Source organism: Balaenoptera borealis (assembly GCF_965194805.1).
Source record: "Balaenoptera borealis genome assembly, contig: HAP1_SCAFFOLD_978, whole genome shotgun sequence".
NCBI classification, from domain to species: domain Eukaryota; kingdom Metazoa; phylum Chordata; class Mammalia; order Artiodactyla; family Balaenopteridae; genus Balaenoptera; species Balaenoptera borealis.
This window is the reverse complement of record NW_028123231.1, coordinates 7,952-80,040: the sequence shown is the minus strand read 5'-3', so window position 1 is coordinate 80,040 and position 72,089 is coordinate 7,952. Positions and strand designations below refer to the sequence as shown.

The 72,089-nt window shown below is 40.6% G+C and overlaps 2 long non-coding RNA genes across 2 annotated transcripts; one reads left to right on the top strand and one right to left on the bottom strand.

Moving 5' to 3' along the window:
* The first annotated feature begins 1,365 nt into the window (after positions 1-1,365).
* LOC309621767 lies at positions 1,366-10,773 on the top strand. Its single transcript, XR_014240263.1, has 3 exons — positions 1,366-7,623; positions 8,397-8,733; positions 9,899-10,773. It is a non-coding gene; the product is annotated as an uncharacterized lncRNA (long non-coding RNA).
* Positions 10,774-17,824: 7,051 nt separating this feature from the next.
* On the bottom strand, positions 17,825-70,280 carry LOC309621766. Its single transcript, XR_014240262.1, has 2 exons — positions 70,230-70,280; positions 17,825-18,291 (listed from the first exon to the last, which is right to left on the bottom strand). It is a non-coding gene; the product is annotated as an uncharacterized lncRNA (long non-coding RNA).
* Positions 70,281-72,089: the final 1,809 nt, after the last annotated feature.

Below are 72,089 nucleotides of genomic sequence, written 5' to 3'. Positions count from 1 at the left end.
GCCATTGGATATGAGTTTCAGGAAACACTGAGCCTGGCTCACTTAATGCTACTGAGTTGGAGGGTTTGTATACGTTGGGCCTGTTGGCACAGCAGATGCTAGCAGATTAGACTAATGCTGATGGGACTAGTGCCACAGGAGGATGCATTCCCATTCAGGCTATGCTGCTGCTACAGTAGATCAAATCCCCCTCTACCCCAAGTGTGGGGCAGTGACCTGCTGCTGTCACTGCTTCTTTATTAGGCTGCTTTCGCCTCAGGTGTGTGGTGGGATCCCTTGGAAGCTGCTGCTGCTGTGAATCACAGGGTTAAATTCATTTTAGAAATACTTAAATATAAATATATAGCCTGGCTCTTGTAGGACCTCTGTATTTGTTTTTTATTGCTTTCATACGAATTACCACAAATTGAGTGACTCAAAACATCGTAAATTTATTACCTTACAAGTCTGACATTGGTCTCAGTTGAGTAAAGTAAAAGTGTTGGCAGGATCGACAGATGAATGGATAAAGCTGTGGCACATATATACAATGGACTATTACTCAGCCATAAAAAGAAATGAAATTGAGTTATTTGTAGTGAGGTGGATTGACCTAGAGACTGTCATACAGAGTGAAGTAAGTCAGAAAGAGAAAAACAAATACCGTATGCTAACACATATATATGGAATCTAAAAAAAAAGAAAAAATGGTTATGAAGAACCTAGGGGCAGGACAGGAATAAAGACTCAGCCATAGAGAATGGACTTGAGGACACAGGGAGGGGGAAGGGTAATCTGGGATGAAGTGAGAGAGTGGCATGGACATATATACACTACCAAATGTAAACTAGATAGTTAGTGGGAAGCAGCCACAAAGCACCGGGAGTGGAATCCTGCAGTGTTTGCTGATGGGTCATTTTGGAAGAGCTGACTTTCAGTCTGAAGCTCTGCCTGTTTGCATCTGAAGAATCTGCATTTAAGGAGAGGGTGTATGAGGAAGGGGGTGTATGGGACAAAGGTGTCCTGGGTGCAGATAAGCCAGGACCTGACCAGCTGCCTTTTGTGTCCTCTGGTCCCATCTCTTGGTCTGTGCCTCATCTGCATCATCACTGTCCCCGCTGGCACCCCTGGGGTGTTGTTGTCTGAGTGAGATTCCCCTGGTGCCCCTGCTCTCCTCCCCTCCTCCTGCTGGTTGGGGAGGGAACTGCTTATTGTGTGGTCTGTACTCCTGAGGCACGAAGGACCCTGTAGCATGGACCTGCAGAGTGTGGGATGTGGTCCCAAGAGCATGGGGCCCACATAGGACACAACATCGGGGCATGACCAGTATTAGGGCTGCCTCATCACTGACAGGGAATGTTGTCCAGATCCTGCTTGGGAGGGTGTGGTGGGTGGCCTGGGACCCTAGAGGCCCCATTCCTATCCTGGAGCTTGGAAAGTGCATCCCCATGGGCTCCAGATTCACCCCATATCTCAGCCATATCCCTCTGTCCTGTCTTTGAACTCAGGAAAACGAGCTCTCTTGTCCACAACATAGGCCTGGTCCTGTTGGTATTAGGATTCTTTAAGTTAGGCATCCTGGGATAGCTCTTTTTAGGCCTGAGAAGGAACAACTCAGGAGTGTACAACAATTTCAGATGAAACTGATATTCAATGACTATCTCTAACTACTCGGTTGTTGACTTCTATTAGTCATTATTCTCCTGGTTTTAGCTCTGATGTGGGGATTACAGAGGAGTCAACATTTAAATCTTCATAATCTGTGTATTTGTAGCTTCAGTATCATTACTGACCCATAGTTTTTATGGTTTGGGAAGAGTTATTGATTTCATGTGTCATGTAAAGGATTCACAATGATGATAGGGCAATTAAGATTACAATAATGGCTAGTAAATTGTTCACATTTTCTCTACCTGTGCATCTATTCTATGCATATGAGTTAGTTTAGATGTCAATATTAGTGAAATGATATAGAGGACTAGAGAACTTATTTTAAAAATCACTATTAATGTGTGATGATGAAAATGTAAAAGTCCTTCCGTAATCGGTGATGTTGTATCTTGAGAGCCTAGATGAAACTGATATGCCTTAGTGATATACAGGATTTTAGCCTATGATTTAACTTTGACAAAGCTACATCACTTTTTACTTTTATCTCATTTATTGAGAAAGACATAATTGTTATGGTGTTGGCTTGAAACTGGTTGAGAAGGACTTGAGTCCTTCCTTATTTTACATTTACATAGGTAGGATGTTGAAACATAGGATATGGTGGAGGGCATTCGTGTAACCATTCTAGGTTAGGAGTAGCAATTTCCACTGCTAAGACTTCTTGTTTAGACGCAAATGCTTTTCAAAGTATGAAGATTATTAGCATTACTGCTGCTACTGAGATGAATGAGCCTAAAGATAAAATATTTCATGTTGTGTGTGCCTCAGGGTACTCAGACTAATGTAGTGACATCCCTGAGAGGCCAAGAAAGTGCTGCAGGAAGTCATATTTACTACTACAAATATACTTGTGAAGTGAATTTTTGCTCATGCTGAGTTAACTGTATAACCTGAGAATAGTGGGAATCAGTGTAGGAAGCCTCCTATAATAGTGAAGACTGCTCCCATGGACATTAGGTCATGGAAGTGTGCTACTACATAGTATGTATCCTGGAGGACAATGTCTGGGGATGAGTTGGCTAAGATGATTCCTGTCAAACCACCTACTGTAAAAAGAAAAACTAAAGCCTAAAACTCATAGTATAGTGGGAGGTCATATAATATTACCTCCGTGAACAGTTGCTAACCAGGGACTTCCCTGGTGACACAGTGGTTAAGAATTCGCCTGCCAATGCAGGGGACATGGGTTCGAGCCCTCGTCTGGGAAGATTCCGCATGCCGCGGAGCAAAAAGCCCGTGCACCACAACTACTGAGCTGCCCTCTAGAGCCCGCAAGCCACAACTACTGAAGCCCACGCGCCTAGAGGCTGTGCTCTGCAACAAGAGACGCCACTGCAATGAAAAGGCCGTGCACCGCAACCAGAGAAAGCCCACGTGCAGCAACCAAGACCCAACGCAGCCAAAAAAAAAAGAAACGAGAAAGAAAACTTAAATAAAGAGTTGCTAATCAGCTAGATACTTTTACTCCTGTAGGGATAGAAGTAATTACGGTAGCTGATGCAAAGTATGCTCCTGAGTCAACAGCTATCCCTATGGTAAACATATGATGGGCCCACAAGAGAAATCCTAAAAAGCCAGTGGACATGACTCATACTAGTCCCAAATAGCTGAAAGGCACTTTTTGTCCTAAATAGTATGTAATGATATGTGAGATTATAACAAAGCCTGGTAGGCCATGAATACAGACTTCAGGGTGACCAAAGAGTCAAAATAGCTGTTGGTATAGGATTCAGTCTCCTCCTGCAGGGTCAAAGAAAGTAGTGTTTAGATTTCTATCTCTTAACAATATGGCAATTCTGGCTGCTCAGACTGAGAGTGGTAATTATGTAATATGTCTATAGTTGGGAAAGATTAAACAAATACTGGTGTTTGGTATTGGGATATGACTGCTAGTTTTGTATTAAAGACTATAGTAATAAAAGTAATAGCACCAAGAATTGAAGAGACACCTGCTAAATGTAAGGAGAAAATGGTTAGGTCGACAGAGGCTCCTTCATGGGCCAGATTGCAGGCTAGAGCTGAATATAGGGTTCCACTTGTACCAGAACCAGCTTCTACTATTGGTGATATGAGTAGGAGTAAGAATGATGGGGGAAGTAGTCAAAAGTTTATATGATATATTGGGGGAAATGCTACCTCAGGTGCCCCAGTTATTAGTGGCCCAAGTCAGTTTTCAAACCCTGAAATCATAATGGGTACAACTATAAAGAAAATTATTACAAGTGCAGGGACTGTTATGACTACCTTACAGATTTGGGCATCTCCAAGTAGCGCTCCAGGTTAGCATAGCTCAGCCAGGATTAATATACTTAAGGCGCTGCCTGCTACTCCAGCTCAAGCACCAAATAGTAAAGATAAAATGCCGATATCTTTGTGATTTATTGAAGATAATCAGCAGTGTATGAACAGAGGTAAAATGACTGAGCTAGCATTCGACTGTAAATCTAAAGACAGAGATTGAGCCCTCTTTCTGGCAAACCCTGTGGTGAATCAACAGATTGAATTGTAACTTGAGAGAAGCAGCTTCAATTCTGCTGGTGATTTTCCTGCCTTTTTTTTTCTTCTTTTTTCTTTCTCAAAGGCAGGAGAAGTAGATTGAAGCCAGTTGACTAGAGGATTTGCCTGTTAACTAAAATTTCCTGGGGTTAAAACTCATCAATCTCGTAAGGATTTGGCTTAATTACAGTGTTTGCTTTGCATTCAATTGATATAGGAGAAAGTCCTGCAGTCCTTATTTTTAGAAATTAAGTAAATTGTACTTGTTTAGGGTTTTGAAAGCTCTTGGTCTAAACTAACCTAAATTCCTAGTCCAGCACTGATAGGATGGGTGTTATGGGTAGTAACCGTGTGGCTATTATGATGAGTAATGATAGGAAAGTTATTTGTTTTGTATGTTCAAATTGTTGTACTTTTGTGTTGTTTAATGAAGGGAATATAGTTAGTGATGTGGAGTATGTTAGCTGCAAGTAGAAATATATGCTGAGGACTGCTGTGATGGCTATTAGTGTTGGTAGAATGATGTTATCATTTTTGTTATCTCTTGGATAATTATTCATTTGGGTCAAAACCCTGATAATGGTGGGCGACCTCCTAATGACACTATAATGCTGAGGATAAGGATCCTGATGGGAGGTGTTTTATCTCATGTGTGTGATAATGATACCCTTGTAGTACATGATCTGGGTATAAATAGGAAGAAGATAGTGTTGTTATGATATAAATTAGTATGTTTAGGATTGTTATACTTGGAATATACATTATAATAGCTGTTATTCATCCTATATGGGCAACTGATGAGGAGGCTGTAATTTTTTCCAGGTGAGTATGGCTAAGTCTGCCTCAGCGTCCAACTATGATTTATAATATCACTATGATTAACAGTATGTTTAGGTTGATGGATGGTGACATGTGGTATAAAACTGATAGGGGTGCAATTTTGTCATGTTGATAGCATCAGGCCTGCTGTTCATGGAATGCCTTGAGTTACTTCGGGCACTCAGAAGTGAAATGGGGAATGTCCTACTTTTGTGACAAGGACGATTGTCATGATAGTGGATGCTGCTGGATTAAAGATTTTTGTAATTCATTGTGTTCTTTGACCAGAGTATATTAGATTAATGATAATAGCCATTATAAGTAGTATTGATGTGGTGGATTGTTTTAGAAAATATTTGTTGGATGCTTCTGTAGCTTATGGGTTCATGTTTTTTATTAGAATGGGGATACCATTAACCAGTGTGAGCTTGTTACTACAATTATATTTCCTGAAATAATGGTCAGTAGAATGATAGTAAAAACAATGAGAGTTTATTAGTACAGGAAGGATATACAACAATATTTTGGGGGTATGGGCCTTGAAGCTTTCTTAGAGAACCTTACTATATAGCATTGTGGTGTAATGTGGTAGCATGGAGAATGTAAAATTCTTAGAAATAAGTTCAATTCCAGGAATAAGCGCATTTAAACCTCTATCATTTACTTTATCAAAGTAACTCTTTAGTCAAACATAATTCTTAAGTTTGCTGTGGGTTGCCTGGTATGATGACAGGTAGTGAAAACTCTCATATACATAGGGCTAATGTTAGTAGTAAAAAATATTTTTATAAGAGATGTATACGTTGATCATATCAAAATTGTGGGTAGGATGCTTGAATTCATAGAAAGGAGATTGTTAGATGTGTTTTAATGATGACTTGGGCTGTATATAATTCTGGCACGTAGGGATTGTCAAATGCTCCTAAAAATAGAATGTTGTGAAAATGTTTATTATAAGGAAATTGACATATTCTCTAGGAAGGACGGGGTGAATGGGCCTGCTACATTTTCTACATTGAAGACATATACAGGTTTTGATTCTACTTCTGTTAAATCAAGTGGGGCTTCATTGGATTTCTGCTACTGCGGAGATAATCAAATTCTGGGTAAGGGTCAGGAGAAAATTAGTCATAGGTGTTCTTGTGTAATAATTACTGTTGAAAGTGTAAATGATCCATTTAGCATTAGGACTGAGAATAGAATAACTGCCAGCAAGACTTCATATGAGATTGTCTGTGCTACTGTCCGTAGAGCTCCAGTGAGTGAGTATTTTGAATCTGAAGCTCAACCAGATCAGAGGATGGAATAAATGGCTAGGCTTGATATGGCTAACATAAATAGTATGCCTACATTTATATTAATTAGTGGATAAGATATGGGAAGAGGAATTCATGTTGTGAGAGCCATGGTTAAGGCTAGCATTGGGGCAATAATATATAAATTGATGATGTTGATGGTCATGGTGGTTCTTTAAGAAATAATTTGAATGTCTCAGTAATGGGTTGTAATAATCCATAGGGGCTGATGACTTTTGGCCCTTTCTGGATTTGTATATAGCCTAGGATTCTCCATTTAGTTAATATGAGGACTGCTATGGTGAATTAAATTGGGTACTTTGTGAAAGAATGTTGATTATAAACATATTCTTAGGAAGAGAACTTGAACCACTGCAGATAAATGTTTCAGTTTTACCTAATTACCGGGCTCTGCCACCGTAACAAACCCTGTTCTACAGTAGGGTATGTATAAATTAACTGAATGTAGATTATATCATCATTTGGTTTGAAGACATTTTGTAAAGTAAGCCGTATTGCTCTTGTCCTTTCATACTGGAAGAAATCTGCAATAGACAGAAACCAACCAGGATGACTCCAGTCTGAACTCAGATCACGTGAGACTTTAATCGTTGAACAAACAGACAATTAATAGCAGTTATGCCATTGAAATGTCGTGATCCAGCATCAAGGTCATAAAACATATTGCCGATATGAACTCCAGAATACAATTACTCTGTTATCCCTAGTAAAACTTGTTCCGTTGATCAGTGGTTTAGAAGAACAGGTGATAAAGCATTTTGACTAGCTGGTCTAGATTTTAATCACTCAGAGGCAGTTTTATTCTCCAAAAAATAAATGGCGCACGGGCTCAAGGCACACCATCTTCAGTACTTGTGGCACGCAGGCTCAGTAGTTGTGGCCCACTGGCTTAGTTGCTCCGTGGCACGTGGGAAATTCCCAGACCAGGGATCGAACCGGGTCCCCTGCATTGGCAGGCGAATTCTTAACCACTGCATCACCAGGGAAGTCCCAGAATCGCAGTCTCCCTTTTAATATACCTTAAGCCCAAAGAATCCATGGAAAATTGTTACAGAAAATAAGACAAAAAAATATTGTAAGGACTATAACAGAAGCATATAATACACAGTTCATATAGACACATCCCAAGCAGTTACAAAGTATATTAAAAGGGAGACTGCGATTTTAAAAAAATAAGATAAATTATACCCACAAACTCCTAGTCTTTCCTGAAACATTGCAATCTGAAACCCTATTGTAGGAAGCAGAAGATTCCAGGAGACATTCTACAAATGAAGGACTCTAAACCCTGTGGTTGGAAAAGGAATTCTGGAAGGAAGGTATCCTCACCCAAGGAGAGCAGGTTCCTATACTTCTCTAACATCACACCCCTGTACAATTCCCATTGATCTTGGTCCAGGCATTGTCACTCCTCTTGAGAGAAATCTATGGCCACATCCTGGAATGGCAGCAGTCCCTGAAACTAAAAGTACACATGCCATGTGGCCACGGGAAGAGTTCATAATGTGACCCAAGAAGAAAACAGCAAGTTAAGAGAAGTGCTTTTAATTTAGAAGACTGTCTTCAATTATCCACTAATATATATATATTTACAAAGTAACTTTCTCTACCTTATTTGTAACTACAAGAAAAGAGTATGGCATGTGATCCACAAAACCAGTGTAGAGACTATACTTATCTGGAAAAGAAATGATAAAATGATGGTTTCAACACAGGCATATGCATTTTTGAGTGTTTTATTTATATCAAACTGGATAAAATGTGTGTATTTCTCAGACAGAAAAGACATGTCGAGGTAGAAATGTACCTTTCAACTATTCATGGGTACCCAAGTACACTGGGGAGATTGTAAAAGTGCAGATCGTGATTCAGTAGGTCTGGTGGGCCTGAGTTCTATTTTTTCCTCAAGCTCATTTTTAACTAGTGATGCCACAGTCTCTGATTCATTAACCACAGTTGGGAATAGCAGAGACATAATTAGAAAGGTAAAAATTCGTATTTAACTTTGAACTTAAAGTGTTTTATGGATTTTACACCTTTAATAGAATAGTAAGCACAGCAGCAACAATCATTTGTGAATATTTACTATAGACTGTATCTTTCTTTCTTGTGTAGGATTCCAGGAAAAAGGCCTGGGCTGCGGCCACAGTGGGCGGGGCCCCCAGGCCGGGCCGCCCCTCCAGGACCCCCGGAAGGGCTCCTGGAGGCTCCAGGCGGCTCCTCCCCCGGCGCCGCCCTCCCTCCCGGAAGGCCTGGGGGCAGAGCGGTCCCACCTCCTCGCCCAGAACGATCCCGCGTTTCCGCAGAGCTGGAACTCCCGGCTCGGGGTCTCTTGCCTCCGCCGTCACTAAAGTGCCCCGGAGCCCGAGGGGAGGGCGGCCTCACTGAGGCTGCCGGCTCTGGAGGGGCCCCGGCCGCCAAAGCCGCGACAGTCCTGGGGACCGCGGGCCGGGTAAGTGGGCGCCAACCCTCCTCCTGGTCTGGTGCCCGGGCGTCAGTGCAAGACCAGCTTCTGAGGGGCAGGGGTTCGCTGCCACCCACCGCTGCTGTGCAGAAAGAGCAGCCCCTAGCGTTCTGGTCCCGGGGAACGTCGGTCCCTTCTCTCGCCCCTGCCCTCGGCCTGGCTCGCGGGGCCTGGTGGGCGTGGGGAGTGGGTCAGCCTGAGCGTCCTGAGGGGAAACGGGGAAAGGGAGGCGCAGGGTCCGGTTGGAGCGTCAGCGCCCCTCCTCCTGACTGCGGGGAAAGCGGCTGAAAACGCATCCCCAGGCTCGGAGGTCCCTTGTTCAGCCGAGTCTCTCTGCGCTCCTTCCTCCCTGAGCTAAAGTACTGGGGGGAGGGGACAGGGGAGGGGAATGGCGCAGGTAATGGGGAACATCAAAAGGTGATTGTTAACTAAGGAAAACCAGCTCTCCCAAGGTGAGGAATGTAGCGCTTTTCTTTGTATGGGAAGATGCAAGCGTCTGGGCTCACTGAAATCCTTCCTTTGATATGCACCTCAGCTCTCTGGGGCCAGCATTCTGTATTTGCATATCCTGAGTTCCTCAGGGCCCACCGGCTCACATTGGAGGGCTGCAAGTGCTGATGACTGTGACATCCTTTTTTTACTGATATGGCAAGAAATATTCCATTTCTTACAGGCTTGAGGGGCAGAGAGTGAAAAAGAGTAGGAGAATCTCACTCAGCATGTAATGTGGCATATATATATATATATATATATAAAATATTTATATTTAACTGTGCTAATAGAGGCTCTCAATTCCAATCAATTTGTACTACTGCCCTCTATGTATTAATTTCATCAATATCATATGATAAATGCCTATAAAGTTGACGTAATCCATTTAAACAGGATAATGATTTTTAAAGGAAACATAATAGAAATATAACAACAAAACCCTTACCACCAAAGGCTGTGTGTGGAACAACCTAAATACATGTTCCATTGTTAAAATATTGAAAGATGTATTCAGTAGAAATATCAACAAAATGAAAAATAATAAGGGCAACGGAATGCTGAAATGTTGTATCTTTATCATTAAAGTGGCAGAAAATCATTTATTAGTAGGCAGTGAGGGCAGAGGATGCCTGATTTTTATATCTTTTTCATATTTGTGCAGTTGTTTCAGCAAGTAACTTAAAGACAAAATGGAAAAACAAGGAGGTTTGTGCCTGAGATCATGTTGATGTGAAACCAGGGATGGCCACCTTGTGCCAGGTGCGTGAAGTTTACCTGGCCAGGTAGACCGCAGAGCTCCTGAGAAGCCAGGGTTGGAATTCTTCTGCTGGGTGCCCCTTAGCTTCTGTGACTTGATTGATTTTGAGTCATGTTGGGGGATAGACCTGATCACAGGAAATGGGTGGAAATAGAGTGATTTGGGGAGCAGCTAACGACATTCATCACAGCTCATGGCCTGATTGAATTTTAAAGAAACAGGAAAACAAATGCTTCTTATGGAATCAGAGAATGTGAGGGCTGGACAATCCCAGAAAATGAGAAACACCCATCCCATTTTCCAGATGAGAAAACAGAGGCCCAGCAAGGTGAAATCCCTCACCTAAGTTGCACCTGTCTCTCCTCCCCACTACATGGTTCATGAAAGTAGGACTCTTCCTGTCTTGATCACTGCTGAACTCCAAACAGGGCCAGGCATCTAGCAGCTGCTTCAAAAATTTTGGTTGGGCTTCCCTGGTGGTGCGGTGGTTGAGAATCTGCCTGCCAATGCAGGGGACGCGGGTTCGAGCCCTGGTCTGGGAAGATCCCACATGCCGCGGAGCAACTCGGCCTGTGAGCCACAATTACTGAGCCTGCATGTCTGGAGCCTGTGCTTGGCAACGAGAGGCCACGATCGTGAGAGGCCCGCGCACAGCGATGAAGAGTGGCCCACGCTTGCCACAACTAGAGAAAGCCCTCGCACAGAAACGAGGACCCAACACAGCCATACATACATACATAAAAAGAATGTAAGCAGACAAGAATAGCATTAAAAAAATAAAAAATAAAAAAAAATTTTTGGTTGACTGGATGAACAACGCTATTTCTTTCTTTCTCACTCTTATTCAGGACTGTGCCAAGAACTCCCCAGGTTGCAATGTAATTTGATAAATGTAAATATTAATTGAGTTTTGTTGTGATGAGGGCTTAGGCTTTGAAGGTTACAGACTTGGTTCAGATCCTGGTTCTGCCACTCAATAGCTGTTTGGCTTTGGGAAAATTACTAAACCTCTCTGAGCTTACTTCCTCCTTTGTAAAGTGGGGATAAAACTATCTGAGCCAGCAGAGCACCTGCATCAGGGATGTGCACTAAGTATTGGTCTTTCTCACTCTCCCACTCCTTCCCTCTGTTCTTCCCCAAGAAGATGTATAGAAGGATATAGTAGTTTTTTAAAAAAATTATTTTTGGCTGCGTTTGGTCTTCGTTGCTGCGTGTGGGCTTTCTCTAGTTGCAGTGAGCGGGGGTTACTGTTTGTTGCGGTGCGCGGGCTTCTCATTGTGGTGGATTCTCTTGTTGCGCTTGTTGTGGAGCACCGGCTTTAGGCGCGCAGGCTTCAGTAGTTGTGGCCTCCAGGCTCAGTAGTTGTGGCACATGGGCTTAGCTGCTCCGCAGCATTTGGGATCTTCCCTGACCAGGACTCGAGCCCAGGTCCCCTGCCTTGGCAGGCAGATTCTTAACCACTGCGCCACCAGGGAAGTCCAATATAGTACTTTTTAAAAAGGGGTTTTAATTTATTTCAGAAAATATACATTTTTCTTGTAGAAAAGTTTATTCCCCTATAGAAACATAAACACGCGAACCACTCCAAATGCTGTATTCTATGGGTTAGATATTATCAGTCACATTTTATAAGTAATTGGGCAAATGCCAAAGCACTAGCTACTGGGGAGTAAGAAGACTCAAATCTGGGGTGCCCCCCACCCCAATTTCAAGAGCATGGTGTGTTTTTCAAATCCATGTTTCATCTGGTCTTTGTTTCTCATCCATATTCTGTGTCTGCCTTTCTCCAGAAGGCTCAGATCCTCCTCTTTCACACCCTCCCGGCTGGCTGTGCCCCAGCTCCCGCCCTGGAACCTCTGCATGCCTGGGTGTGCCTGCTCCCCCTGTGCATCACCAGCTTTGCCAGGGAGCTGCTGTATCGTGCACTGCTTGCTGTGCCCAGAGTACCTGGACCCTTCTGGTCCATGAAGTACACCCTCATCACCATGTGTGCACGCCCATCCCCTTACCTTATATCCTGCCTCTAAGCCAGGGTTGGGGGTGACTACAGTGTGCATTCAGCTGTGTGAGGTGCTGGGATCAAAGTGAAGTTCCCAACTTTTGAAGTTGCAGGCTTGAGGGGCATACAGTGATTTAAAATCAGGTCACCTGACTTAAAGGGGGGACTGATTGATTTAAAGCCAAGGCAGCTGACTTAAAGCCTGCGTCCCTCAGCTGCAAGACGAGACCAGCTTTGGCGGTGCACGGGTTCGCTCCAAGCCAGGACTGCTGTTCAGGAAGAGCTTCCAGTAGTGCCTTAGTGCAGGGGGACTTGGTCCGTGGTCTTGCCCCTGCCCTCAGAGGGGGGCCACCTGCTCTTCTGGAGAATCAGGGAGGGGGAAGTGCAGAGTCCCAGCTGGAGTTGCGTCACCCTTGTCTGATGGCAAGGAAAGGGGGGCGGGGCTGTGTGGTGTCCTGGGGCTGGACTCACCAGGTTGACTCAGCCTCTCAGCCCCCTAACCTCCCCTCACACACCCCACAAGAGTTTTCAGTAATATGTAATTGCGCCTTAGGTTCTCCGTCTTCAAACTCATACCCAGGCTCCCAGATCCCTTGATTCAGCCTATTCCTCTGTGCTCTTTCTTCTATTACATACAGTCCGAGAGGGAGGGGCTGGGGGATGGGACTGGAGCGATCCCGGCAGCACTGGCCTCAGCTGACTAAAGAGATCCGGGGCCTGCGCTATCACACGTGTGCGAGGACCCTTAAGGCGGAATCGAGGGGGCCAGTTAGAGGCAGTGCTTGCTGCCTCAAGTGAGTATGGATCACCGTCGGGTGGGGAGCACGCTGACCCCTGAGAAGTACTGTTAGGAGGATGTGTTCCTCCTTCGGCTTCAAGGACGTGGGTGGGCTTCAGGGCTCCAGTTCCTCTCCAGGCCTCCAGGTCCGACTGCACCGCAGCGGGCTTGCAGACCTGTCTTCCTGTCCCAGAACTTGCCAGGCTCCAGGAAGAATCCAGACTGCAGAAATGGTGCCTGAGCACTCCAGCGTAAGAAGTGCTGTCCCTGGGGACCCAACAGTGGAGGGAGGAAGGGTGAAGGGACTGGGGGTTAGGGTCGGGAGGGGTGGCTGCCCTGGGAGACATTGAGAGAGAAATATCGCCCCCCACACCCCTGCCCCTGCAACTGACCCATTGATGCCATAGGATCTCAGGGCCTTTTAGTCAGAGATGCCTCTGCTTCTTTACTCCTGTGTTCAAAACTATGCAAAACCAACTCTTCATCCTCTTGCTGCCTTGCCAGGACTTTTAAAGCACTGTTCTTTTGAAGCACTCGTTCCCTAAACTGCAGTTTGGAGCTGTCCCAGCTATTTAAAAGTGTTCTCCTTAAACTGAGACTAAATCCTACTCTTTTGGGAAAATGTCCTTAACTTCATTGGAGATCATCTTTTCTGCCCATTTCTTCCTTCTACTGCCCTCTTAAGAACCCCTGTGCTCAAAGAGCTTGGTGATTTATTTTTTGCTTGATGTCAAAAAGAAACCTTCCCCATGCACCCCAAAAAGCTTTCCTGGATCATAGGTGTTTCACAACCATGACAGTGTTTTGCAGTTAGTATACACTGGGTAGAGTGCCTAGCAATCCCTCCAAGAGCCAGAGGTGAGCAACACCTTTGCTTAGTTGATTGGATGTCCTTCAAGTTTAGGAAGGTACCATTCTTATGACCCAGGAGATAAGACAGAGCCCTGGATGGCTGTGGCTGTGATTAGATAACTTCTGATGATTTTATTTCCCTTACTGAGCTGCTGCTTCTAGGTTAATTTCATTTCATTACCTGTCCATTTTTAAAGAAAGACTGACAAAGTCACTGGAATAGGTCAGGAGTCTGAGCTCAGGGTTGGTCAAAGGTACTCACAGGGAGGAAGGTGGATAAAAATAGGTGGGTAAATAGGAGGGTTGGCAAGTACAGCCAGGACACCCGTGTTCATCGTGCATACTAATAAAGGCCAGAATCTCCTCATTTATCTCTGGTGGGAAGTTCTGATGGTTTCACAGGATCAAATTCAAGTCATATTCAAACTAGGGGCTTTCCCTGAGCATAAAAGGAAGTATCCATCCCTAGCAGGAGTCGCTGCAGAGGAATAAAGACGTAGCTGTAGAGAATGGACTTAAGGACACAGGGAGGGGCAAGGGTAAGCTGGGATGAAGTGAGAGAGTGGCATGGACATATATACACTACCAAAGGTGAAATAGATAGCTATTGGGAAGCAGCTGCATACAGCACAGGGAGATCAGCTCAGTGCTTTGTGACTACCTAGAGGGGTGGGTTAGGGAAGGTGGGAAGGAGACACAAGAGGGAGAGGATATGGGAATATATGTATACGAATAGTTGATTCACTTTGTTATACAGCAGAAGCTAACACAACAAGGTAAAGTAATTATACTCCAAGAAATATGTTAACAATAGCAACAACAAAAAAACCCAAATCTAAGTCAATCAAGCCAACGGAGACATTGTATGTGTTTATAGTTCAAGAAATCCACAAGAGAATCCTTTATTCTGTAGGCAATGAATTGTCCATTCGAAAAGAAAAAAACTTTCTAAAATGTTGTTTTTCCATTTATTGTTCAGAACATCCTTTTTATACCTCTGAATTTCTTACTATTCAAAGCCAAGTCACGTGAGTTACAGGGAAGCAGCTGATTGATTTAAAGTTGGGTCATGTGATTTAAAAACCAGTGGCAGTTGTTTGATTTAAATCCCAGTTAAATGACATGAGGAAGGGGTGCTAGAAACTGCTTTTTCATCTCTGGCTCAGAATATCATATTTACCTTGGTTCTTCTTATGATTTAGAAAACTTGTGCTGTCTCTCCTTGGAATCATCAGGAGAAAAATACAGTATTTCAGGTTCATTCTTGATACCAACTTCTCACAGTTAAGGTGTATTGACTAAAAGATCTTCCTTCTTCAAGAGATTCCAAACTTCTGTAAGACACTTCATTGTAATTGGAGAAAAAAGAAGAATGAAATCAGGCCAGCAGCTGCAGGAGACCAAGGCAGCCCTCATGACTAGGGAAGGAGAAGGAAGGGCTGAGAGTTGGCTTTAGAGCAGACAACCTCCAGAGGGCGCTGAAGCACGGGCAGAGCCCACCTGCCACTCCCAGTTTGGCACTCCAGGGTCAGATTTGGGTTTGGAGATGGGGTTGCTGTAACCCCAAGGAGGTGAGCAGAGAGGAGGAGTTGATTACCTCTGATTATCCTCTGACTCTCTGATTTGATTATCCTCTGACTCTCTGGCCCAAATTGCCTGACGTCACGGGGGGGGGCAGAGTTTTGCTTTCAGCAACTGATGGGACACTTCCAGGCTGGTCGGGTCGCCCAGTGGCCCGACAGCCTGACAGGCTGACTGCGGTATGATCGCCCTTCTTTTCTCCAGAATCTGTACATCAGGAGGTGCATGGGTGTGGGAGCCCATTCACCGCCACCCCCCACCCCCAGGGGGGATGGCACCTTCCCTGGCTGTACCCTATGATCACCAGGTGCTTGAAATGAATGCAAGATTTTTGACTTCAAGGAAAAGCTCACGTAACCACTTCTGCCTCATAATGTGTGGGATTTACTATAATGGAAGGACATTATAAAGAACAGGTAGAAAACTCACCTGTTGGTCTCCATGTAGGAGTTAATTTTGCATGAATCCCTCCTACATGAGTAGATAGCAGAGGTTTATTTTTGTTCCCGTGTGTGTAGTTGTGTCAGAGGATGTAGGTATGGTGATTTGAAGCCGTCAAAGAAATATTCTCAGAACTCTCAAGACTTCTCTTGATTGGAACCGAAAGAGACCTGGAAAAGGAGGAAAAGAAAAGGAGGAGGGAGAACGAATGACTGTTTCTCAGTAAATTCACCTTCCTGGTTGATTGTTCTCTCTTCTCATTTCTTTTAACTTCCATGTATGTCTAGTGGAATAATGTAGAAAGGCTGATTTTTATGCTTTAAAAGATTTTACATCACAAAGAAACTAGAAGTGGCTAACAGAACTTATTCAAATCAATTTTACCTAGAGACTTTGATATTAAATTTGTATACTGAAATGGATTTATCCAAATTTTCTCTTTCTTTTTGAGTGAATATTTGTAACATATTTTTGTAGATAATAATTTATCCTAGATATACAAAATTGTGAGAATGGGTACCATTTTTTACCACTTAAATGATTTCTTTTAAATGAATAGATTGTACACTTTAAATGCCAATGTTGTGTCTTACATGTTGTGTTTTAATTCCTGATTTCCAAAACTTGTGTTTATTTAATTGATTTCTATCTAATAATCTGTCTCCCCTTTATTGTTTCTTACTTTATATTTTATTGATCTATAGTTAATTTACATTATTATATTAGTTTCAGAGGTACAACAGTGATTCATAAATGTTTAGGTTCTTCTCCATTTATAGTTATTATAAAAGAGTGGCTATATTCCCCATGCTATACAGTACACCACTGTAGATTATTGATTTTATACATAGTGGATTGTACCTCAAAATCTCCTACCACTATTTTGCTCCTCCACCCTATCTCTCCCTGCTGGTAACCACTAGTCTGTTCTTTAATCTGTGAGTCTGTTTTTTTGTTGTTGTTGTTTGTGTTGTATTCAAATTTTTAGATGCCACGTGTAAATGATAACATACCATGCTTGTTTTCTCATAACATACCATGCTTTTTTTCTCATAACATACCATGCTTGTTTTCTCTGCGGCTTATTTTACTAAGCATAATACCCTCCAAGTCCATCCATGTTCTTGCAAATGGCAAAATTTCATTTTTTGCTGAAGTCATCATAAAAAATCTTTTTTATCCACTAAGCTATTGATGAACACTTACTTTGACTCTGTATCTTGGCTATGGCAAATAACACTGTTATGAACATTGGGGTGCAGTTATTTTTTTGAAATAGTGTTTTTGTTTTCTTCTGATATACCCAAGAGTGAAACGGCTGGATATTATGGTAGTTCTATTTTTAGTTTTTTGTGGAACCTCCATTCTGCTTTCCACAGTAGCTGCACTAATTCACATTCAAATCAAGAGTGTACAAGAGTTTCCCTTTCTCCACATCCTCACTAACCTTTGTTACTTGTGATCTTTTTGATGACAGCCATTCTGACAAGACTGAGGTGATATATCTCATAGTTTTGATTTGCATTTTACTGCCGATTAGCTATGTTTAGCATCTTTGTGAGTTCTGGCTGTCTATCTGTATATTTTCCTTGGAAAAGTGTCTATTTAGGTCTTCTCATTTAAAAAAAAAGATTTTGGGTGTTTTTTTGATACTGAGTTGTATGTGCTCTTTCTGTAGTTTAGCTATGAACCCTTGCTTAGTCATCTTTTTGGTGTTAACCTCTTATCATGTGCAAATATTTTCTCTCCTTCAGCAGGTTGTCTTTTCATTTTGTCTTTGGTTACCTTTGCTGTGCAAAATCTTTTAAGTTTAGTGAAGTCCCATTTTTTTAGTTTTGCTTTTGTTTCATTTGCCTTAGTAGATTGAACTTAAAACTGTTGCTATCATTTATGTTGAAGAATGTTCTATATTTTCCTCTAGGGGTTTTATGGTTTCTGGTCCTACATTTAGGTGTTTATTCAGTTTTGCATTTATTTTATATATGGTGTTCTAAAATAATCTAATTTTATTCTTTTCCATGTAGCTGACCAGTTTTCCTAGTACCACTTATTGAAGAGACAGTTTTTTCTCCATATTGCCTGCTTTGTCATAAATCAATTAAATATAAGTGTGTGGGCTTATTTCTGGGATCTCTGTTCTCTTCCAGTGATCTTTGTGTCTGTTTTTGCTCTGGTACGATTCTCTCTGATTACTGTCACTTTGCAGTATAGTCTGAAGTCAAGGTGCGTGATGCCTCCAGCTCTGTTCTTTCTCAAGATTGTTTGGCTATTTGGGGCCTTTGTGTTTCTATACAAATTTTAAAATTACTTTTTCAAGTTCTGTGCAAATGCTTTGGTATTCTGATAGGGATTGCATTAAATCGGTTGCATTAAGACTGTCTTTGGTAGTATGGTTATTTTAAGAGTATTAATTCTTCCAGTCCATGCACATGCTATGTTTTTCCATCTTTTTGTGTTGCCTTCAACTTCTTTCACCAATGGCTGATAGATTTCTGAGCACATGTCTTTTTTTTATAGTGATTTCTTTAATTTATTTATTACTTATTTATTATTTATTTTTTGGCTGTGTTGGGTCTTCGTTTCTGTGCGAGGGCTTTCTCCAGCCGCGGCAAGCGGGGGCCACTCTTCATCGCGATGCGTGGGCCTCTCACTATCGTGGCCTCTCCTGTTGCGGAGCACAGGCTCCAGACGCGCAGGCTCAGTAGTTGTGGCTCACGGGCCCAGCTGTTCCGCAGAATGTGGGATCTTCCCAGACCAGGGCTCGAACCCGTGTCCCCTGCATTGGCAGGCAGACTCTCAACCACTGCGCCACCAGGGAAGCCCTGAGCACATGTCTTTTACCTGCTTAGGTGTGTTTATTCCTAGGTATCTTATTCTTTTTGATGTGATTGCATATGGCATAGTTTTCTTAATTTTTCTTTCTGACAGCTTTGGGTTTTGTTTTTTCTTCTTTTTCTAATTCCTTCAGGTGTAGTGTTAGGTTGTTTATTTGATATTTTTCTTGTTTCCTAAGAAAAAGCTTGTATCACTATAACTTCCCCCGTGAACTGCGTTGGCTGTGTCCCATAGATTTTGGATCATTGTGTGTTCATTTTCATTTGTCTTGGGTATTTTTAGAATCCCTCTTTAATTTCTTCAGTGTTCCTTTCTTCCCTGTTTATTCCCTTCATCTGTGACGTGAGGACTATCTTTAATATTATGTTTGGATTTCTTTCAGTTTTGTGTGAGTGTGTATGTGTGTGATTATTTAAGTTGCTGAGCTCTTAATTTCACATGGACACTACCAACCATGCATTGTTACTCTCCTCCCCCACAGTTACTGAATTTGACCTTATATTTTACATCTACTTGTTTTGTGTGTCCCTTAACTTCTTATTGTGAATATAGATGGTTTTATTGCTGTTTTCTTTCATCCTTCCTATTAGCTGTGTACATGGTTGATTTACTACCTTTGTTGAATATTTGCCTTAACCAATGAGGTTTTTCCTTTAGTAAGTTTCCTTTCCTAATTTTTATGTTTCAGTCGTGGCCTTTTCTTTTTCACTTAGAAAAGCCCCCTTAAGATTTCTCATAAAGCTGGTTTGGCGATGCTGAGCTCTTTTAGTTTTGCTTCTCTGTAAAACTTTAGATCTCTCCATCAAATCTGAAGGAGAGCCTTGCTGGGTAGAGTATTTTTGGTTATGGGCTTTTCCCTTTCATGACTTTAAATATACCATGCCACTCCCTTCTGGCATGCAGAGGTTATCCTGAAAAGTCAGCTGATAACTTTATGCAAGTTCCCATGTTTGTAACTTGTTGCTTTTCCTTTGCTCCTTTTAATAGTGTCTTTTTATCTTTATTTTTTTTTGCCATTTTAATTACAGTGAGTCTTGGTGTGGTCCTCTTTGGGTTGATCCTGTTTTGGCCTTACTGTGTTTACTGGCCTTGGATGTCTGTTTTCTTTCCCAGGTTACGGAAGTTTTCAGCTCGTATGTCTTCAGGTAGGTTCTACACTGCTTTCTCTTCCCTTTTGCTTCTGGGACCAGTATAATGCAAATATTAGTACACTTGATGTTGTTTCACAAGTCTGTTCAACTTTCCTCATGTCATTTTAATCTATTGTTTTACCGTTCATCTTCAGTGATTGCCAGTACTCTGTCCTTCAGTTTTCTGATTCATTCCTCTGTATCATTTAGTCTACAGTAGTTTCCTTTTAGTGTATTTTTCATTTCAGTTATTGCATTCCTCATCTCTGTTTTGTTGTTCTTTAATGGTCTAACTCTTTTTTAAAAACTTCTAACTTCTTGCTCTGGTCGTCCATTCTTCTCCTGAGTTCTTTGATCATCTTTACCGTCATTACCTTGAACTCTTTCTTGAGTAGATTGGCTATCTCCACTTCACTTAGATCTTCTTCTGAGTTCTTATCTTGTTCCTTCATTTGGATCGTGTTTCTGTGTCACCTCATTTTTCTTAACTTGCTGTTTTTATTGCTATGTATGTAGTAGGTTCGTTACATTTCCTGACCTTGGAGAAGTGGCCTTTTGTAGGAGAGGTCCTATGTGTCCCAGCAACCCAGTGTCCCCTGGTCACTAGAACTATATGTTCTAGGTGTACCCCCTATGTGGGCTGCTTGGGCTCTTCTGTTGTGGTGGGCTGACTACTGTGGGTGGTCTGGTAGGCTTGGCTGCCCCCAGACTGCTCGTTTGCCAGGCTCTGCCTAGTATGGAGGCTGTCTGTGCTGCTTGGTGAGACTAAATCATAAGGCAGCTGGCTGCACAACTCTGGGGGACACCAAATCTAGTGCTGGTTCACTTATGGGTAGAACTGCAGTCCAGGTGATAATCAGGGCTAGTGCCCAGTCACTGGTCCTGGGGCTATGCTGGCTACTGGGAGGAAGAGACAGGTCCTGAGTTCTGGCTGCAGGGCCCAGGAGTCGCAAAGTTGGTGTTGGATCACTGTTCCTGACACAGCTATCTCCAGGGTCTGGGGTATCCCTAATCTTGTGTTGGCATTCTGGTGGGCAGGGTCAGGACCCAGCTGAGTCCATGGCTGCTTCTGGCCTGCAAGTGAGTGTTCTGGTCACACAGGCTGCTGAGCTGTGGTATTCCTGGAGCTGGTGTGTGCCTGTTGGTGTATGAGGCTGATCCCAATGCTAGAGCAGGTTTGCTGTTGGGTAGGTCCAAGCTCCATCCAGTCCCTGTGCAGTTATCACCTGCCGATGGTGAGGCTGACTCCAAGGCCAGAGTAGGCTCACTTGTCAGAGGGGCCAGGGACTCTGGGGCTGGTGCCTGTCCACTGAGGTGTGGAGGCTGGTCCTGGGGCTTTTGGTGGCTGGGCCCATGTCCAGGGGCAGCTGTGCATTGAGAGGGTCTGAAGGCAGCCTGTTTGCCGGTGGGTGGGGCTATGCCCCTGCTCAGTTAGTTGCTTGGCCTGCAGCATCCTAGTACTTGTGTCTCTAGTCTGGTGGAAATGGGTAGGGCTAGGTCTTGAGGCTAAAAAGATAGAGGGAGGATTCTGAAATTATGCTTGCTGGTACCAGTGTCCACGAGGTAGAAGGAGCTCCCCCGAATGGCTGCTGCCAGTGTCTCTGTCCCTGAGGCTGTGCTGTAGTTGCCTCTTGCCTCTCTGGGAGACTCTCCAAGATCAGGAGGTAGGTGTGACCCGGGATCCTTTCAAATGACTGCTTCTGTTCTGATTCTCGGATCATGTGGGATTTTGTGAGCATCTTTTAAGAGTGGAATCTCTATTTCCCACAACCCTCTGGCTCTCTGGAAAATAAGTACTACTGGTCTTCAAAGCCCAACTTTCTAGGAACTCTTCTTTCCAGAACAGGATCCCTGGGCTTGGGAGCCTGATGTTGGCTTCATACCCCTTGCTACCTGGGAGCACCTATGAAATTGTAATTATTCTCCCATTTGTGGGCCACCCACCTGGTGGTATGGGTCTTGACTCTACTGAGATTTTGCCCTTCCTTCCTGTCTTGTCGAGGTGCCGTCCTTATGTCTTTAGCTGTAAAACATCTTTTACGGTAGGTCCCGGTTTTTTTCATCAATTGCTGTTCTGTAAACTGTTGTGACTTTGGTGTGCCCATGAGAGGCATCAAGCTCTGGGTCTTTGAATGCTACCATATTGGACAATCTGTCCACTTCATTCTTAAATCATATTATTTAATTTTTCTTAGTATCTTATTTGATTAGCGACAGTTTGAAATTTATTATCACTCATGTTTACTTCGCCTGTTTAAAGAAATTGAATAGTGCATTCATTCATTTTGAAATGAAGGTAGTGACCTGTGAATTTCCATACCTCAAAAATCAAGGATAGGACAAAAGCCTTTTCTACCTGTGTTACCCTCAAACTCTGCACCCCACCCCAGCCTGGGGATTAACCTCTTGCACCCATGCTCACTTTCTTTTTTTGGACCATTAACCATCATTGCATCTGTATGTGTGTTGACAAAGTGAACTCTAGTCTTTCGAGTTTTTGAGTTTTGTTTTTTGGTTTAGGGAAGAGTCCTACTATGAATGTACATTTAGTGGTCTGCTGGAGTTCATATATAAACCTGTCAAGCACATTACTAGAATTGGAATTGCTTGTATATACACTTTGATAAATTTTAGAGACAATGGTAGAACAGAAGTGAATTGTATTTCAAATCCCACAGTATTTTCACACCATGAAAACCCTTCCCTGTTTAATATATTTGTGTGTAGTTTATCTTTATGCCCATACTATATTTCCCAGAGATGGGTAAGTGTTATGTTTCTTGCTAGCACATTTACCGTATTGTTCAAAGTCAGGCGTTTAGTGGTTTTAGCATGATCCTATTTCCATGAACTCGCAAATACAAGACCTTCTCTCACACTGTCTTTTACTCCCTGCTGTTTTATATTGCCCTCCTAATTCTCAGTCCTGGTCTTTCTTTATGTTCTTCATCAACCTGGATAGGTTATACTATTTTCTCCCTTATTTAAGACCAATAGAATAGAATAGAACACCCAGAAATAAACCCTGATATATGGCCATATGATTTTTGACAAGTTGCCAAGACTTTTCAAAGTAGAAAGGATAGTATTTTCAACAAATGGTGCTGAGAAGTCATGTTGTCAACATGCAAAAGTAGGAAGATGGACCCATACCTAACATCATATGCAAAAATTAATGAAAACGTATCAAGAAACTAACTATAAGACCTAATAAAATAAAAAGTCTTATTAGAAGATACAGGACAAGGGCTTTATGACATTGGATTTGGCAGTGTTTTCCTCAATATGAAACGACGGAACAACAAAGGTACAGCTAACAAAACAATTAAAAATGTGCAGTACATAATTAAAAAAAAAATGTGTATCAAAGAAATGTAAACAGAATAAAATGGCAACCCACAAGATGGGAGAAAATATTTGATAGCCATGTATCTGACAAGAGATTTCTATTCAGAATATACAGAGAATTCCTACATCTCAACAAAAAGCAAACACCCTGATTCAAAAATGGATAAAAGACTTGAATGGATGGTTCTTCAAAAAGATGTACAAATGACTAAGCACTTGAATAGATGCTCCATATCACTAAATGCATGTTTATATATTTGTGTGCATGCATACACACACAAGCACACACACACATACACAAGCAGAAAGCAAGTATTGGTGAGGATGTGAGGGAGTTGGAACCATTGTGCTATGTCAGTGGGCATGTAGAATGATACAGCTGCTTTGCAAAAGAATATGGCAATTTTTCAGATATTGAAAAATAGAATTACTACATGATCCAAGAATTTTACTATGAGGTATACCCAAAGGAATTGAAATCAGAGTCTTAAATATTTGTACTCCAGTGTTTAGAGCAGTAATAATCACAGTAGCTAAAATATGAAAGCAACCTAAGTGTTCATCCACTAGTTCCTGGATAAGCAAAGTGTGGTATAACCATATAACACAATATTATTCAGCCTTAAGAAGGAAAAGATCTAGGAATATGCTACAACATGGATGAATCTTGAGGAAATTGAGCTACCAAAAATGCCATTTTTTGTGACTTTTAGTGAGTCATAACAATATAACTACTTATTTCAATTATATGGGGTACTTAGTGTAGTCAAAACCATAGAAATTGGGGGGGTAATGATGCTTTTCAGGTGGTTATGGAACAAAAAGGAAAGTTATGTTTAAAGGATACAGAGTTACAGTTTTAAAACGTAGAAAAGAATTAGAAAGATAAATGGTGATGTTGATCACCCAATAATATGAATGTATTTAATATAACTGAACGGTGCACTTTATAATAATTAACATGTTATATTTTATGTTATTTGATTTTACCAACATACACAATTGGGAAAGAATGTAATATCAGGAAAGGGAGTGGACCTGGGGTAGAGCAGAGAGTAATCAGAAGGGTGAGACCCTGCATATGTTGAAGAAGAAGAACTGAGAGTCTTCATTGGCCAGAAGAGACTTTATAAAAAAAAATTACTCTGAGGGTGTATTAAATAGATATCTATGGGTACACTGCTATCTCCCATGGGTTATCTTAAAGAGTCTTTAATAAAGTCCATAAGGCTTGCTGAGGCTTTTTTAAAAACTGGATTCCCTAGGAGATAATTAGATGGTGGTACTTAAGTCTATGTCTAGGTTGACAGATTTTGCAGGGAAGACGAACTTGAGAACAGTGAAGGTCCTGAGAGTGTAAGTACATGGAAATTAGAAAAAAATAATAAAGGGAATTAGGAAAACTGTGGACTTCGAAGGTCATGTATTAGTGAGTCAGACCTGAGGTTTCTAAGGAGTTATATACACAGTTGCTATTTGGATTACTTGTTGATAAAGATAAGTGGAAAAACTAGAGTCGTTTCCAAGTGTAGGTAAGATATAATGAGAGGATGGAGGTGGAAAGTAGGGAGGCCCAGAGAGAAGTGGGAAGGTCATATTGGGCCAAGATGGTGGTAATATCCAGCAGAACAGATGGTAGGGCAGACTATGGGTTCATCTTTTTCATTTCGGCCCCCCACCTCATCCGTAATAATTCTTTGGGAATATTTCATGGCTCTGTGATGCAGGTACAGAATTCGAGTGAGGAGACTACACCCTCAGTGTCCAGCTGTCTGAGTCCTCAGTGTGCTTCAAATGATGGAGAACTATTGTTTCTTTATGAGAAGAGTTAGTACCTCGTAGCTAAGCTTAAGCTGGAGCTTATGCAATATTGATTCCATTTTATATATACTGTTGGCATGGAGGTTCCTCCTCCTCTTTTCTTGACCATTATGAAATGAATCTATATTTCTCAATATTTGGGTATATCAGGTAAATACATTAAGTAAAGGAATCTTATATATTGCTCCCTGCATAATTTGCTCTTTCTTTTTTATTTTAAAGAAATTCACGTTATTAATTAATTAATTAATTAATTAATTAATTAATTATGACTGTGTTGAGTCTTTGTTTCCGTGCGAGGGCTTTCTCCAGTTGTGGCAAGTGGGGACCACTCTTCATCGCGGTGCGCGGGCCTCTCACCATCGCGTCCTCTCTTGTTGCGGAGCACAGGCTCCAGACGCGCAGGCTCAGTAATTGTGGCTCATGGGCCCAGTTACTCCGCGGCATGTGGGATCTTCACAGACCAGGGCTCAAACCCGCATCCCCTGCATTGGCAGGCAGACTCTCAACCACTGCGCCACCAGGGAAGCCCGTTTGCTCTTTCTTGTTTCTCTTTTACCTTTACTAAATTAGCACAGGGAGAGACCTTGAAATGTTCTAATCAGGAGACATTAGAACATCATATTTCTAGAGAGGTTGGTTGGACAGAGCAGGGGTCCCAGTGAAAATCAAAGCTTCTGTTTCTACTTAGAAGTGTACCTGTATAGAGTAGAGGGCTCCAGGAAATATCCTAGAATATTCCAATGTCCCTGCAGGAGATCATTAACAGAGGTAGGATCTGGTACCAGATCAGTGTACTATGACATGTTTGTCAGTCATCTGATGTGAGATTCTCAGAGCCAATCCCATATGGTAGGGCTGAGTGCAGAATGATGAAGAACCTGTGAAAGCCTTTGATTTCATGTTAAAGATGAAGCTCTGATTTCGGGTAGAATTTTCTTACCTGACTGAATGTCACCCTTCTGTGGTGATGAGATTCTGTGCTTTACCTCCGTTGGTGACCACTGACTGAAAATCATTAGAGAGTCATGTCTAGAAAGCATTCTTTATTTAATTTCTTAAAGAAGAAAACATAGAAAACATTTTTATCCACTTTCAAATTGAGGATCAAAGGGAATGACATCAGTGAAAATGTCAGAGTAAGGAGCTCTGGCTTGTGTCCACCCCCAGAAACACTAACATACGTGGTACAACCTGTCAAAATGATCTTATCAACACATGTAAGTTTTCTTTTCTTTTCGCCCTGTAGATTTATCTTTCATTGAAACTTTGCTTACTAGAGGATGTGGAGAATAAACAGGGAAGTAGAAACTGTATTTCCTGATGAGAGAATCACTAAGTCACATTAGCTGTTCTGAGCTACGTCTTACTCACCGTGACTGTAATTAAAACAAACAAACAAAACACTTTTTTTTGGTAAGTCAGTTCTGACATTTCCTCGTTAAAGACATGGTAACATGGTAACATGGTAACAGATACAGACTTAGACATTTGCCTGCCTCTGTCTTTCCGATTCTTGTGGTCTTAGGTAATAGGCCCAAAAGGTGCCCTGCCGCATCATCTGGTAGCTCAATTTTTACCTTTTCAAGCAGCTCCATTCAGTTTTTGTTAGTGCTGTTACCACTTTACATCCCAGCAGCAGCTAGAAGGTACAGAGTTCTCTAAAACCCCTTCAACATTTATAGTTTGTAGACTTTTGCTGATGGTCATTTGACTGGTGTGAGCTGAAACCTTTTTCGACATTGGATTTGCATATGGCTAATAATTCCTTATACTAAGCTTTAGGCATGTCCTTTTTTTCTTTTCCTTTTTTTTGAAGAGTGACTACAACTTCCCTCTTCTTATTGACTTCTTGAAAAATTTGTCTTGTGTTGAATTTTCTTGCGTATTCCCTACCGCAGAGCATTTTTTGAGGGCAGGTGTCATTTACAGCCCTGCAGTCCTTGTGACTATTAAGCAAACATTAGCACTTTGTTTAAAGCTGCTGTTGTGGGAAACAGCCACAAGGCGGCAGCATCATTACGTTCTCAACTCTTGTTACTAGTGCAAAAGAGTCTTCCTGGAGGTAGTGTTCCAAGGTTGTAAATTAGAGTGGAATGTGCTGGGACAAGCCCCCAGAAGTTTATTTCTCCTTACTTATGTTTGCTTTTTAAATTGAATTTCTATTTCTTATCGGAGTAAATTTGACTAGAGTTTTGTGATTGTCTGGCTGTACAGAATCTGCTCAATGATTCATACATATGTCTGTTCATGTTCGGATCCTGTTACCAGGTATGTTATTACAGAATGTTGAGTAGACCTCCCTTGGTATTTGGTAGGTGTTTTGTCATTATATATTTTATATGTATTGGTGACTATATAATTCATATAGTTTATATGTTACATGTTTATATATATTTAACATACATTAGTATATCTATGTTAGCCCCATAGTCTTAATTTATCCATCCTCCCACCTTTCATTTTGGCTAACCATTAGTTTGTTGTATAAGTCTGTGAGTGTCTGTTTCTGTGGAAATATGTTCATTGGTAGTAATCTTAGGATAACATGTACACATGATATCATAGGATATTTGTCATTCCCTTTTGACTTACTTAACCTAATATGATTATTTCTAGGCTCATCTGTAGTCCTGAAAACAGCATTGTTCATTTTTTTCCCGAGGCTACTATTCCATTTGGTATGTGTACCACTTCTTCTTTGTCCATTTATCTGTTGATGGACATTTTGTTTGCTTCCATGTCTTGGCTATTGTAAATACTGCTGCAATACACGATTTTCCATCCCGTGTCTTTTTTTTTTTAAGATTTTTTTTTAAATTAATTAATTAATTTATTTATTTATTTTTGGCTGTGCTGGTTCCTTGTTTCTGTGCGAGGGCTTTCTCCAGTTGCGGCAAGTGGGGGCCACTCCTCATCACGGTGCGCGGGCCTCCCACCATCGCGGCCTCTCCCGCTGCGGAGCACAGGCTCCAGATGCGCAGGCTCAGCAGCTTTGGCTCACGGGCCCAATTGCTCCGCGGCATGCGGGATCCTCCCAGACCAGGGATCGAACCCGTGGCCCCTGCCTTGGCAGGCAGACTCTCAACCACTGCACCACCAGGGAAGCCCCATCCCGTGTCTTTTTGATTCTGACTTTCACAGGTGAAAGGCCCAATAGTGGGACTTCCGGATCATATAGTGACTCAATTTTTACCTTTAAATGCGCTGCCATTCTGTTCCTATTATTGGCCGTTACCAGTTTACATCCCACTTAGACCGAGAGGTTACGCTATTCTCCACAACTTCTTCAACATCTATTGTTTGTAGACTTTTTGCTGATGGTCATTCTGACTGGTGTGAGGTGATACCTTTGTGTAGATTGGATTTGCATGCGTCTCATATTTCCTGATGTTTTGCGTTTATCAGTGTCCTTTTCACTTTTTTTTTAAGATTGAGCGAAACGTACAACTTCTAACTGCCTTCTTGAAAAATTTGCTGCGTTTGGATTTTTTTGGCCATTCCCTTCCCCAGGACATTTTTTGAGGGCATGAGTCATTTACAGCCCTGCAGTCCTTGTGAATATTAGTGACCATTAGCAGTAGATTTAAAGCTGCTGTTTGAGGAAACGGCTTTTGGGTGGCAGGATTTCTACGTTGCCAACTCTGCTTGCTAGGGAAACAGAACTTCGCTGCAAGTTGTGGTTTTAGGTTGCAGATTAGAGTGGAATGTGCCAGGACAAACCCCCATAAGTTTAACCTCCGTAATTCTTGTCTGTCTCTTTAAGTTGTAGTTTTTATCAGAGCAAATTTGATTGAAAAAAATTTTTTTTTTGTAGGAGTACAGAATCTTGTTCATTTACACATATACCTATATTTATTGATCTTTGGGTCCTTTTCCATGTAGGTTGTTACAGAGTGTTGAGTAGACCACTCTTGGTATTCCATAGGTCTTTGGGGATTATATATTTTATATGTATTAGTATATGTGTGTTAACCCCAATATCCTAATTTATCCATTCCTCACACGTTTTCTTTGGCTTAACCATAAGTTTGTCTTCTCAATCTGAGATTGCCTTTCTCTATGGAAATATGTTCATTTTTATGAATTTTCAGATAACATAAGGGACATCATAGGGCATTTGTCTTTCTCATTCTGACTTACTTCACGTTGTGTGATTATCTCTAGGCTCCTCTGTGGTGCTGCATATGCCATTCTTTTATTTTTTTCCGTGACGGATATTCCATTCTGTCCATATTACCACTTCTTCTTTGTCCATTCATCTGATTATGGACCTTTTTTGTGTTTCCATGTCTTGGCTATTTCAGTATTGCTGCAGTGCACATTTGCCTGCCTCTGTCTTTCCGATTCTTGTGGTCTTAGGTTATAGGCCCAAAAGGTGCCCTGCCGCATCATATGGTAGCTCAATTTTTACGTTTTAAAGCAGCTCCGTTCAGTTTTCGTTAGTGCTGTTACCACTTTACATTCCACCAGCATCTAGAAATTACAGAGTTCTCTAAAAGCCCTTAGCATTTATAGTTTGTAGACTTTTTGCTGATGGTCATTTGACTGGTGTGAGCTGAAACGTTTTCACGTTGGATTTGCATGTGGCTAATAATTCCTTATACTGAACTTTAGGCATGTCCTCTTTTTTCTTTTCCTTCTTTTTTAAAGAGTGACTACAACTTCCCTCTTCGTATTGACTTCTTGAAAAAGTTGTAATGTGTAGAATTTTCTTGCCTATTCCCTACCCCAGGGCATTTGTTGAGGGCAGGTGTCATTTACAGCCCTGCAGTCCTTGTGACTATTAAGCAACCATTAGCACTTGGTTTAAAGCTGCTGTTATGGGAAACAACCACAAGGCGGCAGCATTATTACGTTCTCAACGCTTGTTACTAGTGCAAAAGAGTCTTCCTGAAAGTAGTGTTCCAAGGTTGTAAATTAGAGTGGAATGTGCTGGGACAAGCCCCCAGAAGTTTATGTCACCTTACTTATGTTTGTTTTTTAAATTTAATTTCTATTTCTTATCGGAGTAAATTTGATTAGAGTGTTGTGGTTTTCTGGCTGTACAGAATCTGCTCAATGATTCATACATATGTCTGGTCATCTTCGGATCCTGTTACCTTGTATGTTATTACAGAATGTTGAGTAGACCTCCCTTGGTATTTGGTAGGTGTTTTGTCTTTATATATTTTATATGTATTGGTGAGTATATAATTCATATGGTTTATATGTTATATGTTTATATACATTTAACATACATTAGTATATCTATGTTAGCCCCATAGTCCTAATTTATCCATCCTCCCACCTTTCATTTTGGCTAACCATTAGTTTGTTTTATAAGTCTGTGAGTGTCTTTTTCTGTGAAAATATGTTTATTGGTAGCAACCTTAGGCTAACATGTATACAAGATATCATAGGATATTTATCATTCCCTCTTGACTTACTTAAGCTAATATGATTATTTCTAGGCTCATGTGTAGTCCTGAAAACGGCATTGTTCATTTTTTTCCCGAGGCTACTCTTCCATTCGGTATGTGTACCACTTCTTCTGTGTCCATTTATCTGTTGATGGACATTTTGTTTGCTTCCATGTCTTGGCTATTGTAAATACTGCTGCAATACACGATTTTCCATCCCGTGTCTTTTTTTTTTAAGATTTTTTTTTAAATTAATTAATGAATTTATTTATTTATTTTTGGCTGTGCTGGTTCCTTGTTTCTGTGCGAGGGCTTTCTCCAGTTGCGGCAAGTGGGGGCCACTCCTCATCACGGTGCGCGGGCCTCCCACCATCGCGGCCTCTCCCGCTGCGGAGCACAGGCTCCAGATGCGCAGGCTCAGCAGCTTTGGCTCACGGGCCCAATTGCTCCGCGGCATGCGGGATCCTCCCAGACCAGGGATCGAACCCGTGGCCCCTGCCTTGGCAGGCAGACTCTCAACCACTGCACCACCAGGGAAGCCCCATCCCGTGTCTTTTTGATTCTGACTTTCACAGGTGAAAGGCCCAATAGTGGGACTTCCGGATCATATGGTGACTCAATTTTTACCTTTAAATGCGCTGCCATTCTGTTCCTATTATTGGCCGTTACCAGTTTACATCCCACTTAGACCGAGAGGTTACGCTAATCTCCACAACTTCTTCAACATCTATTGTTTGTAGACTTTTTGCTGATGGTCATTCTGACTGGTGTGAGGTGATACCTTTGTGTAGATTGGATTTGCATGCGTCTCATATTTCCTGATGTTTTGCGTTTATCAGTGTCCTTTTCACTTTTTTTTTAAGATTGAGCGAAACGTACAACTTCTAACTGCCTTCTTGAAAAATTTGCTGCGTTTGGATTTTTTTGGCCATTCCCTTCCCCAGGACATTTTTTGAGGGCATGAGTCATTTACAGCCCTGCAGTCCTTGTGAATATTAGTGACCATTAGCAGTAGATTTAAAGCTGCTGTTTGAGGAAACGGCTTTTGGGTGGCAGGATTTCTACGTTGCCAACTCTGCTTGCTAGGGAAACAGAACTTCGCTGCAAGTTGTGGTTTTAGGTTGCAGATTAGAGTGGAATGTGCCAGGACAAACCCCCATAAGTTTAACCTCCGTAATTCTTGTCTGTCTCTTTAAGTTGTAGTTTTTATCAGAGCAAATTTGATTGAAAAAAATTTTTTTTTTGTAGGAGTACAGAATCTTGTTCATTTACACATATACCTATATTTATTGATCTTTGGGTCCTTTTCCATGTAGGTTGTTACAGAGTGTTGAGTAGACCACTCTTGGTATTCCATAGGTCTTTGGGGATTATATATTTTATATGTATTAGTATATGTGTGTTAACCCCAATATCCTAATTTATCCATTCCTCACACGTTTTCTTTGGCTTAACCATAAGTTTGTCTTCTCAATCTGAGATTGCCTTTCTCTATGGAAATATGTTCATTTTTATGAATTTTCAGATAACATAAGGGACATCATAGGGCATTTGTCTTTCTCATTCTGACTTACTTCACGTTGTGTGATTATCTCTAGGCTCCTCTGTGGTGCTGCATATGCCATTCTTTTATTTTTTTCCGTGACGGATATTCCATTCTGTCCATATTACCACTTCTTCTTTGTCCATTCATCTGATTATGGACCTTTTTTGTGTTTCCATGTCTTGGCTATTTCAGTATTGCTGCAGTGCACATTTGCCTGCCTCTGTCTTTCCGATTCTTGTGGTCTTAGGTTATAGGCCCAAAAGGTGCCCTGCCGCATCATATGGTAGCTCAATTTTTACGTTTTAAAGCAGCTCCGTTCAGTTTTCGTTAGTGCTGTTACCACTTTACATTCCACCAGCATCTAGAAATTACAGAGTTCTCTAAAAGCCCTTAGCATTTATAGTTTGTAGACTTTTTGCTGATGGTCATTTGACTGGTGTGAGCTGAAACGTTTTCACGTTGGATTTGCATGTGGCTAATAATTCCTTATACTGAACTTTAGGCATGTCCTCTTTTTTCTTTTCCTTCTTTTTTAAAGAGTGACTACAACTTCCCTCTTCGTATTGACTTCTTGAAAAAGTTGTAATGTGTAGAATTTTCTTGCCTATTCCCTACCCCAGGGCATTTGTTGAGGGCAGGTGTCATTTACAGCCCTGCAGTCCTTGTGACTATTAAGCAACCATTAGCACTTGGTTTAAAGCTGCTGTTATGGGAAACAACCACAAGGCGGCAGCATTATTACGTTCTCAACGCTTGTTACTAGTGCAAAAGAGTCTTCCTGAAAGTAGTGTTCCAAGGTTGTAAATTAGAGTGGAATGTGCTGGGACAAGCCCCCAGAAGTTTATGTCACCTTACTTATGTTTGTTTTTTAAATTTAATTTCTATTTCTTATCGGAGTAAATTTGATTAGAGTGTTGTGGTTTTCTGGCTGTACAGAATCTGCTCAATGATTCATACATATGTCTGGTCATCTTCGGATCCTGTTACCTTGTATGTTATTACAGAAAGTTGAGTAGACCTCCCTTGGTATTTGGTAGGTGTTTTGTCTTTATATATTTTATATGTATTGGTGAGTATATAATTCATATGGTTTATATGTTATATGTTTATATACATTTAACATACATTAGTATATCTATGTTAGCCCCATAGTCCTAATTTATCCATCCTCCCACCTTTCATTTTGGCTAACCATTAGTTTGTTTTATAAGTCTGTGAGTGTCTTTTTCTGTGAAAATATGTTTATTGGTAGCAACCTTAGGCTAACATGTATACAAGATATCATAGGATATTTATCATTCCCTCTTGACTTACTTAAGCTAATATGATTATTTCTAGGCTCATGTGTAGTCCTGAAAACGGCATTGTTCATTTTTTTCCCGAGGCTACTCTTCCATTCGGTATGTGTACCACTTCTTCTGTGTCCATTTATCTGTTGATGGACATTTTGTTTGCTTCCATGTCTTGGCTATTGTAAATACTGCTGCAATACACGATTTTCCATCCCGTGTCTTTTTTTTTTTAAGATTTTTTTTAAAATTAATTAATTAATTTATTTATTTATTTTTGGCTGTGCTGGTTCCTTGTTTCTGTGCGAGGGCTTTCTCCAGTTGCGGCAAGTGGGGGCCACTCCTCATCACGGTGCGCGGGCCTCCCACCATCGCGGCCTCTCCCGCTGCGGAGCACAGGCTCCAGATGCGCAGGCTCAGCAGCTTTGGCTCACGGGCCCAATTGCTCCGCGGCATGCGGGATCCTCCCAGACCAGGGATCGAACCCGTGGCCCCTGCCTTGGCAGGCAGACTCTCAACCACTGCACCACCAGGGAAGCCCCATCCCGTGTCTTTTTGATTCTGACTTTCACAGGTGAAAGGCCCAATAGTGGGACTTCCGGATCATATGGTGACTCAATTTTTACCTTTAAATGCGCTGCCATTCTGTTCCTATTATTGGCCGTTACCAGTTTACATCCCACTTAGACCGAGAGGTTACGCTATTCTCCACAACTTCTTCAACATCTATTGTTTGTAGACTTTTTGCTGATGGTCATTCTGACTGGTGTGAGGTGATACCTTTGTGTAGATTGGATTTGCATGCGTCTCATATTTCCTGATGTTTTGCGTTTATCAGTGTCCTTTTCACTTTTTTTTTAAGATTGAGCGAAACGTACAACTTCTAACTGCCTTCTTGAAAAATTTGCTGCGTTTGGATTTTTTTGGCCATTCCCTTCCCCAGGACATTTTTTGAGGGCATGAGTCATTTACAGCCCTGCAGTCCTTGTGAATATTAGTGACCATTAGCAGTAGATTTAAAGCTGCTGTTTGAGGAAACGGCTTTTGGGTGGCAGGATTTCTACGTTGCCAACTCTGCTTGCTAGGGAAACAGAACTTCGCTGCAAGTTGTGGTTTTAGGTTGCAGATTAGAGTGGAATGTGCCAGGACAAACCCCCATAAGTTTAACCTCCGTAATTCTTGTCTGTCTCTTTAAGTTGTAGTTTTTATCAGAGCAAATTTGATTGAAAAAAATTTTTTTTTTGTAGGAGTACAGAATCTTGTTCATTTACACATATACCTATATTTATTGATCTTTGGGTCCTTTTCCATGTAGGTTGTTACAGAGTGTTGAGTAGACCACTCTTGGTATTCCATAGGTCTTTGGGGATTATATATTTTATATGTATTAGTATATGTGTGTTAACCCCAATATCCTAATTTATCCATTCCTCACACGTTTTCTTTGGCTTAACCATAAGTTTGTCTTCTCAATCTGAGATTGCCTTTCTCTATGGAAATATGTTCATTTTTATGAATTTTCAGATAACATAAGGGACATCATAGGGCATTTGTCTTTCTCATTCTGACTTACTTCACGTTGTGTGATTATCTCTAGGCTCCTCTGTGGTGCTGCATATGCCATTCTTTTATTTTTTTCCGTGACGGATATTCCATTCTGTCCATATTACCACTTCTTCTTTGTCCATTCATCTGATTATGGACCTTTTTTGTGTTTCCATGTCTTGGCTATTTCAGTATTGCTGCAGTGCACATTTGCCTGCCTCTGTCTTTCCGATTCTTGTGGTCTTAGGTTATAGGCCCAAAAGGTGCCCTGCCGCATCATATGGTAGCTCAATTTTTACGTTTTAAAGCAGCTCCGTTCAGTTTTCGTTAGTGCTGTTACCACTTTACATTCCACCAGCATCTAGAAATTACAGAGTTCTCTAAAAGCCCTTAGCATTTATAGTTTGTAGACTTTTTGCTGATGGTCATTTGACTGGTGTGAGCTGAAACGTTTTCACGTTGGATTTGCATGTGGCTAATAATTCCTTATACTGAACTTTAGGCATGTCCTCTTTTTTCTTTTCCTTCTTTTTTAAAGAGTGACTACAACTTCCCTCTTCGTATTGACTTCTTGAAAAAGTTGTAATGTGTAGAATTTTCTTGCCTATTCCCTACCCCAGGGCATTTGTTGAGGGCAGGTGTCATTTACAGCCCTGCAGTCCTTGTGACTATTAAGCAACCATTAGCACTTGGTTTAAAGCTGCTGTTATGGGAAACAACCACAAGGCGGCAGCATTATTACGTTCTCAACGCTTGTTACTAGTGCAAAAGAGTCTTCCTGAAAGTAGTGTTCCAAGGTTGTAAATTAGAGTGGAATGTGCTGGGACAAGCCCCCAGAAGTTTATGTCACCTTACTTATGTTTGTTTTTTAAATTTAATTTCTATTTCTTATCGGAGTAAATTTGATTAGAGTGTTGTGGTTTTCTGGCTGTACAGAATCTGCTCAATGATTCATACATATGTCTGGTCATCTTCGGATCCTGTTACCTTGTATGTTATTACAGAAAGTTGAGTAGACCTCCCTTGGTATTTGGTAGGTGTTTTGTCTTTATATATTTTATATGTATTGGTGAGTATATAATTCATATGGTTTATATGTTATATGTTTATATACATTTAACATACATTAGTATATCTATGTTAGCCCCATAGTCCTAATTTATCCATCCTCCCACCTTTCATTTTGGCTAACCATTAGTTTGTTTTATAAGTCTGTGAGTGTCTTTTTCTGTGAAAATATGTTTATTGGTAGCAACCTTAGGCTAACATGTATACAAGATATCATAGGATATTTATCATTCCCTCTTGACTTACTTAAGCTAATATGATTATTTCTAGGCTCATGTGTAGTCCTGAAAACGGCATTGTTCATTTTTTTCCCGAGGCTACTCTTCCATTCGGTATGTGTACCACTTCTTCTGTGTCCATTTATCTGTTGATGGACATTTTGTTTGCTTCCATGTCTTGGCTATTGTAAATACTGCTGCAATACACGATTTTCCATCCCGTGTCTTTTTTTTTTTAAGATTTTTTTTAAAATTAATTAATTAATTTATTTATTTATTTTTGGCTGTGCTGGTTCCTTGTTTCTGTGCGAGGGCTTTCTCCAGTTGCGGCAAGTGGGGGCCACTCCTCATCACGGTGCGCGGGCCTCCCACCATCGCGGCCTCTCCCGCTGCGGAGCACAGGCTCCAGATGTGCAGGCTCAGCAGCTTTGGCTCACGGGCCCAATTGCTCCGCGGCATGCGGGATCCTCCCAGACCAGGGATCGAACCCGTGGCCCCTGCCTTGGCAGGCAGACTCTCAACCACTGCACCACCAGGGAAGCCCCATCCCGTGTCTTTTTGATTCTGACTTTCACAGGTGAAAGGCCCAATAGTGGGACTTCCGGATCATATGGTGACTCAATTTTTACCTTTAAATGCGCTGCCATTCTGTTCCTATTATTGGCCGTTACCAGTTTACATCCCACTTAGACCGAGAGGTTACGCTATTCTCCACAACTTCTTCAACATCTATTGTTTGTAGACTTTTTGCTGATGGTCATTCTGACTGGTGTGAGGTGATACCTTTGTGTAGATTGGATTTGCATGCGTCTCATATTTCCTGATGTTTTGCGTTTATCAGTGTCCTTTTCACTTTTTTTTTAAGATTGAGCGAAACGTACAACTTCTAACTGCCTTCTTGAAAAATTTGCTGCGTTTGGATTTTTTTGGCCATTCCCTTCCCCAGGACATTTTTTGAGGGCATGAGTCATTTACAGCCCTGCAGTCCTTGTGAATATTAGTGACCATTAACAGTAGATTTAAAGCTGCTGTTTGAGGAAACGGCTTTTGGGTGGCAGGATTTCTACGTTGCCAACTCTGCTTGCTAGGGAAACAGAACTTCGCTGCAAGTTGTGGTTTTAGGTTGCAGATTAGAGTGGAATGTGCCAGGACAAACCCCCATAAGTTTAACCTCCGTAATTCTTGTCTGTCTCTTTAAGTTGTAGTTTTTATCAGAGCAAATTTGATTGAAAAAAATTTTTTTTTTGTAGGAGTACAGAATCTTGTTCATTTACACATATACCTATATTTATTGATCTTTGGGTCCTTTTCCATGTAGGTTGTTACAGAGTGTTGAGTAGACCACTCTTGGTATTCCATAGGTCTTTGGGGATTATATATTTTATATGTATTAGTATATGTGTGTTAACCCCAATATCCTAATTTATCCATTCCTCACACGTTTTCTTTGGCTTAACCATAAGTTTGTCTTCTCAATCTGAGATTGCCTTTCTCTATGGAAATATGTTCATTTTTATGAATTTTCAGATAACATAAGGGACATCATAGGGCATTTGTCTTTCTCATTCTGACTTACTTCACGTTGTGTGATTATCTCTAGGCTCCTCTGTGGTGCTGCATATGCCATTCTTTTATTTTTTTCCGTGACGGATATTCCATTCTGTCCATATTACCACTTCTTCTTTGTCCATTCATCTGATTATGGACCTTTTTTGTGTTTCCATGTCTTGGCTATTTCAGTATTGCTGCAGTGCACATTTGCCTGCCTCTGTCTTTCCGATTCTTGTGGTCTTAGGTTATAGGCCCAAAAGGTGCCCTGCCGCATCATATGGTAGCTCAATTTTTACGTTTTAAAGCAGCTCCGTTCAGTTTTCGTTAGTGCTGTTACCACTTTACATTCCACCAGCATCTAGAAATTACAGAGTTCTCTAAAAGCCCTTAGCATTTATAGTTTGTAGACTTTTTGCTGATGGTCATTTGACTGGTGTGAGCTGAAACGTTTTCACGTTGGATTTGCATGTGGCTAATAATTCCTTATACTGAACTTTAGGCATGTCCTCTTTTTTCTTTTCCTTCTTTTTTAAAGAGTGACTACAACTTCCCTCTTCGTATTGACTTCTTGAAAAAGTTGTAATGTGTAGAATTTTCTTGCCTATTCCCTACCCCAGGGCATTTGTTGAGGGCAGGTGTCATTTACAGCCCTGCAGTCCTTGTGACTATTAAGCAACCATTAGCACTTGGTTTAAAGCTGCTGTTATGGGAAACAACCACAAGGCGGCAGCATTATTACGTTCTCAACGCTTGTTACTAGTGCAAAAGAGTCTTCCTGAAAGTAGTGTTCCAAGGTTGTAAATTAGAGTGGAATGTGCTGGGACAAGCCCCCAGAAGTTTATGTCACCTTACTTATGTTTGTTTTTTAAATTTAATTTCTATTTCTTATCGGAGTAAATTTGATTAGAGTGTTGTGGTTTTCTGGCTGTACAGAATCTGCTCAATGATTCATACATATGTCTGGTCATCTTCGGATCCTGTTACCTTGTATGTTATTACAGAAAGTTGAGTAGACCTCCCTTGGTATTTGGTAGGTGTTTTGTCTTTATATATTTTATATGTATTGGTGAGTATATAATTCATATGGTTTATATGTTATATGTTTATATACATTTAACATACATTAGTATATCTATGTTAGCCCCATAGTCCTAATTTATCCATCCTCCCACCTTTCATTTTGGCTAACCATTAGTTTGTTTTATAAGTCTGTGAGTGTCTTTTTCTGTGAAAATATGTTTATTGGTAGCAACCTTAGGCTAACATGTATACAAGATATCATAGGATATTTATCATTCCCTCTTGACTTACTTAAGCTAATATGATTATTTCTAGGCTCATGTGTAGTCCTGAAAACGGCATTGTTCATTTTTTTCCCGAGGCTACTCTTCCATTCGGTATGTGTACCACTTCTTCTGTGTCCATTTATCTGTTGATGGACATTTTGTTTGCTTCCATGTCTTGGCTATTGTAAATACTGCTGCAATACACGATTTTCCATCCCGTGTCTTTTTTTTTTTAAGATTTTTTTAAAAATTAATTAATTAATTTATTTATTTATTTTTGGCTGTGCTGGTTCCTTGTTTCTGTGCGAGGGCTTTCTCCAGTTGCGGCAAGTGGGGGCCACTCCTCATCACGGTGCGCGGGCCTCCCACCATCGCGGCCTCTCCCGCTGCGGAGCACAGGCTCCAGATGCGCAGGCTCAGCAGCTTTGGCTCACGGGCCCAATTGCTCCGCGGCATGCGGGATCCTCCCAGACCAGGGATCGAACCCGTGGCCCCTGCCTTGGCAGGCAGACTCTCAACCACTGCACCACCAGGGAAGCCCCATCCCGTGTCTTTTTGATTCTGACTTTCACAGGTGAAAGGCCCAATAGTGGGACTTCCGGATCATATGGTGACTCAATTTTTACCTTTAAATGCGCTGCCATTCTGTTCCTATTATTGGCCGTTACCAGTTTACATCCCACTTAGACCGAGAGGTTACGCTATTCTCCACAACTTCTTCAACATCTATTGTTTGTAGACTTTTTGCTGATGGTCATTCTGACTGGTGTGAGGTGATACCTTTGTGTAGATTGGATTTGCATGCGTCTCATATTTCCTGATGTTTTGCGTTTATCAGTGTCCTTTTCACTTTTTTTTTAAGATTGAGCGAAACGTACAACTTCTAACTGCCTTCTTGAAAAATTTGCTGCGTTTGGATTTTTTTGGCCATTCCCTTCCCCAGGACATTTTTTGAGGGCATGAGTCATTTACAGCCCTGCAGTCCTTGTGAATATTAGTGACCATTAGCAGTAGATTTAAAGCTGCTGTTTGAGGAAACGGCTTTTGGGTGGCAGGATTTCTACGTTGCCAACTCTGCTTGCTAGGGAAACAGAACTTCGCTGCAAGTTGTGGTTTTAGGTTGCAGATTAGAGTGGAATGTGCCAGGACAAACCCCCATAAGTTTAACCTCCGTAATTCTTGTCTGTCTCTTTAAGTTGTAGTTTTTATCAGAGCAAATTTGATTGAAAAAAAATTTTTTTTTGTAGGAGTACAGAATCTTGTTCATTTACACATATACCTATATTTATTGATCTTTGGGTCCTTTTCCATGTAGGTTGTTACAGAGTGTTGAGTAGACCACTCTTGGTATTCCATAGGTCTTTGGGGATTATATATTTTATATGTATTAGTATATGTGTGTTAACCCCAATATCCTAATTTATCCATTCCTCACACGTTTTCTTTGGCTTAACCATAAGTTTGTCTTCTCAATCTGAGATTGCCTTTCTCTATGGAAATATGTTCATTTTTATGAATTTTCAGATAACATAAGGGACATCATAGGGCATTTGTCTTTTTCATTCTGACTTACTTCACGTTGTGTGATTATCTCTAGGCTCCTCTGTGGTGCTGCATATGCCATTCTTTTATTTTTTTCCGTGACGGATATTCCATTCTGTCCATATTACCACTTCTTCTTTGTCCATTCATCTGATTATGGACCTTTTTTGTGTTTCCATGTCTTGGCTATTTCAGTATTGCTGCAGTGCACATTTGCCTGCCTCTGTCTTTCCGATTCTTGTGGTCTTAGGTTATAGGCCCAAAAGGTGCCCTGCCGCATCATATGGTAGCTCAATTTTTACGTTTTAAAGCAGCTCCGTTCAGTTTTCGTTAGTGCTGTTACCACTTTACATTCCACCAGCATCTAGAAATTACAGAGTTCTCTAAAAGCCCTTAGCATTTATAGTTTGTAGACTTTTTGCTGATGGTCATTTGACTGGTGTGAGCTGAAACGTTTTCACGTTGGATTTGCATGTGGCTAATAATTCCTTATACTGAACTTTAGGCATGTCCTCTTTTTTCTTTTCCTTCTTTTTTAAAGAGTGACTACAACTTCCCTCTTCGTATTGACTTCTTGAAAAAGTTGTAATGTGTAGAATTTTCTTGCCTATTCCCTACCCCAGGGCATTTGTTGAGGGCAGGTGTCATTTACAGCCCTGCAGTCCTTGTGACTATTAAGCAACCATTAGCACTTGGTTTAAAGCTGCTGTTATGGGAAACAACCACAAGGCGGCAGCATTATTACGTTCTCAACGCTTGTTACTAGTGCAAAAGAGTCTTCCTGAAAGTAGTGTTCCAAGGTTGTAAATTAGAGTGGAATGTGCTGGGACAAGCCCCCAGAAGTTTATGTCACCTTACTTATGTTTGTTTTTTAAATTTAATTTCTATTTCTTATCGGAGTAAATTTGATTAGAGTGTTGTGGTTTTCTGGCTGTACAGAATCTGCTCAATGATTCATACATATGTCTGGTCATCTTCGGATCCTGTTACCTTGTATGTTATTACAGAAAGTTGAGTAGACCTCCCTTGGTATTTGGTAGGTGTTTTGTCTTTATATATTTTATATGTATTGGTGAGTATATAATTCATATGGTTTATATGTTATATGTTTATATACATTTAACATACATTAGTATATCTATGTTAGCCCCATAGTCCTAATTTATCCATCCTCCCACCTTTCATTTTGGCTAACCATTAGTTTGTTTTATAAGTCTGTGAGTGTCTTTTTCTGTGAAAATATGTTTATTGGTAGCAACCTTAGGCTAACATGTATACAAGATATCATAGGATATTTATCATTCCCTCTTGACTTACTTAAGCTAATATGATTATTTCTAGGCTCATGTGTAGTCCTGAAAACGGCATTGTTCATTTTTTTCCCGAGGCTACTCTTCCATTCGGTATGTGTACCACTTCTTCTGTGTCCATTTATCTGTTGATGGACATTTTGTTTGCTTCCATGTCTTGGCTATTGTAAATACTGCTGCAATACACGATTTTCCATCCCGTGTCTTTTTTTTTTTAAGATTTTTTTAAAAATTAATTAATTAATTTATTTATTTATTTTTGGCTGTGCTGGTTCCTTGTTTCTGTGCGAGGGCTTTCTCCAGTTGCGGCAAGTGGGGGCCACTCCTCATCACGGTGCGCGGGCCTCCCACCATCGCGGCCTCTCCCGCTGCGGAGCACAGGCTCCAGATGCGCAGGCTCAGCAGCTTTGGCTCACGGGCCCAATTGCTCCGCGGCATGCGGGATCCTCCCAGACCAGGGATCGAACCCGTGGCCCCTGCCTTGGCAGGCAGACTCTCAACCACTGCACCACCAGGGAAGCCCCATCCCGTGTCTTTTTGATTCTGACTTTCACAGGTGAAAGGCCCAATAGTGGGACTTCCGGATCATATGGTGACTCAATTTTTACCTTTAAATGCGCTGCCATTCTGTTCCTATTATTGGCCGTTACCAGTTTACATCCCACTTAGACCGAGAGGTTACGCTATTCTCCACAACTTCTTCAACATCTATTGTTTGTAGACTTTTTGCTGATGGTCATTCTGACTGGTGTGAGGTGATACCTTTGTGTAGATTGGATTTGCATGCGTCTCATATTTCCTGATGTTTTGCGTTTATCAGTGTCCTTTTCACTTTTTTTTTAAGATTGAGCGAAACGTACAACTTCTAACTGCCTTCTTGAAAAATTTGCTGCGTTTGGATTTTTTTGGCCATTCCCTTCCCCAGGACATTTTTTGAGGGCATGAGTCATTTACAGCCCTGCAGTCCTTGTGAATATTAGTGACCATTAGCAGTAGATTTAAAGCTGCTGTTTGAGGAAACGGCTTTTGGGTGGCAGGATTTCTACGTTGCCAACTCTGCTTGCTAGGGAAACAGAACTTCGCTGCAAGTTGTGGTTTTAGGTTGCAGATTAGAGTGGAATGTGCCAGGACAAACCCCCATAAGTTTAACCTCCGTAATTCTTGTCTGTCTCTTTAAGTTGTAGTTTTTATCAGAGCAAATTTGATTGAAAAAAAATTTTTTTTTGTAGGAGTACAGAATCTTGTTCATTTACACATATACCTATATTTATTGATCTTTGGGTCCTTTTCCATGTAGGTTGTTACAGAGTGTTGAGTAGACCACTCTTGGTATTCCATAGGTCTTTGGGGATTATATATTTTATATGTATTAGTATATGTGTGTTAACCCCAATATCCTAATTTATCCATTCCTCACACGTTTTCTTTGGCTTAACCATAAGTTTGTCTTCTCAATCTGAGATTGCCTTTCTCTATGGAAATATGTTCATTTTTATGAATTTTCAGATAACATAAGGGACATCATAGGGCATTTGTCTTTTTCATTCTGACTTACTTCACGTTGTGTGATTATCTCTAGGCTCCTCTGTGGTGCTGCATATGCCATTCTTTTATTTTTTTCCGTGACGGATATTCCATTCTGTCCATATTACCACTTCTTCTTTGTCCATTCATCTGATTATGGACCTTTTTTGTGTTTCCATGTCTTGGCTATTTCAGTATTGCTGCAGTGCACATTTGCCTGCCTCTGTCTTTCCGATTCTTGTGGTCTTAGGTTATAGGCCCAAAAGGTGCCCTGCCGCATCATATGGTAGCTCAATTTTTACGTTTTAAAGCAGCTCCGTTCAGTTTTCGTTAGTGCTGTTACCACTTTACATTCCACCAGCATCTAGAAATTACAGAGTTCTCTAAAAGCCCTTAGCATTTATAGTTTGTAGACTTTTTGCTGATGGTCATTTGACTGGTGTGAGCTGAAACGTTTTCACGTTGGATTTGCATGTGGCTAATAATTCCTTATACTGAACTTTAGGCATGTCCTCTTTTTTCTTTTCCTTCTTTTTTAAAGAGTGACTACAACTTCCCTCTTCGTATTGACTTCTTGAAAAAGTTGTAATGTGTAGAATTTTCTTGCCTATTCCCTACCCCAGGGCATTTGTTGAGGGCAGGTGTCATTTACAGCCCTGCAGTCCTTGTGACTATTAAGCAACCATTAGCACTTGGTTTAAAGCTGCTGTTATGGGAAACAACCACAAGGCGGCAGCATTATTACGTTCTCAACGCTTGTTACTAGTGCAAAAGAGTCTTCCTGAAAGTAGTGTTCCAAGGTTGTAAATTAGAGTGGAATGTGCTGGGACAAGCCCCCAGAAGTTTATGTCACCTTACTTATGTTTGTTTTTTAAATTTAATTTCTATTTCTTATCGGAGTAAATTTGATTAGAGTGTTGTGGTTTTCTGGCTGTACAGAATCTGCTCAATGATTCATACATATGTCTGGTCATCTTCGGATCCTGTTACCTTGTATGTTATTACAGAAAGTTGAGTAGACCTCCCTTGGTATTTGGTAGGTGTTTTGTCTTTATATATTTTATATGTATTGGTGAGTATATAATTCATATGGTTTATATGTTATATGTTTATATACATTTAACATACATTAGTATATCTATGTTAGCCCCATAGTCCTAATTTATCCATCCTCCCACCTTTCATTTTGGCTAACCATTAGTTTGTTTTATAAGTCTGTGAGTGTCTTTTTCTGTGAAAATATGTTTATTGGTAGCAACCTTAGGCTAACATGTATACAAGATATCATAGGATATTTATCATTCCCTCTTGACTTACTTAAGCTAATATGATTATTTCTAGGCTCATGTGTAGTCCTGAAAACGGCATTGTTCATTTTTTTCCCGAGGCTACTCTTCCATTCGGTATGTGTACCACTTCTTCTGTGTCCATTTATCTGTTGATGGACATTTTGTTTGCTTCCATGTCTTGGCTATTGTAAATACTGCTGCAATACACGATTTTCCATCCCGTGTCTTTTTTTTTTTAAGATTTTTTTAAAAATTAATTAATTAATTTATTTATTTATTTTTGGCTGTGCTGGTTCCTTGTTTCTGTGCGAGGGCTTTCTCCAGTTGCGGCAAGTGGGGGCCACTCCTCATCACGGTGCGCGGGCCTCCCACCATCGCGGCCTCTCCCGCTGCGGAGCACAGGCTCCAGATGCGCAGGCTCAGCAGCTTTGGCTCACGGGCCCAATTGCTCCGCGGCATGCGGGATCCTCCCAGACCAGGGATCGAACCCGTGGCCCCTGCCTTGGCAGGCAGACTCTCAACCACTGCACCACCAGGGAAGCCCCATCCCGTGTCTTTTTGATTCTGACTTTCACAGGTGAAAGGCCCAATAGTGGGACTTCCGGATCATATGGTGACTCAATTTTTACCTTTAAATGCGCTGCCATTCTGTTCCTATTATTGGCCGTTACCAGTTTACATCCCACTTAGACCGAGAGGTTACGCTATTCTCCACAACTTCTTCAACATCTATTGTTTGTAGACTTTTTGCTGATGGTCATTCTGACTGGTGTGAGGTGATACCTTTGTGTAGATTGGATTTGCATGCGTCTCATATTTCCTGATGTTTTGCGTTTATCAGTGTCCTTTTCACTTTTTTTTTAAGATTGAGCGAAACGTACAACTTCTAACTGCCTTCTTGAAAAATTTGCTGCGTTTGGATTTTTTTGGCCATTCCCTTCCCCAGGACATTTTTTGAGGGCATGAGTCATTTACAGCCCTGCAGTCCTTGTGAATATTAGTGACCATTAGCAGTAGATTTAAAGCTGCTGTTTGAGGAAACGGCTTTTGGGTGGCAGGATTTCTACGTTGCCAACTCTGCTTGCTAGGGAAACAGAACTTCGCTGCAAGTTGTGGTTTTAGGTTGCAGATTAGAGTGGAATGTGCCAGGACAAACCCCCATAAGTTTAACCTCCGTAATTCTTGTCTGTCTCTTTAAGTTGTAGTTTTTATCAGAGCAAATTTGATTGAAAAAAAATTTTTTTTTGTAGGAGTACAGAATCTTGTTCATTTACACATATACCTATATTTATTGATCTTTGGGTCCTTTTCCATGTAGGTTGTTACAGAGTGTTGAGTAGACCACTCTTGGTATTCCATAGGTCTTTGGGGATTATATATTTTATATGTATTAGTATATGTGTGTTAACCCCAATATCCTAATTTATCCATTCCTCACACGTTTTCTTTGGCTTAACCATAAGTTTGTCTTCTCAATCTGAGATTGCCTTTCTCTATGGAAATATGTTCATTTTTATGAATTTTCAGATAACATAAGGGACATCATAGGGCATTTGTCTTTTTCATTCTGACTTACTTCACGTTGTGTGATTATCTCTAGGCTCCTCTGTGGTGCTGCATATGCCATTCTTTTATTTTTTTCCGTGACGGATATTCCATTCTGTCCATATTACCACTTCTTCTTTGTCCATTCATCTGATTATGGACCTTTTTTGTGTTTCCATGTCTTGGCTATTTCAGTATTGCTGCAGTGCACATTTGCCTGCCTCTGTCTTTCCGATTCTTGTGGTCTTAGGTTATAGGCCCAAAAGGTGCCCTGCCGCATCATATGGTAGCTCAATTTTTACGTTTTAAAGCAGCTCCGTTCAGTTTTCGTTAGTGCTGTTACCACTTTACATTCCACCAGCATCTAGAAATTACAGAGTTCTCTAAAAGCCCTTAGCATTTATAGTTTGTAGACTTTTTGCTGATGGTCATTTGACTGGTGTGAGCTGAAACGTTTTCACGTTGGATTTGCATGTGGCTAATAATTCCTTATACTGAACTTTAGGCATGTCCTCTTTTTTCTTTTCCTTCTTTTTTAAAGAGTGACTACAACTTCCCTCTTCGTATTGACTTCTTGAAAAAGTTGTAATGTGTAGAATTTTCTTGCCTATTCCCTACCCCAGGGCATTTGTTGAGGGCAGGTGTCATTTACAGCCCTGCAGTCCTTGTGACTATTAAGCAACCATTAGCACTTGGTTTAAAGCTGCTGTTATGGGAAACAACCACAAGGCGGCAGCATTATTACGTTCTCAACGCTTGTTACTAGTGCAAAAGAGTCTTCCTGAAAGTAGTGTTCCAAGGTTGTAAATTAGAGTGGAATGTGCTGGGACAAGCCCCCAGAAGTTTATGTCACCTTACTTATGTTTGTTTTTTAAATTTAATTTCTATTTCTTATCGGAGTAAATTTGATTAGAGTGTTGTGGTTTTCTGGCTGTACAGAATCTGCTCAATGATTCATACATATGTCTGGTCATCTTCGGATCCTGTTACCTTGTATGTTATTACAGAAAGTTGAGTAGACCTCCCTTGGTATTTGGTAGGTGTTTTGTCTTTATATATTTTATATGTATTGGTGAGTATATAATTCATATGGTTTATATGTTATATGTTTATATACATTTAACATACATTAGTATATCTATGTTAGCCCCATAGTCCTAATTTATCCATCCTCCCACCTTTCATTTTGGCTAACCATTAGTTTGTTTTATAAGTCTGTGAGTGTCTTTTTCTGTGAAAATATGTTTATTGGTAGCAACCTTAGGCTAACATGTATACAAGATATCATAGGATATTTATCATTCCCTCTTGACTTACTTAAGCTAATATGATTATTTCTAGGCTCATGTGTAGTCCTGAAAACGGCATTGTTCATTTTTTTCCCGAGGCTACTCTTCCATTCGGTATGTGTACCACTTCTTCTGTGTCCATTTATCTGTTGATGGACATTTTGTTTGCTTCCATGTCTTGGCTATTGTAAATACTGCTGCAATACACGATTTTCCATCCCGTGTCTTTTTTTTTTAAGATTTTTTTTAAATTAATTAATGAATTTATTTATTTATTTTTGGCTGTGCTGGTTCCTTGTTTCTGTGCGAGGGCTTTCTCCAGTTGCGGCAAGTGGGGGCCACTCCTCATCACGGTGTGCGGGCCTCCCACCATCGCGGCCTCTCCCGCTGCGGAGCACAGGCTCCAGATGCGCAGGCTCAGCAGCTTTGGCTCACGGGCCCAATTGCTCCGCGGCATGCGGGATCCTCCCAGACCAGGGATCGAACCCGTGGCCCCTGCCTTGGCAGGCAGACTCTCAACCACTGCACCACCAGGGAAGCCCCATCCCGTGTCTTTTTGATTCTGACTTTCACAGGTGAAAGGCCCAATAGTGGGACTTCCGGATCATATGGTGACTCAATTTTTACCTTTAAATGCGCTGCCATTCTGTTCCTATTATTGGCCGTTACCAGTTTACATCCCACTTAGACCGAGAGGTTACGCTAATCTCCACAACTTCTTCAACATCTCTTGTTTGTAGACTTTTTGCTGATGGTCATTCTGACTGGTGTGAGGTGATACCTTTGTGTAGATTGGATTTGCATGCGTCTCATATTTCCTGATGTTTTGCGTTTATCAGTGTCCTTTTCACTTTTTTTTTAAGATTGAGCGAAACGTACAACTTCTAACTGCCTTCTTGAAAAATTTGCTGCGTTTGGATTTTTTTGGCCATTCCCTTCCCCAGGACATTTTTTGAGGGCATGAGTCATTTACAGCCCTGCAGTCCTTGTGAATATTAGTGACCATTAGCAGTAGATTTAAAGCTGCTGTTTGAGGAAACGGCTTTTGGGTGGCAGGATTTCTACGTTGCCAACTCTGCTTGCTAGGGAAACAGAACTTCGCTGCAAGTTGTGGTTTTAGGTTGCAGATTAGAGTGGAATGTGCCAGGACAAACCCCCATAAGTTTAACCTCCGTAATTCTTGTCTGTCTCTTTAAGTTGTAGTTTTTATCAGAGCAAATTTGATTGAAAAAAAATTTTTTTTTGTAGGAGTACAGAATCTTGTTCATTTACACATATACCTATATTTATTGATCTTTGGGTCCTTTTCCATGTAGGTTGTTACAGAGTGTTGAGTAGACCACTCTTGGTATTCCATAGGTCTTTGGGGATTATATATTTTATATGTATTAGTATATGTGTGTTAACCCCAATATCCTAATTTATCCATTCCTCACACGTTTTCTTTGGCTTAACCATAAGTTTGTCTTCTCAATCTGAGATTGCCTTTCTCTATGGAAATATGTTCATTTTTATGAATTTTCAGATAACATAAGGGACATCATAGGGCATTTGTCTTTCTCATTCTGACTTACTTCACGTTGTGTGATTATCTCTAGGCTCCTCTGTGGTGCTGCATATGCCATTCTTTTATTTTTTTCCGTGACGGATATTCCATTCTGTCCATATTACCACTTCTTCTTTGTCCATTCATCTGATTATGGACCTTTTTTGTGTTTCCATGTCTTGGCTATTTCAGTATTGCTGCAGTGCACATTTGCCTGCCTCTGTCTTTCCGATTCTTGTGGTCTTAGGTTATAGGCCCAAAAGGTGCCCTGCCGCATCATATGGTAGCTCAATTTTTACGTTTTAAAGCAGCTCCGTTCAGTTTTCGTTAGTGCTGTTACCACTTTACATTCCACCAGCATCTAGAAATTACAGAGTTCTCTAAAAGCCCTTAGCATTTATAGTTTGTAGACTTTTTGCTGATGGTCATTTGACTGGTGTGAGCTGAAACGTTTTCACGTTGGATTTGCATGTGGCTAATAATTCCTTATACTGAACTTTAGGCATGTCCTCTTTTTTCTTTTCCTTCTTTTTTAAAGAGTGACTACAACTTCCCTCTTCGTATTGACTTCTTGAAAAAGTTGTAATGTGTAGAATTTTCTTGCCTATTCCCTACCCCAGGGCATTTGTTGAGGGCAGGTGTCATTTACAGCCCTGCAGTCCTTGTGACTATTAAGCAACCATTAGCACTTGGTTTAAAGCTGCTGTTATGGGAAACAACCACAAGGCGGCAGCATTATTACGTTCTCAACGCTTGTTACTAGTGCAAAAGAGTCTTCCTGAAAGTAGTGTTCCAAGGTTGTAAATTAGAGTGGAATGTGCTGGGACAAGCCCCCAGAAGTTTATGTCACCTTACTTATGTTTGTTTTTTAAATTTAATTTCTATTTCTTATCGGAGTAAATTTGATTAGAGTGTTGTGGTTTTCTGGCTGTACAGAATCTGCTCAATGATTCATACATATGTCTGGTCATCTTCGGATCCTGTTACCTTGTATGTTATTACAGAAAGTTGAGTAGACCTCCCTTGGTATTTGGTAGGTGTTTTGTCTTTATATATTTTATATGTATTGGTGAGTATATAATTCATATGGTTTATATGTTATATGTTTATATACATTTAACATACATTAGTATATCTATGTTAGCCCCATAGTCCTAATTTATCCATCCTCCCACCTTTCATTTTGGCTAACCATTAGTTTGTTTTATAAGTCTGTGAGTGTCTTTTTCTGTGAAAATATGTTTATTGGTAGCAACCTTAGGCTAACATGTATACAAGATATCATAGGATATTTATCATTCCCTCTTGACTTACTTAAGCTAATATGATTATTTCTAGGCTCATGTGTAGTCCTGAAAACGGCATTGTTCATTTTTTTCCCGAGGCTACTCTTCCATTCGGTATGTGTACCACTTCTTCTGTGTCCATTTATCTGTTGATGGACATTTTGTTTGCTTCCATGTCTTGGCTATTGTAAATACTGCTGCAATACACGATTTTCCATCCCGTGTCTTTTTTTTTTTAAGATTTTTTTTAAAATTAATTAATTAATTTATTTATTTATTTTTGGCTGTGCTGGTTCCTTGTTTCTGTGCGAGGGCTTTCTCCAGTTGCGGCAAGTGGGGGCCACTCCTCATCACGGTGCGCGGGCCTCCCACCATCGCGGCCTCTCCCGCTGCGGAGCACAGGCTCCAGATGCGCAGGCTCAGCAGCTTTGGCTCACGGGCCCAATTGCTCCGCGGCATGCGGGATCCTCCCAGACCAGGGATCGAACCCGTGGCCCCTGCCTTGGCAGGCAGACTCTCAACCACTGCACCACCAGGGAAGCCCCATCCCGTGTCTTTTTGATTCTGACTTTCACAGGTGAAAGGCCCAATAGTGGGACTTCCGGATCATATGGTGACTCAATTTTTACCTTTAAATGCGCTGCCATTCTGTTCCTATTATTGGCCGTTACCAGTTTACATCCCACTTAGACCGAGAGGTTACGCTATTCTCCACAACTTCTTCAACATCTATTGTTTGTAGACTTTTTGCTGATGGTCATTCTGACTGGTGTGAGGTGATACCTTTGTGTAGATTGGATTTGCATGCGTCTCATATTTCCTGATGTTTTGCGTTTATCAGTGTCTTTTTCACTTTTTTTTTAAGATTGAGCGAAACGTACAACTTCTAACTGCCTTCTTGAAAAATTTGCTGCGTTTGGATTTTTTTGGCCATTCCCTTCCCCAGGACATTTTTTGAGGGCATGAGTCATTTACAGCCCTGCAGTCCTTGTGAATATTAGTGACCATTAGCAGTAGATTTAAAGCTGCTGTTTGAGGAAACGGCTTTTGGGTGGCAGGATTTCTACGTTGCCAACTCTGCTTGCTAGGGAAACAGAACTTCGCTGCAAGTTGTGGTTTTAGGTTGCAGATTAGAGTGGAATGTGCCAGGACAAACCCCCATAAGTTTAACCTCCGTAATTCTTGTCTGTCTCTTTAAGTTGTAGTTTTTATCAGAGCAAATTTGATTGAAAAAAAATTTTTTTTTGTAGGAGTACAGAATCTTGTTCATTTACACATATACCTATATTTATTGATCTTTGGGTCCTTTTCCATGTAGGTTGTTACAGAGTGTTGAGTAGACCACTCTTGGTATTCCATAGGTCTTTGGGGATTATATATTTTATATGTATTAGTATATGTGTGTTAACCCCAATATCCTAATTTATCCATTCCTCACACGTTTTCTTTGGCTTAACCATAAGTTTGTCTTCTCAATCTGAGATTGCCTTTCTCTATGGAAATATGTTCATTTTTATGAATTTTCAGATAACATAAGGGACATCATAGGGCATTTGTCTTTCTCATTCTGACTTACTTCACGTTGTGTGATTATCTCTAGGCTCCTCTGTGGTGCTGCATATGCCATTCTTTTATTTTTTTCCGTGACGGATATTCCATTCTGTCCATATTACCACTTCTTCTTTGTCCATTCATCTGATTATGGACCTTTTTTGTGTTTCCATGTCTTGGCTATTTCAGTATTGCTGCAGTGCACATTTGCCTGCCTCTGTCTTTCCGATTCTTGTGGTCTTAGGTTATAGGCCCAAAAGGTGCCCTGCCGCATCATATGGTAGCTCAATTTTTACGTTTTAAAGCAGCTCCGTTCAGTTTTCGTTAGTGCTGTTACCACTTTACATTCCACCAGCATCTAGAAATTACAGAGTTCTCTAAAAGCCCTTAGCATTTATAGTTTGTAGACTTTTTGCTGATGGTCATTTGACTGGTGTGAGCTGAAACGTTTTCACGTTGGATTTGCATGTGGCTAATAATTCCTTATACTGAACTTTAGGCATGTCCTCTTTTTTCTTTTCCTTCTTTTTTAAAGAGTGACTACAACTTCCCTCTTCGTATTGACTTCTTGAAAAAGTTGTAATGTGTAGAATTTTCTTGCCTATTCCCTACCCCAGGGCATTTGTTGAGGGCAGGTGTCATTTACAGCCCTGCAGTCCTTGTGACTATTAAGCAACCATTAGCACTTGGTTTAAAGCTGCTGTTATGGGAAACAACCACAAGGCGGCAGCATTATTACGTTCTCAACGCTTGTTACTAGTGCAAAAGAGTCTTCCTGAAAGTAGTGTTCCAAGGTTGTAAATTAGAGTGGAATGTGCTGGGACAAGCCCCCAGAAGTTTATGTCACCTTACTTATGTTTGTTTTTTAAATTTAATTTCTATTTCTTATCGGAGTAAATTTGATTAGAGTGTTGTGGTTTTCTGGCTGTACAGAATCTGCTCAATGATTCATACATATGTCTGGTCATCTTCGGATCCTGTTACCTTGTATGTTATTACAGAAAGTTGAGTAGACCTCCCTTGGTATTTGGTAGGTGTTTTGTCTTTATATATTTTATATGTATTGGTGAGTATATAATTCATATGGTTTATATGTTATATGTTTATATACATTTAACATACATTAGTATATCTATGTTAGCCCCATAGTCCTAATTTATCCATCCTCCCACCTTTCATTTTGGCTAACCATTAGTTTGTTTTATAAGTCTGTGAGTGTCTTTTTCTGTGAAAATATGTTTATTGGTAGCAACCTTAGGCTAACATGTATACAAGATATCATAGGATATTTATCATTCCCTCTTGACTTACTTAAGCTAATATGATTATTTCTAGGCTCATGTGTAGTCCTGAAAACGGCATTGTTCATTTTTTTCCCGAGGCTACTCTTCCATTCGGTATGTGTACCACTTCTTCTGTGTCCATTTATCTGTTGATGGACATTTTGTTTGCTTCCATGTCTTGGCTATTGTAAATACTGCTGCAATACACGATTTTCCATCCCGTGTCTTTTTTTTTTTAAGATTTTTTTTTAAATTAATTAATTTATTTATTTATTTATTTTTGGCTGTGCTGGTTCCTTGTTTCTGTGCGAGGGCTTTCTCCAGTTGCGGCAAGTGGGGGCCACTCCTCATCACGGTGCGCGGGCCTCCCACCATCGCGGCCTCTCCCGCTGCGGAGCACAGGCTCCAGATGCGCAGGCTCAGCAGCTTTGGCTCACGGGCCCAATTGCTCCGCGGCATGCGGGATCCTCCCAGACCAGGGATCGAACCCGTGGCCCCTGCCTTGGCAGGCAGACTCTCAACCACTGCACCACCAGGGAAGCCCCATCCCGTGTCTTTTTGATTCTGACTTTCACAGGTGAAAGGCCCAATAGTGGGACTTCCGGATCATATGGTGACTCAATTTTTACCTTTAAATGCGCTGCCATTCTGTTCCTATTATTGGCCGTTACCAGTTTACATCCCACTTAGACCGAGAGGTTACGCTATTCTCCACAACTTCTTCAACATCTATTGTTTGTAGACTTTTTGCTGATGGTCATTCTGACTGGTGTGAGGTGATACCTTTGTGTAGATTGGATTTGCATGCGTCTCATATTTCCTGATGTTTTGCGTTTATCAGTGTCCTTTTCACTTTTTTTTTAAGATTGAGCGAAACGTACAACTTCTAACTGCCTTCTTGAAAAATTTGCTGCGTTTGGATTTTTTTGGCCATTCCCTTCCCCAGGACATTTTTTGAGGGCATGAGTCATTTACAGCCCTGCAGTCCTTGTGAATATTAGTGACCATTAGCAGTAGATTTAAAGCTGCTGTTTGAGGAAACGGCTTTTGGGTGGCAGGATTTCTACGTTGCCAACTCTGCTTGCTAGGGAAACAGAACTTCGCTGCAAGTTGTGGTTTTAGGTTGCAGATTAGAGTGGAATGTGCCAGGACAAACCCCCATAAGTTTAACCTCCGTAATTCTTGTCTGTCTCTTTAAGTTGTAGTTTTTATCAGAGCAAATTTGATTGAAAAAAATTTTTTTTTTGTAGGAGTACAGAATCTTGTTCATTTACACATATACCTATATTTATTGATCTTTGGGTCCTTTTCCATGTAGGTTGTTACAGAGTGTTGAGTAGACCACTCTTGGTATTCCATAGGTCTTTGGGGATTATATATTTTATATGTATTAGTATATGTGTGTTAACCCCAATATCCTAATTTATCCATTCCTCACACGTTTTCTTTGGCTTAACCATAAGTTTGTCTTCTCAATCTGAGATTGCCTTTCTCTATGGAAATATGTTCATTTTTATGAATTTTCAGATAACATAAGGGACATCATAGGGCATTTGTCTTTCTCATTCTGACTTACTTCACGTTGTGTGATTATCTCTAGGCTCCTCTGTGGTGCTGCATATGCCATTCTTTTATTTTTTTCCGTGACGGATATTCCATTCTGTCCATATTACCACTTCTTCTTTGTCCATTCATCTGATTATGGACCTTTTTTGTGTTTCCATGTCTTGGCTATTTCAGTATTGCTGCAGTGCACATTTGCCTGCCTCTGTCTTTCCGATTCTTGTGGTCTTAGGTTATAGGCCCAAAAGGTGCCCTGCCGCATCATATGGTAGCTCAATTTTTACGTTTTAAAGCAGCTCCGTTCAGTTTTCGTTAGTGCTGTTACCACTTTACATTCCACCAGCATCTAGAAATTACAGAGTTCTCTAAAAGCCCTTAGCATTTATAGTTTGTAGACTTTTTGCTGATGGTCATTTGACTGGTGTGAGCTGAAACGTTTTCACGTTGGATTTGCATGTGGCTAATAATTCCTTATACTGAACTTTAGGCATGTCCTCTTTTTTCTTTTCCTTCTTTTTTAAAGAGTGACTACAACTTCCCTCTTCGTATTGACTTCTTGAAAAAGTTGTAATGTGTAGAATTTTCTTGCCTATTCCCTACCCCAGGGCATTTGTTGAGGGCAGGTGTCATTTACAGCCCTGCAGTCCTTGTGACTATTAAGCAACCATTAGCACTTGGTTTAAAGCTGCTGTTATGGGAAACAACCACAAGGCGGCAGCATTATTACGTTCTCAACGCTTGTTACTAGTGCAAAAGAGTCTTCCTGAAAGTAGTGTTCCAAGGTTGTAAATTAGAGTGGAATGTGCTGGGACAAGCCCCCAGAAGTTTATGTCACCTTACTTATGTTTGTTTTTTAAATTTAATTTCTATTTCTTATCGGAGTAAATTTGATTAGAGTGTTGTGGTTTTCTGGCTGTACAGAATCTGCTCAATGATTCATACATATGTCTGGTCATCTTCGGATCCTGTTACCTTGTATGTTATTACAGAAAGTTGAGTAGACCTCCCTTGGTATTTGGTAGGTGTTTTGTCTTTATATATTTTATATGTATTGGTGAGTATATAATTCATATGGTTTATATGTTATATGTTTATATACATTTAACATACATTAGTATATCTATGTTAGCCCCATAGTCCTAATTTATCCATCCTCCCACCTTTCATTTTGGCTAACCATTAGTTTGTTTTATAAGTCTGTGAGTGTCTTTTTCTGTGAAAATATGTTTATTGGTAGCAACCTTAGGCTAACATGTATACAAGATATCATAGGATATTTATCATTCCCTCTTGACTTACTTAAGCTAATATGATTATTTCTAGGCTCATGTGTAGTCCTGAAAACGGCATTGTTCATTTTTTTCCCGAGGCTACTCTTCCATTCGGTATGTGTACCACTTCTTCTGTGTCCATTTATCTGTTGATGGACATTTTGTTTGCTTCCATGTCTTGGCTATTGTAAATACTGCTGCAATACACGATTTTCCATCCCGTGTCTTTTTTTTTTTAAGATTTTTTTTAAAATTAATTAATGAATTTATTTATTTATTTTTGGCTGTGCTGGTTCCTTGTTTCTGTGCGAGGGCTTTCTCCAGTTGCGGCAAGTGGGGGCCACTCCTCATCACGGTGCGCGGGCCTCCCACCATCGCGGCCTCTCCCGCTGCGGAGCACAGGCTCCAGATGCGCAGGCTCAGCAGCTTTGGCTCACGGGCCCAATTGCTCCGCGGCATGCGGGATCCTCCCAGACCAGGGATCGAACCCGTGGCCCCTGCCTTGGCAGGCAGACTCTCAACCACTGCACCACCAGGGAAGCCCCATCCCGTGTCTTTTTGATTCTGACTTTCACAGGTGAAAGGCCCAATAGTGGGACTTCCGGATCATATGGTGACTCAATTTTTACCTTTAAATGCGCTGCCATTCTGTTCCTATTATTGGCCGTTACCAGTTTACATCCCACTTAGACCGAGAGGTTACGCTATTCTCCACAACTTCTTCAACATCTATTGTTTGTAGACTTTTTGCTGATGGTCATTCTGACTGGTGTGAGGTGATACCTTTGTGTAGATTGGATTTGCATGCGTCTCATATTTCCTGATGTTTTGCGTTTATCAGTGTCCTTTTCACTTTTTTTTTAAGATTGAGCGAAACGTACAACTTCTAACTGCCTTCTTGAAAAATTTGCTGCGTTTGGATTTTTTTGGCCATTCCCTTCCCCAGGACATTTTTTGAGGGCATGAGTCATTTACAGCCCTGCAGTCCTTGTGAATATTAGTGACCATTAGCAGTAGATTTAAAGCTGCTGTTTGAGGAAACGGCTTTTGGGTGGCAGGATTTCTACGTTGCCAACTCTGCTTGCTAGGGAAACAGAACTTCGCTGCAAGTTGTGGTTTTAGGTTGCAGATTAGAGTGGAATGTGCCAGGACAAACCCCCATAAGTTTAACCTCCGTAATTCTTGTCTGTCTCTTTAAGTTGTAGTTTTTATCAGAGCAAATTTGATTGAAAAAAATTTTTTTTTTGTAGGAGTACAGAATCTTGTTCATTTACACATATACCTATATTTATTGATCTTTGGGTCCTTTTCCATGTAGGTTGTTACAGAGTGTTGAGTAGACCACTCTTGGTATTCCATAGGTCTTTGGGGATTATATATTTTATATGTATTAGTATATGTGTGTTAACCCCAATATCCTAATTTATCCATTCCTCACACGTTTTCTTTGGCTTAACCATAAGTTTGTCTTCTCAATCTGAGATTGCCTTTCTCTATGGAAATATGTTCATTTTTATGAATTTTCAGATAACATAAGGGACATCATAGGGCATTTGTCTTTCTCATTCTGACTTACTTCACGTTGTGTGATTATCTCTAGGCTCCTCTGTGGTGCTGCATATGCCATTCTTTTATTTTTTTCCGTGACGGATATTCCATTCTGTCCATATTACCACTTCTTCTTTGTCCATTCATCTGATTATGGACCTTTTTTGTGTTTCCATGTCTTGGCTATTTCAGTATTGCTGCAGTGCACATTTGCCTGCCTCTGTCTTTCCGATTCTTGTGGTCTTAGGTTATAGGCCCAAAAGGTGCCCTGCCGCATCATATGGTAGCTCAATTTTTACGTTTTAAAGCAGCTCTGTTCAGTTTTCGTTAGTGCTGTTACCACTTTACATTCCACCAGCATCTAGAAATTACAGAGTTCTCTAAAAGCCCTTAGCATTTATAGTTTGTAGACTTTTTGCTGATGGTCATTTGACTGGTGTGAGCTGAAACGTTTTCACGTTGGATTTGCATGTGGCTAATAATTCCTTATACTGAACTTTAGGCATGTCCTCTTTTTTCTTTTCCTTCTTTTTTAAAGAGTGACTACAACTTCCCTCTTCGTATTGACTTCTTGAAAAAGTTGTAATGTGTAGAATTTTCTTGCCTATTCCCTACCCCAGGGCATTTGTTGAGGGCAGGTGTCATTTACAGCCCTGCAGTCCTTGTGACTATTAAGCAACCATTAGCACTTGGTTTAAAGCTGCTGTTATGGGAAACAACCACAAGGCGGCAGCATTATTACGTTCTCAACGCTTGTTACTAGTGCAAAAGAGTCTTCCTGAAAGTAGTGTTCCAAGGTTGTAAATTAGAGTGGAATGTGCTGGGACAAGCCCCCAGAAGTTTATGTCACCTTACTTATGTTTGTTTTTTAAATTTAATTTCTATTTCTTATCGGAGTAAATTTGATTAGAGTGTTGTGGTTTTCTGGCTGTACAGAATCTGCTCAATGATTCATACATATGTCTGGTCATCTTCGGATCCTGTTACCTTGTATGTTATTACAGAAAGTTGAGTAGACCTCCCTTGGTATTTGGTAGGTGTTTTGTCTTTATATATTTTATATGTATTAGTGAGTATATAATTCATATGGTTTATATGTTATATGTTTATATACATTTAACATACATTAGTATATCTATGTTAGCCCCATAGTCCTAATTTATCCATCCTCCCACCTTTCATTTTGGCTAACCATTAGTTTGTTTTATAAGTCTGTGAGTGTCTTTTTCTGTGAAAATATGTTTATTGGTAGCAACCTTAGGCTAACATGTATACAAGATATCATAGGATATTTATCATTCCCTCTTGACTTACTTAAGCTAATATGATTATTTCTAGGCTCATGTGTAGTCCTGAAAACGGCATTGTTCATTTTTTTCCCGAGGCTACTCTTCCATTCGGTATGTGTACCACTTCTTCTGTGTCCATTTATCTGTTGATGGACATTTTGTTTGCTTCCATGTCTTGGCTATTGTAAATACTGCTGCAATACACGATTTTCCATCCCGTGTCTTTTTTTTTTTAAGATTTTTTTTTAAATTAATTAATTTATTTATTTATTTATTTTTGGCTGTGCTGGTTCCTTGTTTCTGTGCGAGGGCTTTCTCCAGTTGCGGCAAGTGGGGGCCACTCCTCATCACGGTGCGCGGGCCTCCCACCATCGCGGCCTCTCCCGCTGCGGAGCACAGGCTCCAGATGCGCAGGCTCAGCAGCTTTGGCTCACGGGCCCAATTGCTCCGCGGCATGCGGGATCCTCCCAGACCAGGGATCGAACCCGTGGCCCCTGCCTTGGCAGGCAGACTCTCAACCACTGCACCACCAGGGAAGCCCCATCCCGTGTCTTTTTGATTCTGACTTTCACAGGTGAAAGGCCCAATAGTGGGACTTCCGGATCATATGGTGACTCAATTTTTACCTTTAAATGCGCTGCCATTCTGTTCCTATTATTGGCCGTTACCAGTTTACATCCCACTTAGACCGAGAGGTTACGCTATTCTCCACAACTTCTTCAACATCTATTGTTTGTAGACTTTTTGCTGATGGTCATTCTGACTGGTGTGAGGTGATACCTTTGTGTAGATTGGATTTGCATGCGTCTCATATTTCCTGATGTTTTGCGTTTATCAGTGTCCTTTTCACTTTTTTTTTAAGATTGAGCGAAACGTACAACTTCTAACTGCCTTCTTGAAAAATTTGCTGCGTTTGGATTTTTTTGGCCATTCCCTTCCCCAGGACATTTTTTGAGGGCATGAGTCATTTACAGCCCTGCAGTCCTTGTGAATATTAGTGACCATTAGCAGTAGATTTAAAGCTGCTGTTTGAGGAAACGGCTTTTGGGTGGCAGGATTTCTACGTTGCCAACTCTGCTTGCTAGGGAAACAGAACTTCGCTGCAAGTTGTGGTTTTAGGTTGCAGATTAGAGTGGAATGTGCCAGGACAAACCCCCATAAGTTTAACCTCCGTAATTCTTGTCTGTCTCTTTAAGTTGTAGTTTTTATCAGAGCAAATTTGATTGAAAAAAATTTTTTTTTTGTAGGAGTACAGAATCTTGTTCATTTACACATATACCTATATTTATTGATCTTTGGGTCCTTTTCCATGTAGGTTGTTACAGAGTGTTGAGTAGACCACTCTTGGTATTCCATAGGTCTTTGGGGATTATATATTTTATATGTATTAGTATATGTGTGTTAACCCCAATATCCTAATTTATCCATTCCTCACACGTTTTCTTTGGCTTAACCATAAGTTTGTCTTCTCAATCTGAGATTGCCTTTCTCTATGGAAATATGTTCATTTTTATGAATTTTCAGATAACATAAGGGACATCATAGGGCATTTGTCTTTCTCATTCTGACTTACTTCACGTTGTGTGATTATCTCTAGGCTCCTCTGTGGTGCTGCATATGCCATTCTTTTATTTTTTTCCGTGACGGATATTCCATTCTGTCCATATTACCACTTCTTCTTTGTCCATTCATCTGATTATGGACCTTTTTTGTGTTTCCATGTCTTGGCTATTTCAGTATTGCTGCAGTGCACATTTGCCTGCCTCTGTCTTTCCGATTCTTGTGGTCTTAGGTTATAGGCCCAAAAGGTGCCCTGCCGCATCATATGGTAGCTCAATTTTTACGTTTTAAAGCAGCTCCGTTCAGTTTTCGTTAGTGCTGTTACCACTTTACATTCCACCAGCATCTAGAAATTACAGAGTTCTCTAAAAGCCCTTAGCATTTATAGTTTGTAGACTTTTTGCTGATGGTCATTTGACTGGTGTGAGCTGAAACGTTTTCACGTTGGATTTGCATGTGGCTAATAATTCCTTATACTGAACTTTAGGCATGTCCTCTTTTTTCTTTTCCTTCTTTTTTAAAGAGTGACTACAACTTCCCTCTTCGTATTGACTTCTTGAAAAAGTTGTAATGTGTAGAATTTTCTTGCCTATTCCCTACCCCAGGGCATTTGTTGAGGGCAGGTGTCATTTACAGCCCTGCAGTCCTTGTGACTATTAAGCAACCATTAGCACTTGGTTTAAAGCTGCTGTTATGGGAAACAACCACAAGGCGGCAGCATTATTACGTTCTCAACGCTTGTTACTAGTGCAAAAGAGTCTTCCTGAAAGTAGTGTTCCAAGGTTGTAAATTAGAGTGGAATGTGCTGGGACAAGCCCCCAGAAGTTTATGTCACCTTACTTATGTTTGTTTTTTAAATTTAATTTCTATTTCTTATCGGAGTAAATTTGATTAGAGTGTTGTGGTTTTCTGGCTGTACAGAATCTGCTCAATGATTCATACATATGTCTGGTCATCTTCGGATCCTGTTACCTTGTATGTTATTACAGAAAGTTGAGTAGACCTCCCTTGGTATTTGGTAGGTGTTTTGTCTTTATATATTTTATATGTATTGGTGAGTATATAATTCATATGGTTTATATGTTATATGTTTATATACATTTAACATACATTAGTATATCTATGTTAGCCCCATAGTCCTAATTTATCCATCCTCCCACCTTTCATTTTGGCTAACCATTAGTTTGTTTTATAAGTCTGTGAGTGTCTTTTTCTGTGAAAATATGTTTATTGGTAGCAACCTTAGGCTAACATGTATACAAGATATCATAGGATATTTATCATTCCCTCTTGACTTACTTAAGCTAATATGATTATTTCTAGGCTCATGTGTAGTCCTGAAAACGGCATTGTTCATTTTTTTCCCGAGGCTACTCTTCCATTCGGTATGTGTACCACTTCTTCTGTGTCCATTTATCTGTTGATGGACATTTTGTTTGCTTCCATGTCTTGGCTATTGTAAATACTGCTGCAATACACGATTTTCCATCCCGTGTCTTTTTTTTTTTAAGATTTTTTTTTAAATTAATTAATTTATTTATTTATTTATTTTTGGCTGTGCTGGTTCCTTGTTTCTGTGCGAGGGCTTTCTCCAGTTGCGGCAAGTGGGGGCCACTCCTCATCACGGTGCGCGGGCCTCCCACCATCGCGGCCTCTCCCGCTGCGGAGCACAGGCTCCAGATGCGCAGGCTCAGCAGCTTTGGCTCACGGGCCCAATTGCTCCGCGGCATGCGGGATCCTCCCAGACCAGGGATCGAACCCGTGGCCCCTGCCTTGGCAGGCAGACTCTCAACCACTGCACCACCAGGGAAGCCCCATCCCGTGTCTTTTTGATTCTGACTTTCACAGGTGAAAGGCCCAATAGTGGGACTTCCGGATCATATGGTGACTCAATTTTTACCTTTAAATGCGCTGCCATTCTGTTCCTATTATTGGCCGTTACCAGTTTACATCCCACTTAGACCGAGAGGTTACGCTATTCTCCACAACTTCTTCAACATCTATTGTTTGTAGACTTTTTGCTGATGGTCATTCTGACTGGTGTGAGGTGATACCTTTGTGTAGATTGGATTTGCATGCGTCTCATATTTCCTGATGTTTTGCGTTTATCAGTGTCCTTTTCACTTTTTTTTTAAGATTGAGCGAAACGTACAACTTCTAACTGCCTTCTTGAAAAATTTGCTGCGTTTGGATTTTTTTGGCCATTCCCTTCCCCAGGACATTTTTTGAGGGCATGAGTCATTTACAGCCCTGCAGTCCTTGTGAATATTAGTGACCATTAGCAGTAGATTTAAAGCTGCTGTTTGAGGAAACGGCTTTTGGGTGGCAGGATTTCTACGTTGCCAACTCTGCTTGCTAGGGAAACAGAACTTCGCTGCAAGTTGTGGTTTTAGGTTGCAGATTAGAGTGGAATGTGCCAGGACAAACCCCCATAAGTTTAACCTCCGTAATTCTTGTCTGTCTCTTTAAGTTGTAGTTTTTATCAGAGCAAATTTGATTGAAAAAAATTTTTTTTTTGTAGGAGTACAGAATCTTGTTCATTTACACATATACCTATATTTATTGATCTTTGGGTCCTTTTCCATGTAGGTTGTTACAGAGTGTTGAGTAGACCACTCTTGGTATTCCATAGGTCTTTGGGGATTATATATTTTATATGTATTAGTATATGTGTGTTAACCCCAATATCCTAATTTATCCATTCCTCACACGTTTTCTTTGGCTTAACCATAAGTTTGTCTTCTCAATCTGAGATTGCCTTTCTCTATGGAAATATGTTCATTTTTATGAATTTTCAGATAACATAAGGGACATCATAGGGCATTTGTCTTTCTCATTCTGACTTACTTCACGTTGTGTGATTATCTCTAGGCTCCTCTGTGGTGCTGCATATGCCATTCTTTTATTTTTTTCCGTGACGGATATTCCATTCTGTCCATATTACCACTTCTTCTTTGTCCATTCATCTGATTATGGACCTTTTTTGTGTTTCCATGTCTTGGCTATTTCAGTATTGCTGCAGTGCACATTTGCCTGCCTCTGTCTTTCCGATTCTTGTGGTCTTAGGTTATAGGCCCAAAAGGTGCCCTGCCGCATCATATGGTAGCTCAATTTTTACGTTTTAAAGCAGCTCCGTTCAGTTTTCGTTAGTGCTGTTACCACTTTACATTCCACCAGCATCTAGAAATTACAGAGTTCTCTAAAAGCCCTTAGCATTTATAGTTTGTAGACTTTTTGCTGATGGTCATTTGACTGGTGTGAGCTGAAACGTTTTCACGTTGGATTTGCATGTGGCTAATAATTCCTTATACTGAACTTTAGGCATGTCCTCTTTTTTCTTTTCCTTCTTTTTTAAAGAGTGACTACAACTTCCCTCTTCGTATTGACTTCTTGAAAAAGTTGTAATGTGTAGAATTTTCTTGCCTATTCCCTACCCCAGGGCATTTGTTGAGGGCAGGTGTCATTTACAGCCCTGCAGTCCTTGTGACTATTAAGCAACCATTAGCACTTGGTTTAAAGCTGCTGTTATGGGAAACAACCACAAGGCGGCAGCATTATTACGTTCTCAACGCTTGTTACTAGTGCAAAAGAGTCTTCCTGAAAGTAGTGTTCCAAGGTTGTAAATTAGAGTGGAATGTGCTGGGACAAGCCCCCAGAAGTTTATGTCACCTTACTTATGTTTGTTTTTTAAATTTAATTTCTATTTCTTATCGGAGTAAATTTGATTAGAGTGTTGTGGTTTTCTGGCTGTACAGAATCTGCTCAATGATTCATACATATGTCTGGTCATCTTCGGATCCTGTTACCTTGTATGTTATTACAGAAAGTTGAGTAGACCTCCCTTGGTATTTGGTAGGTGTTTTGTCTTTATATATTTTATATGTATTGGTGAGTATATAATTCATATGGTTTATATGTTATATGTTTATATACATTTAACATACATTAGTATATCTATGTTAGCCCCATAGTCCTAATTTATCCATCCTCCCACCTTTCATTTTGGCTAACCATTAGTTTGTTTTATAAGTCTGTGAGTGTCTTTTTCTGTGAAAATATGTTTATTGGTAGCAACCTTAGGCTAACATGTATACAAGATATCATAGGATATTTATCATTCCCTCTTGACTTACTTAAGCTAATATGATTATTTCTAGGCTCATGTGTAGTCCTGAAAACGGCATTGTTCATTTTTTTCCCGAGGCTACTCTTCCATTCGGTATGTGTACCACTTCTTCTGTGTCCATTTATCTGTTGATGGACATTTTGTTTGCTTCCATGTCTTGGCTATTGTAAATACTGCTGCAATACACGATTTTCCATCCCGTGTCTTTTTTTTTTTAAGATTTTTTTTAAAATTAATTAATTAATTTATTTATTTATTTTTGGCTGTGCTGGTTCCTTGTTTCTGTGCGAGGGCTTTCTCCAGTTGCGGCAAGTGGGGGCCACTCCTCATCACGGTGCGCGGGCCTCCCACCATCGCGGCCTCTCCCGCTGCGGAGCACAGGCTCCAGATGCGCAGGCTCAGCAGCTTTGGCTCACGGGCCCAATTGCTCCGCGGCATGCGGGATCCTCCCAGACCAGGGATCGAACCCGTGGCCCCTGCCTTGGCAGGCAGACTCTCAACCACTGCACCACCAGGGAAGCCCCATCCCGTGTCTTTTTGATTCTGACTTTCACAGGTGAAAGGCCCAATAGTGGGACTTCCGGATCATATGGTGACTCAATTTTTACCTTTAAATGCGCTGCCATTCTGTTCCTATTATTGGCCGTTACCAGTTTACATCCCACTTAGACCGAGAGGTTACGCTATTCTCCACAACTTCTTCAACATCTATTGTTTGTAGACTTTTTGCTGATGGTCATTCTGACTGGTGTGAGGTGATACCTTTGTGTAGATTGGATTTGCATGCGTCTCATATTTCCTGATGTTTTGCGTTTATCAGTGTCTTTTTCACTTTTTTTTTAAGATTGAGCGAAACGTACAACTTCTAACTGCCTTCTTGAAAAATTTGCTGCGTTTGGATTTTTTTGGCCATTCCCTTCCCCAGGACATTTTTTGAGGGCATGAGTCATTTACAGCCCTGCAGTCCTTGTGAATATTAGTGACCATTAGCAGTAGATTTAAAGCTGCTGTTTGAGGAAACGGCTTTTGGGTGGCAGGATTTCTACGTTGCCAACTCTGCTTGCTAGGGAAACAGAACTTCGCTGCAAGTTGTGGTTTTAGGTTGCAGATTAGAGTGGAATGTGCCAGGACAAACCCCCATAAGTTTAACCTCCGTAATTCTTGTCTGTCTCTTTAAGTTGTAGTTTTTATCAGAGCAAATTTGATTGAAAAAAAATTTTTTTTTGTAGGAGTACAGAATCTTGTTCATTTACACATATACCTATATTTATTGATCTTTGGGTCCTTTTCCATGTAGGTTGTTACAGAGTGTTGAGTAGACCACTCTTGGTATTCCATAGGTCTTTGGGGATTATATATTTTATATGTATTAGTATATGTGTGTTAACCCCAATATCCTAATTTATCCATTCCTCACACGTTTTCTTTGGCTTAACCATAAGTTTGTCTTCTCAATCTGAGATTGCCTTTCTCTATGGAAATATGTTCATTTTTATGAATTTTCAGATAACATAAGGGACATCATAGGGCATTTGTCTTTCTCATTCTGACTTACTTCACGTTGTGTGATTATCTCTAGGCTCCTCTGTGGTGCTGCATATGCCATTCTTTTATTTTTTTCCGTGACGGATATTCCATTCTGTCCATATTACCACTTCTTCTTTGTCCATTCATCTGATTATGGACCTTTTTTGTGTTTCCATGTCTTGGCTATTTCAGTATTGCTGCAGTGCACATTTGCCTGCCTCTGTCTTTCCGATTCTTGTGGTCTTAGGTTATAGGCCCAAAAGGTGCCCTGCCGCATCATATGGTAGCTCAATTTTTACGTTTTTAAAGCAGCTCCGTTCAGTTTTCGTTAGTGCTGTTACCACTTTACATTCCACCAGCATCTAGAAATTACAGAGTTCTCTAAAAGCCCTTAGCATTTATAGTTTGTAGACTTTTTGCTGATGGTCATTTGACTGGTGTGAGCTGAAACGTTTTCACGTTGGATTTGCATGTGGCTAATAATTCCTTATACTGAACTTTAGGCATGTCCTCTTTTTTCTTTTCCTTCTTTTTTAAAGAGTGACTACAACTTCCCTCTTCGTATTGACTTCTTGAAAAAGTTGTAATGTGTAGAATTTTCTTGCCTATTCCCTACCCCAGGGCATTTGTTGAGGGCAGGTGTCATTTACAGCCCTGCAGTCCTTGTGACTATTAAGCAACCATTAGCACTTGGTTTAAAGCTGCTGTTATGGGAAACAACCACAAGGCGGCAGCATTATTACGTTCTCAACGCTTGTTACTAGTGCAAAAGAGTCTTCCTGAAAGTAGTGTTCCAAGGTTGTAAATTAGAGTGGAATGTGCTGGGACAAGCCCCCAGAAGTTTATGTCACCTTACTTATGTTTGTTTTTTAAATTTAATTTCTATTTCTTATCGGAGTAAATTTGATTAGAGTGTTGTGGTTTTCTGGCTGTACAGAATCTGCTCAATGATTCATACATATGTCTGGTCATCTTCGGATCCTGTTACCTTGTATGTTATTACAGAAAGTTGAGTAGACCTCCCTTGGTATTTGGTAGGTGTTTTGTCTTTATATATTTTATATGTATTGGTGAGTATATAATTCATATGGTTTATATGTTATATGTTTATATACATTTAACATACATTAGTATATCTATGTTAGCCCCATAGTCCTAATTTATCCATCCTCCCACCTTTCATTTTGGCTAACCATTAGTTTGTTTTATAAGTCTGTGAGTGTCTTTTTCTGTGAAAATATGTTTATTGGTAGCAACCTTAGGCTAACATGTATACAAGATATCATAGGATATTTATCATTCCCTCTTGACTTACTTAAGCTAATATGATTATTTCTAGGCTCATGTGTAGTCCTGAAAACGGCATTGTTCATTTTTTTCCCGAGGCTACTCTTCCATTCGGTATGTGTACCACTTCTTCTGTGTCCATTTATCTGTTGATGGACATTTTGTTTGCTTCCATGTCTTGGCTATTGTAAATACTGCTGCAATACACGATTTTCCATCCCGTGTCTTTTTTTTTTTAAGATTTTTTTTTAAATTAATTAATTTATTTATTTATTTATTTTTGGCTGTGCTGGTTCCTTGTTTCTGTGCGAGGGCTTTCTCCAGTTGCGGCAAGTGGGGGCCACTCCTCATCACGGTGCGCGGGCCTCCCACCATCGCGGCCTCTCCCGCTGCGGAGCACAGGCTCCAGATGCGCAGGCTCAGCAGCTTTGGCTCACGGGCCCAATTGCTCCGCGGCATGCGGGATCCTCCCAGACCAGGGATCGAACCCGTGGCCCCTGCCTTGGCAGGCAGACTCTCAACCACTGCACCACCAGGGAAGCCCCATCCCGTGTCTTTTTGATTCTGACTTTCACAGGTGAAAGGCCCAATAGTGGGACTTCCGGATCATATGGTGACTCAATTTTTACCTTTAAATGCGCTGCCATTCTGTTCCTATTATTGGCCGTTACCAGTTTACATCCCACTTAGACCGAGAGGTTACGCTATTCTCCACAACTTCTTCAACATCTATTGTTTGTAGACTTTTTGCTGATGGTCATTCTGACTGGTGTGAGGTGATACCTTTGTGTAGATTGGATTTGCATGCGTCTCATATTTCCTGATGTTTTGCGTTTATCAGTGTCCTTTTTCACTTTTTTTTTAAGATTGAGCGAAACGTACAACTTCTAACTGCCTTCTTGAAAAATTTGCTGCGTTTGGAATTTTTTTGGCCATTCCCTTCCCCAGGACATTTTTTGAGGGCATGAGTCATTTACAGCCCTGCAGTCCTTGTGAATATTAGTGACCATTAGCAGTAGATTTAAAGCTGCTGTTTGAGGAAACGGCTTTTGGGTGGCAGGATTTCTACGTTGCCAACTCTGCTTGCTAGGGAAACAGAACTTCGCTGCAAGTTGTGGTTTTAGGTTGCAGATTAGAGTGGAATGTGCCAGGACAAACCCCCATAAGTTTAACCTCCGTAATTCTTGTCTGTCTCTTTAAGTTGTAGTTTTTATCAGAGCAAATTTGATTGAAAAAAATTTTTTTTTTGTAGGAGTACAGAATCTTGTTCATTTACACATATACCTATATTTATTGATCTTTGGGTCCTTTTCCATGTAGGTTGTTACAGAGTGTTGAGTAGACCACTCTTGGTATTCCATAGGTCTTTGGGGATTATATATTTTATATGTATTAGTATATGTGTGTTAACCCCAATATCCTAATTTATCCATTCCTCACACGTTTTCTTTGGCTTAACCATAAGTTTGTCTTCTCAATCTGAGATTGCCTTTCTCTATGGAAATATGTTCATTTTTATGAATTTTCAGATAACATAAGGGACATCATAGGGCATTTGTCTTTCTCATTCTGACTTACTTCACGTTGTGTGATTATCTCTAGGCTCCTCTGTGGTGCTGCATATGCCATTCTTTTATTTTTTTCCGTGACGGATATTCCATTCTGTCCATATTACCACTTCTTCTTTGTCCATTCATCTGATTATGGACCTTTTTTGTGTTTCCATGTCTTGGCTATTTCAGTATTGCTGCAGTGCACATTTGCCTGCCTCTGTCTTTCCGATTCTTGTGGTCTTAGGTTATAGGCCCAAAAGGTGCCCTGCCGCATCATATGGTAGCTCAATTTTTACGTTTTAAAGCAGCTCCGTTCAGTTTTCGTTAGTGCTGTTACCACTTTACATTCCACCAGCATCTAGAAATTACAGAGTTCTCTAAAAGCCCTTAGCATTTATAGTTTGTAGACTTTTTGCTGATGGTCATTTGACTGGTGTGAGCTGAAACGTTTTCACGTTGGATTTGCATGTGGCTAATAATTCCTTATACTGAACTTTAGGCATGTCCTCTTTTTTCTTTTCCTTCTTTTTTAAAGAGTGACTACAACTTCCCTCTTCGTATTGACTTCTTGAAAAAGTTGTAATGTGTAGAATTTTCTTGCCTATTCCCTACCCCAGGGCATTTGTTGAGGGCAGGTGTCATTTACAGCCCTGCAGTCCTTGTGACTATTAAGCAACCATTAGCACTTGGTTTAAAAGCTGCTGTTATGGGAAACAACCACAAGGCGGCAGCATTATTACGTTCTCAACGCTTGTTACTAGTGCAAAAGAGTCTTCCTGAAAGTAGTGTTCCAAGGTTGTAAATTAGAGTGGAATGTGCTGGGACAAGCCCCCAGAAGTTTATGTCACCTTACTTATGTTTGTTTTTTAAATTTAATTTCTATTTCTTATCGGAGTAAATTTGATTAGAGTGTTGTGGTTTTCTGGCTGTACAGAATCTGCTCAATGATTCATACATATGTCTGGTCATCTTCGGATCCTGTTACCTTGTATGTTATTACAGAAAGTTGAGTAGACCTCCCTTGGTATTTGGTAGGTGTTTTGTCTTTATATATTTTATATGTATTGGTGAGTATATAATTCATATGGTTTATATGTTATATGTTTATATACATTTAACATACATTAGTATATCTATGTTAGCCCCATAGTCCTAATTTATCCATCCTCCCACCTTTCATTTTGGCTAACCATTAGTTTGTTTTATAAGTCTGTGAGTGTCTTTTTCTGTGAAAATATGTTTATTGGTAGCAACCTTAGGCTAACATGTATACAAGATATCATAGGATATTTATCATTCCCTCTTGACTTACTTAAGCTAATATGATTATTTCTAGGCTCATGTGTAGTCCTGAAAACGGCATTGTTCATTTTTTTCCCGAGGCTACTCTTCCATTCGGTATGTGTACCACTTCTTCTGTGTCCATTTATCTGTTGATGGACATTTTGTTTGCTTCCATGTCTTGGCTATTGTAAATACTGCTGCAATACACGATTTTCCATCCCGTGTCTTTTTTTTTTTAAGATTTTTTTTTAAATTAATTAATTTATTTATTTATTTATTTTTGGCTGTGCTGGTTCCTTGTTTCTGTGCGAGGGCTTTCTCCAGTTGCGGCAAGTGGGGGCCACTCCTCATCACGGTGCGCGGGCCTCCCACCATCGCGGGCCTCTCCCGCTGCGGAGCACAGGCTCCAGATGCGCAGGCTCAGCAGCTTTGGCTCACGGGCCCAATTGCTCCGCGGCATGCGGGATCCTCCCAGACCAGGGATCGAACCCGTGGCCCCTGCCTTGGCAGGCAGACTCTCAACCACTGCACCACCAGGGAAGCCCCATCCCGTGTCTTTTTGATTCTGACTTTCACAGGTGAAAGGCCCAATAGTGGGACTTCCGGATCATATGGTGACTCAATTTTTACCTTTAAATGCGCTGCCATTCTGTTCCTATTATTGGCCGTTACCAGTTTACATCCCACTTAGACCGAGAGGTTACGCTATTCTCCACAACTTCTTCAACATCTATTGTTTGTAGACTTTTTGCTGATGGTCATTCTGACTGGTGTGAGGTGATACCTTTGTGTAGATTGGATTTGCATGCGTCTCATATTTCCTGATGTTTTGCGTTTATCAGTGTCCTTTTCACTTTTTTTTTAAGATTGAGCGAAACGTACAACTTCTAACTGCCTTCTTGAAAAATTTGCTGCGTTTGGATTTTTTTGGCCATTCCCTTCCCCAGGACATTTTTTGAGGGCATGAGTCATTTACAGCCCTGCAGTCCTTGTGAATATTAGTGACCATTAGCAGTAGATTTAAAGCTGCTGTTTGAGGAAACGGCTTTTGGGTGGCAGGATTTCTACGTTGCCAACTCTGCTTGCTAGGGAAACAGAACTTCGCTGCAAGTTGTGGTTTTAGGTTGCAGATTAGAGTGGAATGTGCCAGGACAAACCCCCATAAGTTTAACCTCCGTAATTCTTGTCTGTCTCTTTAAGTTGTAGTTTTTATCAGAGCAAATTTGATTGAAAAAAATTTTTTTTTTGTAGGAGTACAGAATCTTGTTCATTTACACATATACCTATATTTATTGATCTTTGGGTCCTTTTCCATGTAGGTTGTTACAGAGTGTTGAGTAGACCACTCTTGGTATTCCATAGTCTTTGGGGATTATATATTTTATATGTATTAGTATATGTGTGTTAACCCCAATATCCTAATTTATCCATTCCTCACACGTTTTCTTTGGCTTAACCATAAGTTTGTCTTCTCAATCTGAGATTGCCTTTCTCTATGGAAATATGTTCATTTTTATGAATTTTCAGATAACATAAGGGACATCATAGGGCATTTGTCTTTCTCATTCTGACTTACTTCACGTTGTGTGATTATCTCTAGGCTCCTCTGTGGTGCTGCATATGCCATTCTTTTATTTTTTTCCGTGACGGATATTCCATTCTGTCCATATTACCACTTCTTCTTTGTCCATTCATCTGATTATGGACCTTTTTTGTGTTTCCATGTCTTGGCTATTTCAGTATTGCTGCAGTGCACATTTGCCTGCCTCTGTCTTTCCGATTCTTGTGGTCTTAGGTTATAGGCCCAAAAGGTGCCCTGCCGCATCATATGGTAGCTCAATTTTTACGTTTTAAAGCAGCTCCGTTCAGTTTCGTTTAGTGCTGTTACCACTTTACATTCCACCAGCATCTAGAAATTACAGAGTTCTCTAAAAGCCCTTAGCATTTATAGTTTGTAGACTTTTTGCTGATGGTCATTTGACTGGTGTGAGCTGAAACGTTTTCACGTTGGATTTGCATGTGGCTAATAATTCCTTATACTGAACTTTAGGCATGTCCTCTTTTTTCTTTTCCTTCTTTTTTAAAGAGTGACTACAACTTCCCTCTTCGTATTGACTTCTTGAAAAAGTTGTAATGTGTAGAATTTTCTTGCCTATTCCCTACCCCAGGGCATTTGTTGAGGGCAGGTGTCATTTACAGCCCTGCAGTCCTTGTGACTATTAAGCAACCATT